Consider the following 72,089-nt stretch of genomic DNA (forward strand, 5'->3'; position numbering starts at 1 on the left):
TACAATAGGCTCCCCCACATCCCCCTTCTACTTAGAGGCCTGCATTGTTACCAAAGGCTGTTCACAAAGATGTTTATGTCCTGGATCTTGTGAGAATATGACCTCACATGGCCAGGGGACAGTGCAGATGTGATGGAGGTGTGAATGGGGAAAGTATCAGGGTTTTCCAGGAGAGTCAAAGGGCAACACATCTTAGGGCTATGACCCTTTCCAGTCTAACCTGGTCATGTGAGAGGATATGGAAGGTCAGTGATTTCATGCTGGTTTTGAAGAGGGAGAAAAAAAGAACCAAGTGCTGAAAAGTCTAGTCCACCCAAGGAGCCCGAAGAATTAAGGCTGGAGTTAGTCACTTGAGGTTCCAGAAAGATCACATTTCAAGGTCTTATATGTTCTTGTCCCCCTTGCCTCTCTGATTACTTATGATGACATCTTCTCCCCTTGACTGAATTCCACAGCATCCTTTCTCTCTTCTTATTCACACCACTTTCTCTGAACACACCAACAGGGCTCTGGTCTTAGGTCTCTCTCCATGCTATTCTCTCAATCTGGTGAACATTTGTTTCAGTTGGCATTCTCCATCCCTAGTTGCAAGTTCAAATACAGTGTCATAAGAGAGGCCTGCCTTTGGGAACTTGGTACACAGTGTCCTCTCATGGTTGCTGCTCTCTGCCTTTTCTCATTGCACCTGGATGTTCTTCATAGTGCTTACTATAACTTAGCACACACACACACACATGTATACACATAAACAGACACATACACATGTATACACACACAGCTATCTACACACACATACATACATATGTACACCTGTATACACACATACACATGTACACACATGTATATACACATACACACATTGCATATACACATGTATACACATACATACACACATGGTTGGGTGTTGTCTGTTATCACCCACTATAAAAGAACCTGCAAGAGACCTTGATGGTGCCTGTAATCCCAGCACTCAGAATGTCAGCAGTGTAAAACCAGATTGGGTTACATAAGACCTCATCTCAAAAAGGAAGACTACACTATAGACACAGGAGATGCTGAACAACTGTTTAGAGAATGAACTAAGGAAGGTGGGTGAGACGGTATTGACTAGCACTCACCACAAACAACCCTTGCTTTGAAAAGATGACCAGAGCTGGCTCTGGCTGGATAGAAAACTAACCTCCCAAAACACCCCCAAACAGGTCAGGTGACTTCCAAATATTCTTTAAAATCTCTCTCTCTCTCTCTCTCTCTCTCTCTCTCTCTCTCTCTCTCTCTCTCTGTGTGTGTGTGTGTGTGTGTGTGTGTGCACGTAAAGGTCAGGCACAACCTCCAGTGTCCACTTTTGTCTTGAGACTGTGGCAGGAACTTTACTAAGTACCCTAGGCTAGTGGGATGGTGACATTCACTCTGCCCCCCCCCCATCTTGCCATTGTATGTGATTGGTTTTGTTCTTATGTGGATTCTGGGAATCTAAACTAGGACCTGACATTTGTGAAGCAAGCGCTTTATGAATGAACTACCTCCCCAGCTCTAGACCGTGGATTTTGAACTGACACCTTACTATGCAGTTTGGCAGTATCTATTGAAGTTGAAGATGTTGGTACACTAGGACCCAGATATCCCACTTGCTGTGGACTGGGTTGTGACCCCACAAAGTTCCTAGACCCTTACTCCAACCCCACTGGGATGGGGTTTATAGATGTGGCAAATGATTAAGTTTGGAAGAAGTCAAGAGTGTGGCACCTTTGTGATGACATTAGTAACCTGGCAAGAAGAGACACTTCCCTTTCTCCTTCCTACCACACAGACAGAAGGTACTGCTGACAAACCATGGAGAACACCTTCACTAGGGACCCAGAAGCTCCAGAACTGTAAGAAAATACATTTCTGTTATTCCAGTTTCCCAGACTGTTGTCTGTTATGGCAGTACAAGTTGGCCAAGACAATTGTCTTTACACCCTTGAGGAAATTAGAAGACAAGAGACAGAGGGGCAAAAAGACAATTATATATATATATATATATATATGTGTGTGTGTGTGTGTGTATAATGTTATGTATAATATATATTATATACATATATATTATACATATACATACACAATGTTATTGTTATAGCTAAAGTAGGAACATTCACCAATAGCAAAATAATTAATGTGGAATAGTTATACAACAGAATGCTATATAGCACTAAAAAGGAATACATTTTTCTGAGACTACCAACACATGTAAATGTTCTAAAATATGTGTAGTATAAATTCATTTATGTAACATTCAGAATGATAGATAATTAAATGGCTCATCATTACAGATCTATATATGTTTATACATACATATATTAAAATTAGGGAGAGAATAGCAAGGTTAAAAATACATCATAAAATATAGGAGAAGGGGTTACCCGAGGAAAGGGTGAAGGGAACAAGGGTTGTGAGTACACAGGTGGATTCATGAACATTTCATCAGGGCTGTGTGTTAGCCTGGGTGATGGGGCCATGGGCCTTGGTTTGTTATTCTTTATACTATCTGTATAGTGTTGTGTGTATTATTATGTGTGTATATGAAACATTTTATCATTAGAAAAACAATTTAAACAAGCAAGAAAACATAATAAAAGCATAGGTCTTGGAGGACAGCCAACCTGGGCTCTGCTCCAGGCTATGCTACTGTATGAACAAAGTTCTTCCCTCTCAGAGCCATGGTCCCCTAAATGGGAGTCTGAAGGGAAGCCTGGAGTCTGGCAGGGGAGCCTGCACATGGCGGGTGCGTGTGATGTGTAGGTTAGGGTGGACAGCCTGGGGAGCTGCCCGGTGCTTTGAGTCTCCTCCAGAGGTTCACGGGGGCAAAGATTTTCCTGTCAAAACCTGGAGCAGGTTCTCTCCTCTTTGGAGGCAATACTTCTCAGAGGCAAGAGCAAAGGATGAACCGAAGAGGCAGGTGTGAGGGTTAACACCCACACCTCTAGGAGGAGTTGGGAAGCCAGGAATCCAAGGATTTTGGTCACCTTGTTGAGGATCAGGTCTGTCTGTCTGTCTCTCTCTCTGTCTCTCTCTGTCTCTGTCTCTGTCTCTCTCTCTCTCTCTCTCTCTCTCTCTCTCTCTTACACACACACACACACACACATCAAGCAAGCAAAGAATAAATGAAAGGTGGGGCTAAGAAGCTATCAATCATGGAGATGCTCTCCATGATGATGAAGAGGCCTTGGAACAACTCAGAGCAAGATCTTCATGGTGGACATCTAAGGAGACCCACACCTCTTTGCAGTATAAATGATCGCAGGAAGCCAGCTCAGTGCTAGGCAGGAGAGAAAATCAGAGACACCTAAGATTCTGTTTTCTCAGTTTAATTTAATTATGTTAGACAAGAACAAGGAGATCTGGGAAGATGGCCCAATGGGTAACGTTCAAGTGTGGGACACAACCTTGGATTAAGGTTTAGATCCTAGCATCTAGATAAAAGCTGAGTGCCGTGACAACCATCTGTAATCTATACTGAGAGTACAGAAACAGATCCTGGGGCCTTGCTGAACAGCCAATCGAGCAGGAATGGTGAGGCCGAGGTTCAACAAAAGACCTTCTTTATTCTCCTGAGAGAAGGTCTCACACTGAGCCTGGAGCTAGGCTAGAGGCCAGCAAGTCCCTCTATCCCCAAGTGTTGCAGTCACAGGCCTACACAAGATCACGCCCAGCTTTTTACATGACTCCCAGTGATTTGAACTCATTGTACAACAAGCACACGTACCCGTACCCACACAGTTGTCTTCCCAGCTCCTATCTCGGTTTCTGAGAAAGGGTCGCTCACGGAGACCTGAAGCTCACTCATCAGGCTAGACTTGTCCCCGTCTAACTTCAACAATATCCTGGCTCTGCCTTTCCCAGTGCTAAGACCACAACCTCATGACACCATACCTAGCTTTTAAAAATGATTTTTTTGTTTGTTTTTTGAGACAGGGTTTCTCTGTGTAACAGCTTTAGCTGTCCTGGAACTAGTTCTGTTGACCATTCTGGCATCCATCTCACAGGGATCCACCTGCCTTTGCCTCCAGAGTGCTAGAATTAAAGGTGTGCACCACCACCGCCCGGCCCTGATTTCTTATTTTTACTTATATGCTATTGTATTGTCTACATGATTTTTCTGGAACTAGGCTTTCAGGCAGTGGGAAATCACCCAGTGTTGGGGGGCTAGTAACTGAACCTAGGTCCCTGTAGGAGCAATAATTGCTCAGCCACCTCTCCGGCCACATACCTGACTTTTGATGGGGGGCTCAGGTCCCCATACCTGGGTGTGAGCACTTTACTGTCCATGCCCTATCTCAGCCCCTGGCAGGGGGTCTGGATGGTGGGTGGGGTGAAGTTCTGCAGGAAGTAAAGGAGGGTGTGGGGAAGACAGGTTTGGGGGCAACATTAAGGCACCTATCGTATTCAGGGTCAGGGGAATTCCACTAGCTCTCGAAATACAGAGATCTTGCATTCTGAAGAGTCTGAGGGGCTGGGTTAAATTCAGAAGCGGTGGGAGTGGGGTTGGGGAAGGTTTGAGAGTGGGATGTGACACGGGTGGGTGCAGCTTGCCTCACAGAGTCACTGCTGCAGAGGAGGTGGAGGGGAAAGGAGAGCAGGCAGCAGGCAGCAGCAGGAGGCTGTTGCTGCTCGGCTAGGCCGATGAAATCATGATAAATGTGGCCTGAGATGCTGGACACTAATGCTCCATGTGTTCTCCCTCCCGGGAATTTTCAGATTTCGACAGAGGCCACTATCTTAACCCAAAGGAATGAGACTGAAGACAGCTATAGCTTGGATTGCAGAGAGCCAGAAGTGGGGGGAGCTTGGGGGTAAAGGGTCTGAGGGGCCTTTAGGGTCTCTCTTGAGTGTTTAACTCTCTGCAACTTTATAAAAGCAACGAAAAAGGTTGGTAGTGGCTTTATGCCTATAATTCCAGCACTCGGGAAGTTGAGGCAGGAGGACCTCCATGCTGAGGTCAGCCTGAACTATATAATGAGTTCAAGGCCAGTCAGGCTATAGAGAGTGAAGTATTAACACAACGAAACCAAGAGCCGGAGGTGGAGTTGGTAGAGCACTTGTCTGGTGAACTCAAGTCCTGAATTCCATCCCCAGGACCAGAAAAAGCAGGTGGAGAGGTGCACAGCTGTAGCCCCAGCACTCTAGATGGAAAGGCTGAAGGATCCAAGGTCGAAGGTCATCCTTGGCTATATGGAAAACTCAAATATAATACATGAGACCATGTTTTAAAATGTCGAAAAGAAACAAAAAACAAATCATAAAGGATTGGGGCGATGGGGCATCTGGTAAAGCACTGGCAGCATTAGATTGAGAATTCAGGTGGGGCTGGGACTGCTTGGGATCCTGACACACAGGAATCAGAAGCCAAATCCACAGAGAAAGCTGGATACCATAGTAGTCAGTACTGTGAGATCTGAACTCAGTGAGAGACCCTGCTTCAGAACAAAATCATGCTTGCTTCAATACATAAGGCAGAGAGAGATCAAAAAAGAAACTCAGCATTAGCCTCAGGTCTATACACACACACGCACACACACACACACACACCACATACATGCAAACACATGTACACCACTGCATGTGTATGGGAAACATACGTAGATACAAATTGATTTGTTAAAGAAAGCTCTTTGTCCATTTGTATGATCCAGCTCAGACTGTGGTATACCAAGGTTCCTAGGGACACTTATTTCACCCTGCTGGACAGTGTAACAGTTGCTAACATGGGCAGGGTCAGTTCAGAGGCTGAACCAGAGACCCTCCTTCAAGTCTGCCCTGACTGTGAGACTGTAGTAGAGCTTCTGTCTTGGATGCCACAGGGAAGAAGAAAGAGAGGCTGAGGATTAGAGCCTTGTGCTCAGGGAAGCCCCCATTTTGACTTGAGGTCTAACAGTGTGGAAAGTCCTTCTGTCTGTGTGTTGCTTTTATTGGTTAATGAATAAAGCTGTTTCGGCCAGTGGCTTAGCAGAATAGAGCTAGGAAGGAAAACTAAACTGAATGCTGTAAGAAAGTAGGCGGAGTCAATAGGATGCCATGTAGCTGCTGGAGGAGACAGATGCCAGAATTTTGCCTGGTAAGCCACAACCTCATGGTGACACACAAATTAGTAGAAATGGGTTAATTTAAGATATAACAGCTAGTTAGCAATATGCTGAGGTGATTGGCCAAGCAGTGATTTAATTAATATAGTTTCTGAGTGATTATTTTGGGTCTGGGCAGTCAGGAAACAAACAAGCAACCCCCACTTACAAATTTGCGCCAATGTGATCAACCCCATCCATGTAGGACGAGGATTCCTGTTGGAACCTTGTCTCCAACCCTAAGCAATCTTTTTAGTGCTGGGCATGGCTTGAGTCAGCAGCACGGGTGTTTAGCGTCCATACTAATTCAGATGAGATGCTGACCTTTTTCTTGGTAAAGATGGTATTATTTCCTACTTCCCAGGACTGTATTCTTTTTGTGGCCATGGGGACAAGCTTTCTTGAGGCCACCTTCCCACTTGGCTTCCTTATTGCTTCAGCCAGCACAGCCTGGTTAGCCAAGACTGGCTGGGGGTGCCGGGATTGAGACGTGGAGGCTTCTTTTCAGGTGGAAGAACAAACAGCAACCTTTATTTTGCCCAGCAACCTTTCATACCTCTACTGCTTCTCTAGAGACCCACCAGCCAGAAAGAACACAAACATCCTTGTCAATTACAGAACACAAGGAAGTTCTGCTGTGAAGGAAGTGAGGGCAGCTGGATCACAACACTTATCTACACACATGCATTGTTAAACAGACAGCTGCTTAGCCTAGTGGTTCAGGTGCTACCCTACCTACTGGGGAAGTTGAGGCTGGAGGATAAAAAATTCAAGCCCTGACTGGGCAACTTGTGAGACAGTAGCTGAGAATATGAAAGAAGACAGGACTATTACTTGGTAGTAGAGGCCTAGCATGTACCAATGTACCAAGACCCGTGAGACACAACAACAGAGAGACGGGGGAGGGGCAGGCTTAGTAGTAAAGAACACTTGTGTTCTTTCAGAGGAACCAAAGTTCTGCTCCCAGCTTGTATTTGAGGCACTCCCAGAAGATCCTGCTTCCTCTTTTGGTGGACAAAGTTGTATCAGGGTTCCTTTCCTGGCATTCTCTTCCCGGATAAGCACAGAGCTGAAGGCAAGTCTAAGGTATGTGTGGGATGGGGGTGATTGGCTGCAAGTTCATTACAATCCAGAAAGGTCTGAGAGTTGATGCTCAGTATGACCTTGGTTGCTGGGCTTGATACATTTAAATGAGATGCTATTTTTGAAGCTCATTGGCCAAACACAAGAAGCAAATGTAAGCTATTTTGATGGAGGTATGGGGGTACACACGAGAGAGAGAGAGAGAGAGAGAGAGAGAGAGAGAGAGAGAGAGAGAGAGAGAGAGAGACAGAGACAGAGAGACAGAGAGAGAGAGAGAGAGAGAGAGAGAGATTAACTTGAGGCTCAGAGGGATAGCTAATCCTTGCTGTGGGTCAAAGGTGGAGGAAGAACCAAGATATGAAACTTTGTCTTCCAATTCCTTGTGTCCTTCAACTAGAGCTGGATTCTGAGACTTCTGACTTCAGAGTCTTCCCAGGAATCTCCAAGATGTAGGTGGAAAGATTCTAACATGCAAAGCAATATTGAAACAAAATTTTTAATATCTCTCTCCTCTCCTGCAAACTGGCCCTTCTCTAACACCCCTTTTGAACTCTGGGAACACCAATTGCCCCTGCACTCCTGTTCCTCTTTATGAGGTTTTCGGTCTTGTCCCAGCAACCACAGATGAGACATCCTGCTAGAGGAAATAAACACACAGAGGAAATCTCAGGTTAAAATACTAGCCATGTTCCTTTAAAATACACAAGCACTTTCTAAGACAGCCATGTTGCTTGGTAGTCTGTGCTCCAGGCTCCAAATTAAACAACAGCGTTAGTGAATTGAGCTAATTCATTCACTCTACCCCTGTGTAAATGTATACAGTAGTGTGGCCGGGCGAGTCTGTGGACAGCAGCGAGGTGTTTACTCGACGCGCTGGGCCTGGTCACCGGGGTCCGTCTTTCTTTCCAGCTCTGCCTTGTGCAGACATGGAAACTCTCACCCAGCGTGAGTGAGCTCCCAGTCGGGCTTCTGGTTCCCAGCTAAGGAAACAATGTTTTGCCTGTCTTCTCTTTTCCCTCCCCTGTGTTTGGGCGGTGGCTAAGGGCATTGGTCACTGGACACCCATGCATTGCAGGAAGAGTAAACAGAGGACAAACTTTAGTATCCTTCAAGCCAAATGCAGTACTGTCTTCCAGAAAAGAAGCCATCTGAAAACGGGGTCATTCCACCATAAAACTTCTAATATAGGGCAATATATTCATCCTCAAAGGACATCTTCGTTTCTAGGCAAGGGAAGGCATACAGAAGTAAATCCATATTCCTAAAGTTGCACAGACAACAGAGGCAGAACTGAGATTCATGCCCAGGGTCTCTGGCTAGAGACAGCACAGTAAGAATTTCATCTCGAGGGGTCTAAGAGCTGACTTCGCAGAGGAATAGATGTTTTTTTGCTCCAACAAATGAGGGTACTAGTCCATGTCACATACCCCATAGGAATGTCACTAGGGAAACATGCCATAGACGTTCCATAACAGGAACTGTGGAAGGGCAACAGAGGGTCAGATGTGGATGACATTGTTCGCTTTACATGTTTAAGTATTTTATTATACTCATTTGTTTATTTTGTGTGTGTTTACATTGCTCGCATATGTAGAGATAAGGGGTATCTTTAGGGACTTGGCTCTCTCCTTCCACTATGTGGGTCCCAAGGATTGAACTCAGGTAGTCAGGCTTGCAAAGAGAAAAATGTAAACATTAAAACACATGTAAACACATTAAAAGAAGAATGATAGTGTCCATTCTTCCTGCCAGCTTTTGGATCAAGACATCAGTCCCTATTCAAAGATTTTTTAAAAAACTGATATTTAAGAAAGAGAAGCAATTTGCCCAAGGTGCAGGTCTCAAGCTTGACTCTCTGATCATATCTTGGGCTCTTCTGAAGGATTCCTTTGTATTAAAAGCCCTTGGGCTTCTGGGGACATGGATATTGTTGTATCTTTTATTCTGCATGATTTTATCTAACTTTCAGCTGTCCCTGACCACAGCACAGAGTGACTTGAACCTAGACTGTGTGATAATTGATCCTAATTGCCAGCTTGCTAGGACTTAGAATCAGTATGGAAAGACACCTCTGAGTGATTCCAGAAAAGGTCAAATGAAATTTAAAGACCCACCATGCATATGGGTGGCCCCATCCCAGGGCTTGGAGGTCGCACACTGAATACAAAGAAGAGTTTCCATGTCTGCTTCCTGACCCTGGATACAATGTGACTGGCTGCCTCAGGCTTCTGCCATCTTGACTTCCTCATCAGGGCAGACTGTCCCCCCAAACTGTGAGCCCCAGAAACCCTTCCTCTACCCTGTGAGTCGCCCCTGTTGGATGTCTTGTCACAGTAGAGAGAAAGGGACTTACCCAGAAAGGATTGAGTTTCACCTTGATTAAATGAAACCAGAGTGGATGGAAAGGAGACGAGGGTAAAATCTAAGAGAAATTCAGACTGGTCTTCTGATGCTTAGAACCATCCTGGAGCAGAAACAATGAAGTCGAGCCCACAAGCAAATTTCCACCCATCACTCAGGATCGTCCACTGTCTGCTCTTCCCACTGACCCTGTAAGACAGCTGGGACAGACCTGAGAAGTCATCTGACCCACTTGCTTTTCTGCTCAGCAAATGACTTATTCCCCTGTTGTGAAAATTCAGGCCAACTATCCTTCTCTGTAACATTTCATAGTTGAAATCAGTTAAACTAGATTCAGATAGCAAACCACGTGTAACAAATTAGTGAGGGCCAGTGAGATGCCTCGGCAGAAGTGTTTGCTGCCTGCTGCCCACCCTGACCACTCCAGTTGATTCCCCAGAGTGCTCACACTGGGAGAAAAAAATTCAGCTCCTGGAAGTTGTTCTCTGATGTTCACATCTGTGCTGTAGCATGCATCCACTTCCCCAATAAATGCATACACACAATGCACAACCATGTGTAAAGGGGAGGGTGGGTTAATCCTGGGCTGGAGAGATAGGACACTTTGAAAACTCCTTGCCTTTTGAGCGTGAGGACCTGAGTTCAACCCTCAGAATCCACATTAAAAAACCCTGGGCATGGGAGTGCATCTGTAATCTCAGTGCTGGGAAGGCAGAGGCAGGCAGAGCCCAGGGAGTTCATGGGGCAACCCGCTAGCCTAATCAGTGAGCTCTAGGCCAGTGAGAGACTCCATCCACAAAGACGTGAAACAGCACCTAAGAGTGGCTTCCGGCCTCCACATGTGCACACACATAGACACAGTCACGAGACAGGGGAGTCTTGAAAGCAAGATCTTTAGGCTTTTTTTTTTTTTACTATATAACGTGCAGATTCTGATTTCTCAAACAGATAGACAGGTGTGGAGACACACCTCTATGAACCCAGTCCTTAGAAGGCAGAGGTTGGAGATCACTGCAATTTTGAGGCATCCCTGGTCTTCATAAGAAGACCTTTTGTCAAGCAAACAACAAAATTTCTAACACCCAAAACAAGCCAACAGCAGCAAGATCCCCAAATATCTGACAGGTAACTGTCTCAATAATTGGGGCGAAGCTGCATCTATTCTAGGTTCCCCTCCTTTTCTGGGCCTGACTTCTATTCTTTCCAATAAATAAATGATCCCCAACTAAAGCCCTTCCCCCTGGTGCAGAAATCAAAGTAACCTAAGAATTGGTTCCCCCACAAGCCTGAGTCTCTCTGTTGTCCTCTCTCCTCAGCCTTTCCCTTTCCTGTTTAAAAATGCATAGAACGCTGGCTGGAGGATGTCTCCCTGTGTCTTCTGCCCTGAAGTTGAGAGAGAGTTGAAGGTGTGATATGACCTGACAGTCAGTCTCATGGCTTTCGGCAGAGATGCTAAGGATGGTCTCCCAAGGATGGGTCTGATCTGGGATCCACCTGTGCAGTGGGTGGAGTTGACAACCATGAAACCCTCTACCCCATAGTGCTCTTCCTTATCCCAGGCACTGTATAAGGGGTCCACTGCTTCCTGCTTCACTTAGCTAGGCCCTCAAGTGCGTAGCCCCCTCTCATTCTTTGAAACATTTATATCTTTCCTTTTATAAAAAAAATATTGTAATAGGGATGGAGAGATGATGTAGCGGTTAACTGCTCTTCCAGACAGTCTGAGTTCATTCCCCATGTCACTCTAACTCAAGGTGATTCAATGATTCTCTTGGCCTCCAACGTCTTCTGCAATTAAAAGTGCTTGCTTGTTTGCCACCAAATCTGATGATCTAAGTTTGGTCCCTGGGTCCCATACAGTGAAAAGAAAGAACCAACTCTTACATGTTGTCCTCTGACCTCCACATATAGGACAAGCTATGTACGGGTGCCTGGGGTCCCACTTCACTTTAATTCTGGTTGTGAGGCAGGTGAAGAGGAATTACAAGATGCCGGGGCGGGGGTGGACCAGGGTCAGCCTGGGAACGCAGCTGGGGTAGCCTCTCTACCTCTTTCCCGTCCTCTACTCAACTTGAAAGTGCATCGAGACTTGTGGTTTAGGCTCCGTTTATGTGTTTTCAACACTGAAGTCAAAGCTTCTCCCTCAAGGAAGGAAAACTGTATGCTTTGAAACCGAAAGGAGTTGCCACAAGTCCCTGTGAACTGAAACCATGGGATTTCACACAGAGCCACCTTCGTCTTCTCCCTCCATCCGCTCTCACACCTCAGCTCACACCCATTCAGGGGCAAGGCAGAGCCAGATGAGTTTCTAATTGCCAGGCTCACCAAGCTGTCCAGATACCAAGCTTGTGTTCTGTCTAGTTACAGGCTGCCTAGATAGCGCAAGAGTTAAGCTTAAGCCGGTTGGCCCCTGGGTTTGACATACAGGGCCAAGCAGGAGGAAGGTTTCACTTGGGATAGAAGACCCTATACAGAGAACTGGGGAAATTCCTAGGATACACACATAATTAGAAGGCCTCTGGGGAGGGAAAGAAAATGTCTGTCTTCTTCCCTGACTTGTCTCAAGAGTCTCTCTGCTCCCCTGAAAAGACTTAAAACCTTAGATTGACTAAAAGATAACCATTTCAAAGTTTGACATGGACGTGACTATAGGGAACGATGGGAAGAAGTGATCTGATTTGAGGAAACCAGCAGGGCATTGTGGGATGTGATTTGGAGGTCTTTGTGGGATGGATGCCTCAAAAATGTTCCTACCATAGCCCCCAAAGCCCCAGATACCTACCCTGAAGAGAACAGAACCCTGAGCCCAGAAGATGTGCTGACTGCATGAACTGGCTTTCCTTGAGCAGGATGAGTGTGAATGGTTAATTTTCTAAGATCAGCTTTCCTTGTGGACGGATTGCTTAATCACCGCACTCCTGACTGAACTCCTCTGACAGCTCTGGGTGTAAAAATGAGGGCCTGCAGGGAGAATGTGACATCTGTTTGGCCAAAGTGCTCCCTGCTGCATGTGTCATCTCAACCCACCGTCTCAATAAATGTCCATAGCAAGGGTTCCAAAACTCAGACACATCCGAGGTCAATGGCTAGAAAGGAATGGGACCCTCCTGTCCCTCACTCCCTCAAGCAGCCTCATTAACTTTCATGCTGTCTCCCTGTAAGAGAGGGGTCCATCAAGATCAGCTGGGACAACCAGTGACAGAGAACAAGGAAGCCCAAAAAGAAAAAGAAGCTAACTGAAAGTCCCAGGGTCAGTGCTGAAGACGCTTATGCTTCTTAATTCTCAAACTAGTTAAAAATACCCTAATATACCCATAAGACGGATTCCTGAGCAGTTTATATCTTAGACAATATGAGGAACAGAAAGGAAGAAGCAGTATGAGCTGTCTACAGTCTCCCTCCTTCCTTCCTCCATCTGCTTCCCACTTTGATTTTTTTTTTTGCGACCATAGCCCAGGCTAGCCTTGAGCTCAAGCTGACTTTCTTTCTCTCAGCCTCCCGAATCCTGGAAGTTACAGGCATGCATCTCTATGGCCAGTGAAACCTCATACTTGTAAGTGGGGTCTGTCTTTCTGTTGTAAAGATGAACTTGGTACAGTGCACAGGAGAATGCCTGAAGATGTTCTGCAGGTGCAAGTCACAAGTGCAGGGGATTCTTGACTCATACTAAAGAAAAACTTAAATTGAACTCAATAGCTATAGTCTATGGTGTGAGTGAAGACACTGGTATTGCAAGTCCCATCTGCATGTTCTCAATAGAAGAGGAAAACCTCGCAGCCGGGTAGCTGTTTCTTCTTGCTTGTGACCCTTGTTATACCGACAGCAGCACGATTCATTATGGGCAGAGAGAAATCCTACCACGAGCCCTCATCTGACCCTGAGATAACGGGACTTAACATGTGTGTAGACATCATGTCACATTCCCACGTAAAATATAGCTCCGTGCATGATACTTAACTGAAAATACTAAACTGAAATGGTTATAAGTTTCTCTTTAATTCGTTTTCAGTCAGTGACTTCAAAGACACTTGACATTGTTTCTGAGGAGGAGATTTCCTGCCTCTTCCGCAGCCTTGATGAAAATCTAGCTGGGAACAATACATCTTCTGTTAAGTCCCCTCCACAGAAAGCAAAGGAAATAAATCTCCCTTCTCATCACTGGCACTGAAGGCAAGCCGAAGGGCGCACAGAGGATTTGGGAGGATTGACACCCAAGGGAAGAGGGGATCGGCTCCTGAATGTGGAACAGGCTCAGGGGACCTGGGGGAGGAAGTCAATCTGGGGTCTGAGCTAAGGCAGGAACACAAACCCTGCTGTTAATAAATGTGTCACTATTACCTGCCAAGCAGGTCCCTTTGGTGAGAGTCACAGTGGTGTGAAATGGCAGGGCTCTACACGCCCTTAAGTCCTCATTTTATGAGCTGGAGACGACCCACCAACCAACTATGTGAAATTTGCTCGACATGGCTGACTCACTCACTGCTCAGGAGAGAAGACTACTGGGCCCATGTATTAGCTATGTTTCTTGCTGCTGGGACAAAATATTTGACAAAAATGGCTTAAGAAAAGAAGGTTTATTTTGGCTCATGGTTTGAGGATGCAGTCAATCATGGTGTCACGGTGGCAGTAAGGGTGTAAATCGACCTGTCACTTACATTCATGGTCAGGAAGCAGAGATAGCTGAATGCCGGCTCTGCTCCCTTGCTCTTTCCTATTCAGCCCAGAACCCCAGCCCACATGGTGTGCTCCCAACCTACCTCAATTATCCTAACCTGAAATCTCCCTCACAGACATGGTCCAAGGCTTGTCTCAGTTTCAACCACCACAGTTGATGAGGCTCAGAGAAGGTTCTCAGGCAGGAGAGGAAGATCCCCAGGGAGGCAATAGTTGAGATATTCTACACCATTGATTTTGGTGGGACCCTCATTTTCAGCAGCCAGAGAAGAAATAGGATCAATGGGCTGAGCCAATGGGTCTCCTTTGTGACCTACGGCATGATTAGAAATAAATAACATGTGCTCTTAGGCTAATCTTTTCAAGTATTTTTTACTTTTTAAAAATATAAAATTACATTATGTATTTATTTGTGAATACACGCATGCCCCTTGTGCATATGCACACACACACACACACACACACACACACACACACACACACACACCCTGGTGCCACAGTGCACATATGGAAGTCAGAAGGAACTTGCTGGACTCAGTTCCCTCCTTCCCCTTGTGGGTGCTGGGGAATGAACTCACTTCCTCAAGCTTGGTGCCAAGCACCTTAACTCACTGAGCCATCTTGCCATCACTGAGTCACTTTTCCAGAGGGCAAAGCCTTGTCACTTTCTTAGTGATGCCTACTCCCCAAATATCCCTGGCTCCCCAGCAGAAGCCTGTTCCCTTTCAGAGCAGTACTGGTCACCTTTGAGCACCCAAAATAGGCTGCGTATTCATCACGTGACTTTTCCTGCTTGTATACACAGTTCCTGTATTCAGGATTCCTGTTTGGCCTGTTTACAGATGTGAGTCTCTAAAACGCTCGGCATGGCATAGGTGCTACTCACTATTCATAGATTCAGGAGCCAATGGGAGTGTTCGCTGTGAGCCAGGTCTGCGCTGGGGCTCTCCAGCCCTGGACCCCGGACACATCTCTAGGCCGCTGTATCATCGCCACTTCACACTCTCAAAAAAAAAAAAAAACAAAAAACAAAATCCAAGGCTTAATGAATTGAATGGGTAGCCAGAAGCTGTCCAGCAGCTTGAGGAACGAGTCCCCTAAAGGTCGCTGGCAAAAGTGCAAAGGGAGGCAGGAAAGCTGTCGCTTCTTCACCCTCCCTCTCCTGTCCCCTCTGTGGTCAAGGTCTGGGCTTCCAGAAATTTCTTTGAAGGAGAAGACCTGAGCTCTGCGGTTCTGAGGCACTCTCTGGCTTTGCTGTGGGTTCCTGCAACCTGAAGCTCCAAACAGAGGCATTTGCTAATTTCCTGCAGAAAGCTCCAGGAAGTCTTGTCCCCGGTGAAAGCTGTTCACAGTAGGTGAGAAAAGGGGAAGTTTTCAGACCACCACACACTTGGAGATTTCATTTTCAGTGTTGTGTGGCGCTGACAAACAAACCTGAATTGGCTCTCCTCCCCACTTCCCTCCCTCCCTGGCCCTGCTTCTCCCTCCCACACACCCCCTTTTCCAGATTCCTGTGAGTGTTTTGGTTAACTTTATCCCCCTCCTGTGTTATTGTTGTTGTACCACATATTAATGTGGGGCTTCTGTAGCCGACAGGAGTACGCTTGAGTTACAGTAACAAGCTACAAGTAAAGGAAAGGGCTGCGGTTTCTGGCTGGTCCTGTCCCAGATATTCACCCTCACATCTGGGTGAGCGATCATGTGACAGCTCAAAAAGCCGGCAACATAGCCTGGATACCATAAAAAATGGGGTCTGTTAAATTAAAAAGGCTTTAACTACTGGCTCAGCTGGTTTGGGCTCTTTCATTTTCTCCCCCCCCCCACTCTTTTTTTCTTTCATTGCTCCGGAATGTGTTGAAAGATTTGTGATTGCTATATACTTAATTTAATATCGTGAACCCATCACATTGTGAATTTGTTTGCATGTGTTTCTGAAGTCTGGCCAGCTCTTCTCCGCTTTCCTAAGTTAACACAGGGTTTTGTCAATTCTGGGATCAGGACTTGGTGTCCTGGTAGTAAACACTCCAGAATCAGAAGTCTCTCTGCCCATTCCCCCACCACCCCATCCTCCCACTGCCCACTCCCCCTGTCCTCCCCTAAATGTAAGCTTCAAACTTGTGGCCAAAGCATGCCTCCTTTTTGCCATCTCTAAGGAAAATTCTGTAGGGTAACAGGCTTCCAAATAGTACTAGTTAATAGAAATGTCATTGTTCTTATTGCATAAAATTCAGAGCAGATTGGAAATAAAATGTTTCTTGATGAACGGATGTTAAACAGCGAAGTGCTGTCCAGCCCCAGTTCCTGCAACTCAAAACAAACCAAAAAAGTCTTATTTTCTTTTTCTTGCGCAAATAAAACATTCTTGTGTTGCCCACTGGACATATTCTTCCCCCGATTCACCACGATTGCAGAAACCAGGATTAAACAAGGCACCCGTTCCAAAACCAAAAGTCTGTTTTCTCAAACTATCAAAGAGAGACTGACTTTGGAAGGGAGTCCGTGATAAAAGATGCTAGGAAAGCGGTGCCTAGTTTCTTGTAAAAGAATAAACAGCCAATTAGGCAAAGAGCTCTCTCCCAGCATCCATGGTATCTGTTGGCAATGGTTCATTTTTCAATTTAGGAGAATGGAATAGAAACAATACTAGTAAAATCCTACCAACTCTGGATATGTCACATCGTCTTCCCTTAATACATGAACCAATCAGTTCAGTATTTTGTACCTCGTTAGAGCTATGAGCCCCAACCCTGCGTCTTGCTCCCTGTCTGCTCTTCAGAGTACAGAGGAGTGAGGGGCTCCTCAACACTGATTTTCAGCTTCATGTTGGAGGACTGTTTGTTTTTCCAATACACTTTCTGTGTCTCCTCACCTGCTCTGGGCCCCAGAACTGCATTACCTGTCTTTATAGGGTCTCTATTACCTATGCCCATGGGCTCTCCATCCTTTGAGTCCATGAGCACACTGTGATCTGTACCCAAAGGCTCTCTTCGATCTGTGTTCACGGGGCCCATGTCCATGGATTCTCACTGACCTTTGTCCATGGGATCTCTGTGACCTGTGTCCATGATGCCTTCTATGAACTGTGCCTATAGGTCCTTTGACTTGTGTCTATAAGTCTTCTATGATCTGTGTCTGTGGGCCATCTATGACTCATGTCTATGGATCCTTTATGATTCATGTCTATGATCCCTCTATGACCTATGTCTATGGACCCTCTATAACCTGTGTCTATGGACCCTCTATGACCTGTGTCGATGGACCCTCTGTGACTAGTTTTTGTAGGCCCTCTATGATGTGTTCATTGGCCCTCTGTGTCCTTTATCTATGTGCTCTATGGACCTTCTATGTATTATGTCTATTGACCATCTATGACCTATGTCCATGTGCCCTCTATGACCTGTGTCTATGGGCCCTCTATAATCAGTGTTTATGCACCCTCTATGATATTTTCATTGACTGTCTGTGTCCTGCATCCATGGGCTCTATATGACCTGTGTTTATGGGCCCTCGATGACCTTTATCTATGAACCCTCAATAACCTGTATCTGTGGATCCTTTATGACCTGTGCTTAAAGGCTCTGTTTGACCTGTGTCTATGAGCCCTCTATGGTGTGTTCATTGGCCCTCTGTGTCATGTATGTATGGACTTTATATGACCTGAGTCTGTTGGTTTCCTTTAACCTGTGTCCAGAGCGCTCTGTGATCTATTACTACATAGGATTTGTGATAATAGATTCTCCATAATCTGTATCCACAGGGTTGCTATGATATGTGTCTATGAGCTCTTACTTTTTGCCTTCCTTTTGGGCCCAGCTTATTAAGGTATTATGAATAAACAAGCATGCAGATTGGCCAAAATGCCTCCACTAACACCACAGCTCGTTTTCTGGTTCAGAGCTGGTGAAGGCTTCCTTCTAGTTTTGGTCCTATAGTACTGCACTGTCTTTGCAACTAAACTCATAAACACCATCACTGGGTTATCCAATTCTTTTATCTACAGTCTATCGAGATCTCCACTAAAGATATTAAGAATTGCAGACAAAACCAGGGAGATTCCACTGTAAAGCTCCATGCCTACATATTGCTGCAGTGACTGTGTACCATTGTGTCCTCCCATAACTGAATCTTGTGAGATGCTATAAACACCCACCTCCAACCTCAAGGCTCCAAGCATATGCTAGAGATGTTTGATCCCACTGTAAAGCCAGGATTAATTCCAATACATCCTTACTCATTTTTTTATTCATTTCATGGTTTGATCAGATTAACTGCTGCCTCTAGAAAGGCAGAATCACCACAGAACCACCGACCTACTCATCCTTTTGTCGATCAAAATCACCCATTCATCATCCCAGAAAAGCTTAAAAACACCCAAGATTTTGCCAAGGATATAGAATGCCAATTTCATTTTATCCTGAATGCCATCTAGTAGGTTCACCAAATATGGAATTCTAGAAAATTCTAAAATAGTCCAGCATCAAGGAGAAAACAGGTCAAGATTGGCTCTCATAATGTCCACCATGGATATAGAAGTGGAAACACGTGAAGCATAAGCAGTATTTGCAAAATCTATGTTTCCCATCTCTGAGTTAGGTGACGGGGTAAGCAAAACACAAAACCAGACCCCCTGGGAGCAAGCTTATCTTTGCTCTAGTTCTGTGGCTTTGTGTTAAAACTCAATGTTTTCTCAAGGACGTCTGATGCTCAGTAACTGCCTTGCCCTCCAGACACACCCTACTGGTTATTTGATTATACAAAGGCATAGCTCACCAGACCGTGCCTGTTTTCATTATTTACAGTCAATATTGTATTTTCTGGGTTAGAAAATACAAATTAAATGCAAAGTTTTCCATCTACTTGCTTGGCATGCAAATCACAGCCCACAATGACTAGACAGTTCCCAAACTTAATTAAGATGAAGGTTTCCAAACACGGGGTTGAAGAAAACCTTTCTCCGTGGGCCTGTCTTCCTGTCTTTCAATAAGGAAAGCCATGTATCAAAAAGTTACTCTCTGCACTCTTTCCATTTGGTTCCAGACAGTTGCAGTTCTGGCCATTCCTCTACACATAAGATGCCTTAACACTCAGATTCCATGGCATCAAACTTCTGGTGTCCTGGACATACCTTCTCCTAGGGTCAGGTTTCCTGATAGCCCTCCTTGGCCCCAGCTCCTCTTTATTGAATAGTATTTCTTTTCTACTTCCTCAGTTAGCAGCCCTGGGCAAATCACCTGGACACTCTCCTTGGGCCCAATGGGAAGTAATTAGACCATAAGAGTCAATTCAGAGAGCATTACCTGCTGATGAGCTGGAAGCTAAAAGCATCAGAAGGTGGAAGCTCTTTAATGAATCTTTCAGACATACTACCATGGCAACACCATCCACCTGTTTCAGACATACTACCAAATGCAACACCATCCACCTGTTTGTCCTTACAGTTGCATGACTGACTGGGAAATGCAGCTCATTGCTGCTCCACCAGTATCTCAATATCACAGCGCAGATTTCTGTCCTGAGAAAATATGAAATATCCAAATCATACGGTACCACATCATCCTAGTGACGGAAGGTTTTATGTCATCTCATCTTGTTCTGGACGCTGTCAGGATCTGTTGAGGCAGGCTGTGCCAGAACTGCATTTCACTGAAGGAAGCCAAATGCTTCATTAGAGCAAAGGTCAGGAGAAAACTTTAGAGGCTAAATAGGAAATATTTCGGCTCAGCAGGCCATGAGTTTTCTGTCAAGGCCGTTCAGGGTTACCATTTTCATCTGAAAACTGGAAGAGATAATATGGAAACAACTCAGTGTTTACAGGCTCTGGTTGGCTTCACTTATAAAGACCAGAGGTGAGTTCAATTTGGCCATGACTGCTTCACTGAAACTACCCCCATTTGATTTGGGTAACACTTCTACAGGTACCATGAGCTGGCCCAAGCCACTTGCTCAGACGGTCCTCCTAGAAAGCATTGGATCCAGGACTCAGGCCTTGTTTTGGGAAGCCCCGTTAAACTGCTCTTCTGAGTTTCTGTTAGTCCATTTTCTTACCTGCACCAGGGCCTCCCGGGAATCCCCCACCCCATCCCAGGTGAGGCCGTTCCCTGCTTCCTTTTCTGAAAAAAAACGCCGCCTTTCTCGGACACTGGTTTCCCCGAACTCATTTTCCCCAGCACTAATTCTGGCATTGACCCCAGCAAGTCATAAATCCTCTTTCAGTTCAATTATTAAGCCCTCCGCCAGACAGAGGTTTATCTAAAATTACACACCACCGGAATGAAGTCATGCCCCAAAGAAGAGCGCTCGTATTTGAACAACGTCTGCTTGATAAACTAGTGGTCTTTGCTGTGGCTCCGGATCCTGAGCCCTGGGTCCACTGTCAATTTGCCACATGACTAAACATTTCAAAATCTCTTGGGTTTTTAATCTCTCAATAGTGATTTAACAACAGACACAACAGCTACCCTTTGCTTTAAGGACTGGGCTTCTGAAAAGCAAGGACATCCAGCCAAACCTCTGTGCCTTCTGAGCACTAATTCTTGGGGAACAGAGGTACATAGGCTTATGTTATGATGGAATTTTCCACCCCTTGTTGTCAGGTATTTACACACACACACACACACACACACACACACACACACACACACACATACACACACCCTGCTCCCACCACGCCTTTAGTGACGGTGATGGAGAAGCTAGTTTGTTGTGAGCAGGCTTCATCTCATGCTCTGGTACAGAGCCCATAGAGCAGGGGCAGTAAAAATATGCCTTGCAGACTGGGAAGATGGCTCAGCAAAGTGCTTTCCAATCCTGAAGCCATGTGTTCATTCCCTAGACCCCACTTTAACATAGAAAAGTAGGTATGGCCGCTTATTCTTGTAATCACACATTGGGAAGCCAGAGACAGGAGGATCCCTGAAATTCTCTGGCCAGCCACCTAACTGCTTGGAAAGTCAGTGAGGGACCAATCTCCGAAGCAGGGACTGTGGAGATGGCTCAGTGCTTAAGAGGACTTGCTGTTCTTCCAGGGGATCTGAGGTCAGTTTATAGCACCCATGCTGGGCAGCTCACAGCTGTCTGTAGCTCCAGCTCCAAGAGATCTAACACTTTCTTCTGGTCTCTGAACATACCACCACAAATGTGGCTCTTGGGCACACATCAACAAAGACTAATACTAAATTAAACATTAAAATTCTTAAAAATTGATACTTAAGCATGTCCTCTGTGCACACTTTCTTTTTCTCTCCCCCTGCCACATTTACACACACACACACACACACACACACACACACACACACACACACACACACACACACACCTTTTCACCTATCTGGAGTTAAGCTGAAGCAAAGAGTAGCTTCCTGTTGTTTGTAAATGTGGCAAGTTCCTAGAGGCTCCCACACAGTTTCTTGATCTTTCCATATATTTCTTACTGACTTGTTTTCTAACAGATCGTAGTGGAAAGAGGGAGCAGAGGGCCAGGTCCCCTAGAAGTCGTATACTCTGAAGTGGAGGTGTGGGAATGGCTGGAAGCAAATGATAGGTCCTTCCCACTCCCGCAGGGAGAGGGGTATACAAAGGTACGAATAGTAAGAACAGGGACCCAAGGTCAGCTAGTCATGGACTATGTCTTCTTCCACACTTCCCAAGAAGCAAAACATAGGTGTTGCTAGCTGGTTAAGCACACAGGTCCATATGCGTGTCTGGAAATTCACATGTGCACTTGTTTTTGACGAAGATGTCATTTTCTTCTTTGTTTCCTACGGGAATTCTTCTCCAGTGTATCTTATGAGACATGAATAGAATTATTCCTTCCTTTGTGAGGCCACCGTTCTTTCTGTGCCCCCACTCATGGCCCTGTTCCTCAGAATCTGAGACCCATGAGCTATTATAACTATAGTACTATAAGTATACTACTATAACTATATAGTACCATGAGCTACTATGACTATAGTAGTACTATAAGTATACTATTATAACTATATAGTACCATGAGCTACTATAACTATAGTACTACTATAAGTATACTCCTATAACTATATAGTACCATGAGCTACTATGACTATAGTACTATAAGTATACTACTATAACTATATAGTACCATGAACTACTATAACTATAGTACTACTATAAGTATACTCCTATAACTATATAGTACCATGAGCTTCTATAACTACAGTAGTATTATAAGTATACTCCTATAACTATATAGTACCATGATCTACTATGACTATAGTACTATAAGTATACTACTATAACTATATAGTACCATGAGCTTCTATAACTATAGTAGTATTATAAGTATACTCCTATAACTATATAGTACCATGATCTACTATGACTATAGTACTATAAGTATACTACTATAACTATATAGTACCATAAGCTACTATAACTATAGTAGTGTGACTATAGTACTATAAGTATACTACTATAACTATATAGTACCATGAACTACTATAACTATAGTACTCTAAGTATACTACTATAACTATATAGTACCATGAGCTACTGTAACTATAGTAGTACTATAAGTATATTACTATAACTATATAGTACCATGAGCTACTATAACTATAGTAGTACTATAAGTATATTACTATAACTATATAGTATCATGAGCTACTATAACTGTTCTCTGCCAGGATCCCCCTTCAAAATGTGTTTTCTAACATGTGATCAGAATGAGCAAAAATGACTTATTTATTAAGTGATGGTCATTGTTCTAAAATGGAGATTCACGCTGGCTGGGTGTTTTCATTCATGTCTGTAATTCCAGCACTTGAGAGGATCAAGAGTCAGCCTCAGCTAAATATCAAGTTCAAAACCAGCCTGGACTATATGAGACCCTGTTCAAAACAAACAAGCAAAACAACAACAAAACAGAAATAAATTAATTAAAAATAAAGCATAAAATGGAGATGTGTAATGTTTTTGCTCTCCTACTGTCAAAAGAAAATTTCCTCACTCCAAAATTTTTAAATTGCTCTCTGTATTAGTCAGCTTTTCCTAAGTTTTGCTGCTATAACACATACGCCTGATCTTGGAGAATTAGAGCAACAAAGTCTATTTTCTCCCTATCTTTATTTTGACAGCAGGTCACCTGTGTCTGTGTTGTGTTTTCTCTCTGCTCCAGGACCCAGGTCGAGGACCAGCCTGAGGGAGGGACGACCTTTTTGGCGACAGAGGAGAAGAGCTCTGCTGGAGAAGGTGGTGACTCTTGAGGCTGTCGTGCAGCTCTGCCTCGCTTCTCAGGGTCAAGGGATGAGCAATGAAGTGTGAGCAGCTCCAGCCTGCTTGCTGGGATGGGAGCAGATCCCTGGAGACAAAGACACCATGCATGACAACGTCTAGAAAGGTTTGCAGTTGTGAGTTTAATAGCTCTTAATGTTGTGATTTCTGGCACATTGCATCTGTGTTTTAGACATATATCTTTTTACTGTAACATCTCATTCACCCTGTTTGTGAACATTTCCAGTCACATAAAATCTACTTAGCCAACATGCTTCACACATCAAGGGAGAAACAGTCAGAGTAGACTTGTCGGCAAACCTTTCTGACTAGAGGTTGGGGAGATTGCTTAGTGGTTAAAGTGCTTGCAGGGCAAACATGAGGGCATGGGTTCGGATCTCCAGAAGTCACATAAATGCTGTGTGTGTCTCTGTGTGTAACAGCTTCTCTGTAATTCTAACCTCAGAAAGCCAAAACCGGGATCCCCCGAGCAAGCTGCTTAGCTAGTCTATCTATATCGTTGAGCTTTGGGTTTGATTGACATACCCTAGCTGAGTGAATCAAGTACAAAAGTGATTGAGGATGATCTGGACATCTACTTCACTTCAGGTCTCCACACACGCACATACACACACACACACATGTACACACACAAATGCACACATGTATAAACACCCACATGCAGTGCACCTACACACATGCAAAACATGCATACCCTGAACGAACATGAAAAATGTAAAAGGAATAATGAATCTGATCGATTTTAATTCAGTGGCAGTCATTGGTATATCCCGGAGACCATTATCCATCTCTAGTTTGCAGGTAGACGGATGCACAGCCCTATGCCCACGGAACTTCTGTTAACTGACTTTTGCCTCTTCTTCAGGAATTCTTCCTATAGCCCTCATTGCACAAGAGATTTTTTTCCCTAGAAGTGATGCACTAATGAGTGCTCTCTTTGTTTAATATCCTAGACATCTTTTGTTCCACCAAGGCCACCACCAAGGCAAGAAATGAGCTGTCATGTGGCAATTAGAAAAAAATGGCAGCTGGGAAGGTGGAAGGAGGGGGCTGGAGGTGCTGAGCTTACGGACTCATAGGGACACTGAAGACACTGAAGATAGGGAAAATGTTCCCTCAACCTGTTCATATCTAGTATCCCGTTGGCATGCCTTCGGCACACACAGGCCTAGTCTGGAGGGATGGGATGAAGTGTGGTTGCTGACAAGCAACACATTCCTTCTGAACAGTTGGTTACGGAGATGCTCCTAAACACCCTCTTTTAGGAGGGAAGGAGAGACCGAGGCTGGGGGCAGGTAAGAAAAGAGAAGATGGAGATGCCTCCAGACTTAAGGGTTAAGCATTGCTGGAGAGCCTCTTGGACAGGAGCCCACTGAGGACGAGTATGCTGGTTCTAGTTTGGGGAAACATCACGTACATGGCATAGCCAGCTGATTTCAGAATTGCCAGAATCATCAACTTCCTCTGCAGGTTGTCAGCACGCCTCAGAGCGCTCCCCCCTCTCTCTTTCCCTCTCCCTCTCCCTCTCTTTCTCTCTCTCTCTCTCTCTCTCTCTCTCTCTCTCTCTCTCACACACACACACACACACACACACACACACATAAAAAGCCCACATGGCTTATACAAGAAGCAGATCACAATGCTCTGGAAATACTTTCGATGGACATTTCCTGTCTCTGCCCACACCATGGCATCACCCCACCCACATCTCCCTTTCCTTCCTTTCGTCACCTTCTCTCCGTTCCTCTCCTTTTCTTGCTTTCAGCTCCATCTTGTCCCTCCCTTGCATTTCTACCCTCATTCATTTCTACCCTCATTCTTATTCTCCTCTCTCTCTCTCTCTCTCTCTCTCTCTCTCTCTCTCTCTCTCTCTCTCTCTCTCTCTCTCTCTCTCTCTCTGTGTGTGTGTGTGTGTGTGTGTGTGTGTGTGCAGGTACACATGTTTTAGGACAGTGTCTCTCCTTGGACCTGAAACTTACTCATTCAGGTAGACCAGATGATTTGTGGCCCCAGGAATCCTCCTGCCTCCACCTACCAACTCTAGGCTTACAGGCGAATGAAGCTGCACTTGGCTTTTTACATGGATGCTGGGGATGCAAACTCAGGTCCTCATGTTTGCAGAGCAAACACTTCTCTGAGTCATCAGAGCCGGATGCTTCTCATCTCAGCTTTTCAATGAACAATTGACACAATTTAGAAAAAAATACACACTACACATTCAGAGAGTCCTTTGTCTTGGAGCATATGCTCATTAGGGAAATGAGTTCAGCAATTTCTAGTGTGATGTGGCCTGTCACAGAAGGGTTAACTGGGGTCCTTTACTCAATCTAAAAATTGTAGCATGCCAGAAAGGGAAGAGAGCTCATTAAAAGTGCTCATTTTGCAAGAGAAAACTGAGGTCAGAAAGGGAAAAAAGATCTGCTCAAAGTCACTTAGAACAGTACTTCATTCATGTGAGAGAGCTGGAATCCCATGATCCAGTAGTCCAGGGGGAAAAGTAGCATCATCCACAGCCAAACAAATGCATGCACATATGTAAAAAGCAGTTATGAGAATAAGGTCAGTGACTTCATATTCTTGTGTTCTTTCGGGGTGATTGACGGAATACAGTAATTGATTGATTGATTGATTGATTGATTGAAGAATGGAATATATATGCAAATGCAGATCATAGCTAATCATTTGTAATCCTGAGGTTCTGATGGGGGTTTGGCTAGGAGGGAATCAGGGCTGTGCACAGCACCCAATCTCAGAGTAGATTATCGGTTCTGACTGTGTTCCTCTGAATTAAATCTTAAGAAGCTATAACTAATAATAGGATTATTCAGTATGATTTCTCCTTCTATAAAGTGCCTGTCTGGAAATGAGGAGGCAAGGCTTCTCATGCCACTGGGTTTCCTTCTTTTTCTCTCTGGACCCTGGTCTCAGCATCTTTGAAGTGGAAGTGATTACACTTACCTTCAGAGCTGCGAAAAAGGCTGCGGGTGGCACTGCACACAATGGCTGTGTTTGCTGTGCTCTGATGTGATTGGGGAATGGAATTCTAGTTCCTACCTTCTGTTTCCTCAGGGAATGGGGAGCTGCTTTGTTCAAAGGAAAGACGTGCCCTTTTTGTTGCTTGTGTGTATTGTTTCAGGGTCGACCTGAGTAAGGAGGGGACGCCTCGTCCCTGAGAGAGGCTAATTCTCCCTCTATCAGAAGCTAGTGGGATTTTGTAGTTTGTTGTTTATTCATTGTGGGAGAGTAAATGCTTTAGATTTCCCCCTTCCATGTTAGCATGGCTTGGGTATTGTGTACACAACTCTTGTGTACACAGCCATTTCTAAGCAATTCCATGGAAGAATTCCTGGTATTCGGGCTCTTACAACCTTTCCATCCCTTCTTCCATTGAACAAGAGAAACAGGAGCTGTGATGATGTATCCATTGGGTCAGCAAGTTGTACTTACACACACACACACACACACACACACACACACACACACAACAGTGATAATCAAATAAAAAGATGCTATCGTTTTAAGAGTGGAGGCACATGGGAAGGACTGGAGAAAGGAAAAGGAAAGGAAGAAGTAATGTAATTATGTGTTAATTTAAAATGTAAATAAATACGTAATTAAAAATAACAAGCTTATATCCTTATGGTGCCTTGATCTGAGCCCTGGCAGGGCATCCCCTGTGGAGAGCTGTCACTAACCAGCTCCTTACCACTCCATGTGCCACCTGTCACCCCCAGTTCTCTTAGCTGGTCCTGTGTTTATCTTCAGTGCTTATGCCCTTACAAACTACTGTTTACTTTCTTGTTAATTTTTCCTTACTGGAATGTGAGATTTCCCCAAGGGCAGAGAGCTGACAGCTTTGATTACTGGCTTTATTCCCAAGAACAAGCCATGCCTGAGGTGTCTGGCCAGCTCCACACACAGTTGTTGATGGGGGTGGGATCCGGATCTCTTGAGGGATTCAGTAACAGGCTCACCAGGAGATAAACTAGTGTAGAAAGCCGGGTAATCCTAGAGTGGCTGTGATGGCTTGGGTGAGCCACAGAATTCAGATTTTGTGGTCTGAGTGGGTGGTTCAGAGCCCACAGACATGGGAACAGCCTGAGAGTCTTGTCTCTGAGTGTCCTAGCGTGTTGAAGGGCAGGAGATCTGAGAATCAGCAACGCACAGAAACAGGTAGGTACAGTTGGTCCCAATCTGCATATGGGCAATGTGAGCCTTGGGGAAGCGAAAGTAAAGATGGGGCAGAGGGCCTAGAGAGGAGGGCAGAATCACCTACGGTGTTTAGCTCCTTCTGACACCTTGGCATGTCCTGGTCTCTGATGGACACATGGGCATCATGATCTAGAACCAGTGTTTGCTCAGCTGGGCGGGGAGTGGGTATCAATGGCCAATTGTGCTGGGGACATGGATTTGGGCTTTGAGAACTCAGTAAGACATCCATCACAAGAATATCTGAACCATTGATGGGTTGCACACCTGTTTAAAAAAATTGGGGTGGGATTGAGGTTCTAGAGGCTTCCTACTCTACATGAGCCTTAGGGAATCAGGACTGGTTTCGGCTGTTATCATAAGCTCCAAGATTTTGACTTCTCTGGTGTTATGTAAGGACATTATATTACTATGTTTAGAATGTTATATTCATTATGCGAGGCTGCATTGTTAGATTGTGGTCTCCCATACACTATCATTATTACCCGAGAAGATTTGCAGTTGTGTAAGCAGAGAGACAGAGGCAAGGACAGGGCAAGGAAGGCTGAAGTCCCCATCCTCCCCAAACTCCACCTGCCTGTGTGCTTTATCTCCCGTCCCAGCCACTGGCTGCAGAGCTGAGCTGAGCTGTCCTTCAGGGGCTCTGACTGCAATGATCCAGGTGGCATTTGAGATGCAAGAATATAGCCATGTGTCACTAATGTTCCCATTGCCACCTTTGGTGGTGGGCAAGGGTGGATGCCAGTCATCTAGGACCCCTGGTAGCTGACATGGTTTGGTTTCTATGTATGCCATTTCTTCTTCCTCGTGTCTGCAGTCCAGGCAGGAGCCGTCTGTCAGCAGTGTTGAGCTGTTTCCTTTCCCAAGGAGCATCCAGAGCCCAATGGTTAAGACTCAGGCCTGACTGTGCTGGGAACCTGGGATTGTGTGGTTTTAGTCTGAGCCTCTTCTCCCCAAGGGACACTCAGACGCATCTACCCAGTGTGTCAGAGAAAGGTGACATGGGACCTGTCCTTGTGAATTTCTGGCCCCTGAACAGTGGGGAAGAGGCAGCTATCTCTCTGTGGCTTCTCCTTCTTCTCTTGCCTGGGCTCCTGTCCACATGTCCACAGTGGTTCTTCAGAAGCCTAGAAACAGCATGGCCCACCCTGGGGCCTTTTCAGATTTCTGTGAAGTCCCGGGTCAGTTGCTTTTCTTCTAAAAGTATTTTGTACCACTAGCCAAGTCATGTTCCATTGACGTAGGTCATGGGAAGTGGGTTATTTTACATAGGCATCTGCAAAAGGTCAGCTCAAACTCCATCCCCCAAGTAGGTGTTAGTGATCAGGACTCCCTGGCGTCTGCTCCACCCCTATGAGGCTTTCAGGAAAGCCCTTGTCTCCTTTGAACTCCGTTTTCCTGGGTTCTGTGGGTAGCCGAAGCCTTAGGGCACTGCAGCGAGAAGGTTGGGGTAAGTGGCCTGTTATACCAGTGTCACCCATTACCTGAGAACTTTGGACCACACACTGCTGTTTCCTTCTGTAGTAGACCCCTGTTGGCCCAGTCTGCCTTGTGTTAGAGCTAAGGCTGTGTTGGGCCCAGGGGAATGGCGTTGATACAATCAGTGCTTTGTCTCTGTGTTAGGACAGAGGTCACAGAATAATTGTTCTCAAAGACACCAAGAAGGAGAAAAGAGATAATTATGTCCAAATCCTCCTCTCTCCTGCCTGCTTCGTCCTCAGCTGCCTTGCTGATGGACTATAGATGCCATCACTCCTTCTGCTTCTCTTCCCTAACCTACTTCCAAAATCTCATTATTAGAGAAGAAAAATTTCCGTCAGCCCACAAGAACGGAGGGTGTGGTTGCTTCGGCTGTGTGCTGATGGGCAGTAGGCATACTATTCTCTGTGCTAAGGCTCTGTTAGAAGATAAACATTCAAGCTGCTTCCCAGGGGATGTCCAAGCTACTCTTATGATCTGCATGTTAAAAGTCACTCTTGTCCTGTAGATCCAAAGCTGCAGGATCTCTGCAATGTGGGGCAACAAAGGGATATCCAAGAGGATCTCCCTTGAGGGCCCAGCATCGGTAGTGTAGCAGAAACTAGTCCTCAAACCAGACCAAGGACTCTGTGCAATGAACACTTGCAAGTAAAGATATATAAATGAAAGAGTTTGCTACGTGACTCACTCTGTCACACTGCAGCTTCCAGGATGAGAGTGTTTTCCTTTTTATTCCCTCAAATTTTATTTTACTTATTTATATTTTTTGGAGAGGAGAGGTTGCAAGGGCAGAGGGTAGTTACAAAAAGACAGAAAATGAATGGGATCAAGATGCATGATGTTAAAGACACAAAGAATAAATAAAAAGAAAGTTTAATTTTTTTTAAAAAAGTATATTTTAGTTCAGACAGTCTAGTCTTACTGCCTCAAACACATTAAAATTTCCCGGTCCCTCAATGCCCCACTTTGTTGGCGATGGCCTTCCTGACTAGGGCACCTAGAACCTATGCCTAGGTATCCAGCATGCCCTTAGCGTTTGTCAGTAGACCTCTGAGAGACAAGTTGCACCTTAGTGATGGCCACCAAGCTGGTCCCTCGTCTACAAGCATAGCCCGCGGGTAACATTCTTAGATTCCCTACGGTGAACAGAATGTGCTCCAGGCCTGGGTTCCTACCAGCTTGCTGATTCCAGCTGCTTTGTGAAAACCCACTCATCCCTTCTCCCACTCCCTTGCAATTTTATTCCAGTTCCTGGAATTTCATAATAACAGAGAAGGGTCCAGAAAGCTGACACCAGCCATTTCCTCTAAACAAACCCATGTTTTCGCATGACACACCGTGGAGCGCCCAGTGAAGGAAACACTGTATTTGACTCCCATTGAACACACTCCAAGAAATAATGACAGCGCTGAGGCAACCCTCGTGTATTTTGTGCTTACTAGCTGAATTCACAGATCTCCTGACTTGATCCTCAAGCAGCAAAGCAGCAAGGTAGAGATTTCTATCTCCCTGGGTCTGGAGATAGTAAGCGGAGACTTAAGGAAAGCCCCGTTACCTTCAGGTTCTGAGCTAGGATGTGACTTAAACCACAGCTCCCAGGTCTTAACTGCAGTGCTGGCACACAGGGCTGGCCAAAGCTGGTTAAGGCGTTTTGCAAGGACACACTGTGGGAAGGAAGGCACTCTGTGTGTGCTGTGGGAGAGAGGGCCCGGAAGACCATTTCATGTGCTGAGGCCTCCTCCTCAAGCAAGCCTGCCAGAAAGCAACTAACAGGCTTTATCCGTCACGTGACCGGTCAAGTTGCTTCCAGTTCTCATGGTTTGGGGAATGAAGAGAGGAAGACATCAGCCCTGGAGAAAAATGAGCTAACTAAAGTGAACCTTGAGCCTTCAGGTGAGAGGACTGAGATAAGGGCCCAAGGACATCAGGGGTCTGAGAAGCCACCATTGTCCTTGCGAACATGCAGAAGGGAGCCTTGTCTTAAGGACAATGAACTTGATCTTTACCAAGGCCTTAGGAGATCAGCAGGAGGAGTGGCACAGATTGGGACCCTGGGAAGTTCATCAGCCAGGCCATGCTGACCCTTCCATAAGATGCTAAGAAAAACAAAACAAAAAAAAAAATCTTTTTTTTGAGGGGGGGGAGTTTTGGTGGGCTCTGACCTGTAGTTTTCACTTCCAAAATAACTTGACTTTTCTAAAGTGGTAATTTCATTTTCATGATAATACTAAACTGAAGCCACATGATCCCTAATTGGAAGCAGGTCCTGGGCAGTCGCATTGCCAAGAAGCAGTGAGAAACATGCTTATCCTACTACTTTGCTCCAGGCGCTCAGCAGTTTTGAATGCCTGGGCAGAATACAGTTTTTTAAATAAAGCCAATCTCTGAGAGAAGGAGGAAGGGTTAGAAATGAGAGAAGGAACTTTTTTTAACCCAAAGGGAGGAAAATAACCCTTTATTTTTTGTGTTTGAACTATCCCGTCCATCTCTGTCATCCTCTGGAAGAGGTGTAACTGGGGAGCATCCCGGTGCCCTGGGGTTCGGGTGCGAGTGTGGCTGGTAATCTTCCTGCTCCTAAGCTGGCACAGCTCTGCTTCCACCGGCAAGGCTTGGGATGACTTCGTGGGGGAAATGGAGAGTTGCCCTTCGCTCGCTCTTTGCTCGGGTCCCACTTCACTCTTCCCCTTCAGTGGGTCTTCAGGAGCAACGTGTGATGTCCTTCCCCAGGAGCCGCAAAGAGGCTGATTGAAAAGTCTGTCCTGGAGGGAGGCAAGAGGACACTTTTGCCCTTTCTTGGGTTTTCGAAAGCAGCGGAAACTGTTCCTGGAACGGCCTCAGAAAATCCTGACACAAAGGAAATATTTTAATGACTTTTCAAAAAAGAAACTAAACAAATCTCTCTCTGAAAGGTATTATATAACAGACAAACACACATCAGGACTTGCTGACTGGAGCCAGGGCTGTTTGCTAAATGCGGCAGGAACTTAGTAATCACATGGTGTTAAGGGGTGCTTCCCTTCCCGCTGCCCTCAGCATCCGGCGAAGGTGCCATTTTAGACAAATTGCCTAGAAGGGACTTCGTGTTCTGTGACTCTTATTGTCCACCTAAGTTCTGTCCTGAGCTTTGCTGAATGCCAGCCTCAGTGACTGGATTCCTCTCCCGGTATTCAGGTCCCTGCCCCCACTGTCACTTCCTTGGCTCTACAGCCTTTTCTGCCAGAAGGGCCCACGGGCCATCACCTGGGCTATGATAGAATGGCCTGGACATGGTGGCATTATTTTCTCCACCCCCCTCTGTGTGTGTGTGTGTGTGTGTGTGTGTGTGTGTGTGTGCAACACATGCATGTACCCGGGTTGAGGTTAGAGAACAACATCACGTTATTCAAATTTTTTCTATGTTTTTTGAAATAGGGTCTCTCCCTGGCTTGGAGCTCTAAAGTAGACTTAGGCTGACTGGCCAGTGAGTGAACCCTAGGGATCCTCCTGAATCTGCCTCATGAGTACACACCACACACACACACACACACACACACACACACACACAAACCTCTCTGTCCTGTCTCTGTCTCTGTCTCTCTGTCTCTCTCTCTGTCTCTCTCTCTCTCTCTCTCTCTCTCTCTCTCTCACACACACACACACACACACACACACACACACACACACACTGGCTTTGAAAATTGAGCTTGGATCTTCCCTCTTGTAAAGCAAGCATTGAGCCATATCCCCATATCCCCAGACCTGAGCACCCAGTAGGCAAAGGATACAGAACAGAACAATAAAAGGGTAAGTGTCAGGCAGAGGGCAAGTTCTAGATTTCAGCATTGTTTAAAAAAACCCACAGCACCCTACGTTCCAAAGGGGTAACCCAGAGGTTGAGTTGAAGGAGAAAGTCTCCAGAGAACTATCTGGAAACATAGCCACAAACCTCCAGATAGATGTGAGTCAGCCACTTCCCAAAACACGGATTTCAAAGAAATATCACATTATGTCTCCCTTGTACTTTTTGCTCCATTTTCCTACCACGGTCATCAGAGTTTTTAATTTCAGCCCTACTGTGCTGGACACCCACTGCAGTTTCCAGGGAAGATGTGCAGGTGGTAGAGGTCCTTTGGGGACATCTTCTTTCTCCTGCTGTCCCCAGGGATCCCTGAGCTCTGCAGCCCCAAGAAGCTGGAACATCTGGTACGTTTCAGCATGCATTCACAAATTCAGCCAGTCATCTGGGTGTTTTGTCTACGTGGTGCCAAACATCTGGGTTGACATTTAAAAAAAAAAACAGACTTACTAGATGTTTTGGCATTGTGTGGACAGGAATTCAATTTTTTAATAGTTATTTCTCTACTCCTCTGAGAGGCTCAGTCAGTCTTCCAGTTCAGCAAAGGAGAAAGGCGACAAAGTCTTTTTTTTTTCCTCTAATGGACTTCCTCAGCAAACCCGTGTTCATATAATTATTGCAAACTGGACACTTTTGTTGCTTCTTCATTTCCCCTCGGGGTATCTATGTGACTTTAAATTATCAGCTTGATTGCTCTAATGTTTTGGAGACATCCGCACAATTCTAAATCAGTGGTTTGACTACTTTGCCTTTTCTCTGGGAGATGAAATTGACCAAAATAATATGGTGTGCGGATCCGAAATGTTCTAAGTTCATCTCAGAAAAGCTGGAATTTTAATGATCTTAGCAAGAGTTGATGGCATGGTTCTTTTTAAACAGTGTGTGTGTGTGTGTGTGTGTGTGTGTGTGTGTGTGTGAACTGCATACCATGTGTGTTAAGTGCCCGCAGAGGCCAGAAGATGGCTTTGGGTGCCCTAAAGCTGGAGTTCATGGGTCCTGTGGAGGAAAAGTGGGCACTCCTAACTGCTGAGGCATCTTTCCAGGCCTCTAGGATCATTCTAAAAAATAACTTAGAAGAATTGGTTTACTTCTAAGTCTTTACAAATCCTTTCAAGAAAGCCTGCAAGGTTAGGTATGAATTTTTTTTTAAAAAAAGCATGAATATTTAGTATTCTGGGTCAACAGTAGCAGAAGAAGTTGTTGGTTTTTTTTCACTTGGTTATTTTACACTGTTTATTTTTCTCTTGTGGGTTCTGGACTATGAGCAAATAAAGGTACAATGATTGACCCAGCTTTGTTGTAGGATTCCCCTTTGTATGCTGTGAACACTACTGGCTAATAAAGAAACTGCTCTGAGCCTGTTGCAGAGCAGAGCAGAACAGAACAGAGCTAGGCGGGGGTGGGGGGAACTAAACTGAATGCAGGGAGAAAGCATGTAATTCTGTAAGAGACAGATGCTGGAAATTTACCTGGTAAGCCACAGCCTCCTGGTGATACACGAGTTAATGGAGATGGGTTAATTTAAGATATAAGTTACCCAGAAATATGCTTAAGCTATTGACCAAACAGTACTGCAAATAATATGGTTTTCATGTGATTATTTTGGGGCTGAGCCACCGGGAACAAACAAGGGGCCTCCCTTACAATAAATTGGTACCAAGGTAGTCAAATAAATCCACTTAAAACCTGAGAGAGCTTGAAAAGGAATTCTAGACACAGAACAGAGTTTAGCACAGTTTCTTGGTAGCCACAATTTTTTTTTCTAGCTAGCTTGCAGTGAGCATGGTCGCCGTAGCTACTTTAAGAGAGGTACAGTATGCATAGCTTCTTTTTAAAACAAGCAGCTTCCTGGTTTGCCAGCATAAACAACTCTAACTCTTTCTCTGGAGGTCGAGCAATAGATCGTTTAAATGGAGTTTGTGAACAGAGTGTTACAACTAGCTTAATGGCAACATTGACCTGCTATGTACCTAAAAATGAGGCAATGTACATGGCTCTCAGAGGCGGCAAACATGCCTCAGCCATGTTGGACGGGATAAAGTAAGAAGATGGGGGCTGTGTTGGCCCTAGTCATGCCTGCTTAGCTTTAAAAAAGAAGGGGGGGGTGCTTCTGGTCAGAAAAGAATTACAGATGCACAATAAAGACAGATTCAAATTTTTAAAAAGACCTCTAAATGAGACACAGTGTGTTTAAAAAATGTATGTAGACGTGGGAGAAGGAAAAGAATATAGAGAATTATAAAAATAAGGAAATTGTTTTAAAAAAAAACAGTCTTTAAAGAGACAGAGTACAGTCATAGATTAAAAGAGTAAAGATAATAAAATATTAAACTTGTAGAAAAAGTAAGAGAGTAATAAAATAAGTCACATGAAGATGGAATATACACAGAGAGTCTGAATTATGTATATTATTGTGTTTTCTTTAAATTTTTTGACTGTGAAGGAGCTAAGTACAGAGAGACAGTTCATTGTATGGACTGCTAAGTTAAACCAACAAAAAGGTTTCTTGACTTCAAAATTTGAGTCTAAGGATATGTTGCTTTAGAAAAGAGGTTCTTCTTTTGTTTCCACAGAGGATGAGAACCTATGGATGCCTTCCAGACTAATATGGGTTGATGGAACAAGACCTCCTGAAAGGTTGCCATGAACACCCCCAAAAATCACTTTGCCCAACAAAAAACAGGAAGCAGTTTGGAGAGAACTATGCCCAAATTCTCAAATATTTTTTATAAATGTATGTTTACGTTTAAAGGAGGATATGCCATAAAGATTTTCATTGGTATGGATCTTGTTTTATTGATGCAAATTTAAGGTCAATTTTGTTATATGTATATTTTTGCTCTTGATTAAGGTATTATGTTTGTATAGCTTATTTAAAAATATAATGTACAATTAAGAAATATAGGTTAATAGATAATCATCTATTATAATCAAGCCTGTAGTCATGTTAGCTAGGTTTTTAAGATGTACAGAGATATATTTCAGATAGGAATTCTTCATATCTTTCAAAGACTTACAGAATATGGCATTTAAAATGTTTAAAAACTTAGGACTTTTCATGATAATGAGATACGTCTGCTCCTGACAACACCAGTATACTTCATGAGGATGATGGGCATCGAAGAGACTCCTTATGGAGTTTGTTAGTCATTCGAGCAAGTAAGTGCTCTTGCCTGGACTGCTTGATGAATTGGACATGCAGGCCCCACAGAGAAATGACTGCTGACTTATCTAAAGGTGAGATGGTCCTTCAGGGTTCCTGCATCATGAAAGAGTCTGTCAGACATTCTGCAGGACACAGAAGAAAGAATTGACAAACTGCCAATATAGGCAGAACTGTCTTTGAAATTTCAGTTTCATGGAAAAGTCTGTTGGGTACTATGGGCCGGTATCCTGAAGATGGATGCCCTAATAGTACAGAAAAACTTTGGGTGACTGTCCAGGTAGCGAGATGTCTCTGTCAATTCTAGAATCTTGGAAGTTACTTACAATGCACTATCTGTTTACTTTGGTAATATTTTATCTTTCTGGAGTCTTTGATGGAGTCAAAAAATAGTTGTAGTTTTCCTTAGTTATAATAAAAGATGAAGTAGATAGAAACATTGTAACTGTTATTCTTGCTTGATAACTGTTTTGTTATATGTAATTACTATGTTGAAATTAAAACCTTTCTTTTTATTTAAACAGAAAAGGGGAGGTGATGTGGGATTCCTTTCTGTATGCTGTGAATATTCTTGGTTAATAAAGAAATTACTTTGAACCTGTTGCACAGCAGGGCAGAACAGAGCTAGATGGGGAAAACTAAACTGAATGCTGGGAAAAAGAAGCAGAGTCAGGGAGAAGCCATGGAGCCACCACCAGAGACAGACATGCTGAAACTTTGCTGATAAACCACAGCCACATGGTGATACACCACAGATTAATGGAGATGGGTTAGTTTAGGATATAGGAATTAGCCAGAAATACACTTAAGCTATTGGCCAAACAGTATTGCAAATAATATAGTTTCTGTGTGACTATTTCTGGTCTGAGTGGCCAGGAACGAATAAGTAGCTTCTTCAAATATTAGGAAAAGTTGATCACTTCTAAATTTGTTTGCTTTGTTATGTGTTTGTATGTGGGTGGGTGTGTTCATATTCATGTGAGTACATGTGTGTGTATAAATCTGCATGCCTTTGTCTTGTGTATGTGAAAGCCAGAAAACAAACTTGAGGACTGTCCACCTAGATTTTGAGCCAGGGTCTAGCATTAGCATAGAGCTTGCCCATCAGGATAGGCTGTCTACCCAGTGGTACCCAGGATGCCCAGCTGTTTTCATCTTTCAAGCACTGGAGTTGCAATTGTGCTCTACCATGCTCAGTTTTTAAATATTTGTTCTAAGGATTGAACTCAGATCCTCATATTTCTAAGGCTTCTAGGCACACTACTGACCAAATCATTTCTCACCTCCCAAAACTGTCTTTTGAGAAAGATTCTCACGTAGCTCTGGCTGTCCTTGAACTTCCCACAGGGATGAGAATGACCCTGAACTATTGGTCTTTTTGTCTTCACTTTCAAGTGCTGGGACTAATGGTGTGTTACCGTAAGTGGTTTTACTTGGTGTTAGGCATCACATCAGGGATTTCCTGTATGCTAGGTGAGCACTCTACTAACTAAGCTTTGTTCTCATCTCTGATTGTATGAGTTTGTGTGTGTGTGTGCTCGCGCATGCACATGTGTGCACATAAGAACAAAGACCCATTTGTAGAGGTCAGAAAAGAACTTCCTGAGGTTGGTTCTCTCCTTCCTAAGTGTGAGTTTCAGGAACATCAAACTCAGGCTTAGTGCCAAGTGCCTTAGCCATCTCTCCCTCAACTATCTCATATTGCTGCCATTTTAAAAACTGATCACTGTCTTACTAATTGTCTATTGCTGTAAAGAGACACTATGACCGAGGTAATTATGGAAGAAAGCATTTGGCTGGGGTCTTGCTTACAGTTTCAGACAGTTAGTCTATGACCATCATGGCTGGAAACATGGCAGCAGGCAGACAGACACAGTGCTGGAGCCGTCGCTGAGAGCTTATATCTTATCAAAAGGTAAAGAGAAAGGCAGAGAGAAAATGAGACTGGCCACAGCATGAGCTTTTGAAACCTCAAAGTCACCCTTAAAGATACACCACCTTCCATGAAGGCCGCACCTTCAAATCCTTCCCAACACAGTTCTACCAACTGGGGACCAAGCCTTCACATACATGAGCCTGTGGGGACAAGTCTCACTCAAACCACCACAATGGTCTTCAGTTTTCCTGTGTCCTAATATTAATGAATGCTTAGCTGTGCAAAACAGAAAGTCAGAAATTGATCCATTGAAGAAAAATACAATGTGTTGAAATTTCATATCAGAACTTTGCTGTTTCAGCGATGGAATCAACATTGGTCCTGTATTCTGTCGAATCTGTTAGCAGTAATTGTAAACATGCCATTCATATTGAGCAAAATAATTCATACTAAGAAAAGCAAATAACCACATTTTCTATCATTTGTGAATTCTAGATTTTATATACATACAAATCATACGCAGGATATAAAAATAGGAAGGGGATGTCTATGGGAATGAGTGGGAAAAGGAGGGACAAGGAAGAAGAAAAAGGAAAAGGGGTGGAATATGTTTAAAGTACATAATATACGTGTATGAAAATTTTCTGTGCAAATAAAATAAGGACATAGTATCTTGTAATGAAAAATAAATAAAAATAGGACATGCCATTAACCACAGGATGTATCTTGATTTCATTAAATTTAAAATAGAAAATTTAGTTTCTTAGGATTGATAAGACATTAGTAACTTTTTTTAAAAGGTGTTTTGCAGCAAAGGCCTTAAAATACCTCTCAGCCACAGTGTCCCCTACACAGCGAGAGTGTGACATGCACTAGAAGAAATAAATGTGGTCCACATAGGAGAAAACGAATGACGTGATTCATTCCAGACCACAGAACTGTGAGGACAAGTAGGCAAGGATGTTTAAAGAATGATTTTCGAATGCGGTCAAAGATTTCATGGAAACTATGAAAATAATGAAGAAACAGATGGGAAATATCAGCAAAGAAACAGGAATCATATTTAAAAGAACCAAATGGGAATCGTGGTGCTAAAGACTATACACCATTAGAATGGAAAATTCACAGACTACCTTAGCAAAATATTGAGCTCTACAGAATAATAGACAAATGAACTGAAAGACAAATATACAATGGAACGTTAACAGCAGGATAAGAACCACAGAATACAGGCTCTCCATGACTTATGAAACTTGTATAATTGGAATTTCAGAAAGAAAAGATAAAAGGAACAAAAAAATTGAGAACCTAAAGGCTGAGATTTAATAAAGTAGATTACATATTATATACAGTTTAATAAAATATATTAGGAGCCTAATGCGTTCTACAGAGAAAAAATGCAAACCTAACCATAACACGATCAACATACTGGATAAAAAGGGACAAAGGAGAAAGGAAAGCTGAGCCCCGCACTCACCTCTTTCTGCTTCCTGACTGGGTACAATGTGACCCACTGCCTCACACTCCTGTTCCCACGGGAACCCACGGACCTAAGCAATCCGGAAGCCTCATAAGTTGCTTTGTGTCTGTTTTCTGGTCATAACAATGAGGAAGTAATGACTATAATTCCCTAACCAACACCTGGGTAAAGTAGTCCGACAACTGATAAGCGCTGAGCACACATTTGCTCTGTGACACTGCAGTCCTGTTTGAGGGAGGGGCTGCAGAGATCCTCACGGGTCAGAGAGCTTGCTGTGCTTACTGGGGAATCTGAGCTCAGTTTCACTCCCAGCTCCCTCATTCAGCAGCTCACAACCTCCTGCGGCTCCAGCCTCAGGGGATCTGGTGCCCTCTTCTGACCTCTGTGGGTACACACACACACACACACACACACACACACACACACACACACACAAAATCTCTTTTTAAAGAAAGAAATAAGTGAAATAATTTCTCCCAAACAAGAACACTCATAGCTGTGTTGGTAATAGTCTCCTAGTGAAAAGAGGGCCTTAGGGATCCCACTAGCACATAAAGGGATCAGTTGTAGCGTGTTGACAGAGTGGAACACTATTCTTCACGAAAATCAGATAACCCGATGATGCAGGAGCATGGACTATCTTACAAACACTGCCTTAAGTGAGAGAAATCAAGCCATAGAGTCTCCACTGGTCAGTCTCCATGGATACAGAACTCGAGCAGCCACCTCTGACTAGGACTAACCTAATACTAATCTTACCTGCAAGAGGAAGAAATCAGAATAGAGCTTGTTTCTGTGGTGAAGAGAGAGAGGTGTAAGCTGGGAGTGGAGTCTCTAGAATAATGGAAGGCTGTTGTATCTTAAGAGGGTGCTCATTATATGAACATGTCATTTGTCAATCAATCACAGCCATGCTTAAGTCACATATGGGACTGGATGGATGGCTGGGCAGTTAAGAGAACCTGCTGTTCTTCCAGGAGACCCAAGTTCCACTCCCAGCACCCATTTCAGTGACTCACAACTGCCTGTAAGTCCAGCCCCAGGGGATCTGATGCCCTCTCTTCGCCTCCAAAGGCACTTGCACACACATATCACACACACTAATAATAATAATAATAATAATAATAAATGATTGATGATGATAAAGATTGTGTCAGTTTTTTTTTCATCTTGACACAAGCTATAATCACCAGAAAGAGAAAGGCTCAATCAAAGAATTGCCTTCATCATAACGGCCTGTGGGCAAGTGTATGGGGGCATTTTCTTGACTAATGATGGATGTGGGAGGACCCAGCCCACTGTGAGCAGTACCACCCCTGGTGGTCCTGGATTTTAAAATAAGTAGGGTGAGCAGGCCATAAGTAAGAAGCCAGTAAGCAGCATTCTTCCATGGTCTTTGCTTCAGCTCCTGCCTCCAGGTTCTGGCCTTGAGCTCCCATCCTGGATTCCATTGATGATTGATTGTAACTGATAAGCCAAATAAACCCTCTCTTCTCCAAGTTGTTTTTGGTCACGGTATTTAACCCAGCAACAAATAGCAACTAGAACACAAATGACCAATATTTAGATTCTCTTTCTTTAAATAACTTAAATGTCAGTAGCAATAGCACTGACATAAGAGGGGCTGGAGAGATGGCTCAGTGGCTTAGGTTACCTGCTGCTCTCCCAGAGGACACGCGTTCAGTTTCTAGTACCCAGGTCTGGTGACTCATGGCTGCTTGTCACTCCAGCTACAGGGCAATCAATACAATAGCTCTCACCCCCATGGGAAATGCCCCTGGACAACTTAAAAATAAATCTTTTTTAAAAAGGATGATATGAGAACCGCCATGGGCACAGAGGCACTGTGCAGTCATGCCAACCTTTGTCACAAAGTCTGGGTAGGTGCTGTCGCCGCTTAGACTCATTGCTGTCAAACTCTTGACTCCCCCCACTAGCCAGTCTGCAGCTCCCATAGATCCAGTAAATGTCCCATTCTCTAAAGCATAGGCCCTTTGTGAGGCAAGGGGCTGATTCATCCCACTAACACCCAGGTCTTCAGATCGGAGGTAGAGAGAGGTACATATTTCTGCTTGTCTACAACCTCTGTGTCCTATCCTCCTCTCTTCAACTGCATGTTCAACCTAGGAAACTTACATGGCAGGAGAAGGCCTAATCCCACAGGGTCTTCTCTCTCTATCACATGTAGAGGTCAGGCTTCTTTGCTGGAGTCCTGACTAAAGGAATCGGGCACAAGTTGCCAGGCTGAGTGATGTACATCCCAGGAAACTCATAGAGAGCGGACACCATTTCCAGTAAAGATTTAAAATGTGTGGTGACATTATGAGTATTATCTCCCTTCTAACCAGCGTAGGCTGTGTCGCCCTTTCCAGGTGACTCCAGGTCACAAAATGTAGTTGTAAAACCCCTTCCTGTTCCCTTGTTGGGCTTCCCAGGGTTCTAGAAAATGCCAGTTGTGAATGAGGTTCTTTCTTTCCTAGTCACTGGGCGTATAGACGGACACAACTTCAGATAAGGGAGCCAGCAGCTGGACACTTTCTTGTCTGCTTTTGGGTCCTCTGAAGACGTTCAAGGGGAAGGGAGGAAACATTAACATGGGGGCTAGATGGAAAAACGAAGCTCTTGAGACATCAGGGAGCTCGGTGCCCTGTGGGATTTCATTTCTCACATGCAAAGCACGCTCCTGTCAATCTATCGTGTCGGAAATAAATGATCCACAGTCATCCAAGGCGAATGTATCCCAGACCCGGGCTGGGCCCATTTAATTTGGAATCAGAAATGACTGACGGGTTGATGGAAGAGTTGTGCCAATAAATTACATACATCCTGTTAGTACAATTCCTAAAAATATCTTTAGAGACTCCAGAGAAACTGGTAATGACTGTAGATGGATACAAGGAAAAAACCCCAACCATAAAAAACGAAGCAAAAATTTGATCCACATTCCCTAAGCTGTCGTTAAAATTAATTTGTTTTCATACCAAAGTCAAATATGCCTGGGTAATGTGCAATTCATTGAATCCATTCAGTAAAATGTTAATTTAAACTCCATCTCTGGTGCTGTGCAGACTCAGCCTGGGGAGGATTCTGTGTTCTGTTTAATGGAAACCTCAGGTTTTGCCCTCCCACAGGGGGTGGGCTGCAGAGAGCTCTATGAGGAACCACCTCAGAAAGATGCTGGGTGACAGCAACGAAGATAATGGGATTCCAGACCCAAGCAAACAAATTGTGTGTTTGCCTCCAGTTTTCCATCCAGACAGCAGGACCTACCATTCCAGTCAGAGCTGGCAGTCACTTCCGCACTAGAAACCAGAAGCAATTGCCTACAGGAAGCAATTTGGACTTTTAGAGGTTCTCAGGTAGCATCTGGGGGTCTTCTTCTGTCTTCCTGGTGAGAGACACACGTCTGATTGCAGGAAGGGATGAAAGTGGGCAGGATCGGGGCTGAAATTGGGAAGGCCATTCCTCAGCCGTCATTCTCCTGTCTCCGGTTTGGGTCTGGAAAAGCTAAATAATTTGTTTAACCCGATCCCCTTTCCCTACCTTGAGGGGAAACTCCCATAAGCTCACTGTAAACACAAGTATGCCATGCGGAGCTCACATAAATCTCGCACAAACCACAGCTGACACACACTGAGCAGGGGCGGCTTCGTTCTTCTCCCAGCTCGCTTTCCACACCAGCCTACCTTCCGGCTTCCTACCCAGAGGTGGGTATTTGTACAGTGTGGATTTTGAGGGAAGTGATTTTATGAGAGCCAATCTTGGTCATTGAGAAAGCGTTTTCTTGGACTCAGAGATGGTTTTGGATTTTTAGGATAGGGCTTGAAGAGACATAACATTCACTAGGAAGCACTGAGTTCAAGAGGGGACTGACCTTCAGAGGTCATCCAGCATGGCTGATACTCATTAATTTAGCAAATATTTATTAGACACCTATTTTACGCAGATTCTGGGCTAGATACAGAGCTACCATAAGGAGCAAGAGGTGGTGTCTGCCTAGACCTAGGGCTCCTCTACCTTGTGCTCATGAGCTACAGACAGTCACAATTTTGGATTAAGAAAAATAATTGTCTTTACCACTTTTTCTACCACAACCTATAATAATGAAGACACTCACATTCCATCTCAGTTCATAAAGAAAATTGATGTGTCTACGTGGTCATGTACGTATGTAACTAAACAAAACATTACCATGTATCAAAAGTTTCAGAATCCATATTTATATTACTAGGGTAAGCATAGCACCCTAGGACGCATCCTAATGCTGTGACCTCCTGCTTTTGAGGGATGAAGGGTTCCTTTATAGCTGAACATTCCCTGAAGCTTACTGGAGTGGCGATGTTGGGGGAATTGTGATTTAATGAAGGTTTCTGAGGATTTGCAGGATTATGGTCTAGAGGATGAGGATCCAGCTGCTCTCGTTTGCTTGAGGCACTGGGGACCAAGCTGAAGGAAGTGGGCTTAAAATGCGATGGCTGAGAGTCGGCAGAGAGGTGAGCAGCCAAGGCTGTCAGCAAACAGTGACAAACCTCCTTCCTGGGACTGTACCTGGGACTTGAAGATGTGTGGGATGGAAGGCCCCTCAGAACATTCAGCGGGAGCTCTAGTGGACCTGTACAGAGGAAGCGATCAGATCAGGCTCCTTGGAAAGAGGCCATGTGACCTTGGCCGCAATGGGACCATAGTATACTCAATAGAGCAGGATTTTAGCTACAAAGACATTTAGGGGTTCAGGGATTTGTGTCCTTCCCTTTCAAAAGAGTATATCAACAGATGCATCCTGAATCCCAGCTTTCTCAGGGAACTGGCAAATACACAGGGCATGTGGGATCAGCCACAGCAGCAGGCTGGCTTCAGGCAGCTCTCTGTGAAGAGAATGGAGATGCTGATTAGGATATGAAAAGACCTAACAAGTATGGCCATGTAGTCAGAGACGCATGGAGACATGTGGGGACATCTATCTTAGGATTTGTGGGAAGACAGAAATAAAGCCAAGGAGCAGTTAAAATAGACGAAAGTTAGCTTAAAGAAAGACAGGGTCTTCTGATGAATAAATACCATCCAAATATGTAAGCAAGACCCACCCAGATTAGCAGAAGAAATAGTTGGGCCCATTTAATTACCAGCATTTTCTGAGTTCCCCAAGTGCTAGCCCAAAGGGTACTTTCCTCTTGAGAATCTTGTTTGTAAAAACATTCTTCTCTGATTACTAAAGAGAGTATGATTGATAACTTCTCCAGAACTTCTGATTCAAAGATCTTGCTCAAGGTTCCCAGGTACCTACAATGAAGGAAAAGATCCATTGAGGGCTGAGGAGTCGACTGAACGGCTGAGAGCTTGCCATGCATCCTGGTCTGCATCCTACTGAGGTGATAGGATCTGACCAAAACACCTTGGGGAGAAAAGGGTTGATTTCCTCTTACAACTGTGAGTCCATTGTTGAGAGAAGTCAAGGCAGGACCAGTCAGGAACCTGGAGGCAGGAACTGAATCAGGGCCTATGAGGGAACTTCTTTCCTTCAATGCTTGAGGACCTCCTGCTCAGGAATGGCACCGCATGCAGCGGACTGGGGCCTCGTACTCACCAATTATCAATTAAGAAAGTGCCTTAGAGACATGAGCATGAGCAACCCAACGGAAGAAGCTCTTCAGTTGACTTCCTCCAGATGACTCTAGGGTGTGATGCTAGCTATGACACCATGCAAGCATGAAAACCTGGGCTTAATTTTCATACTCCATGTAAAAGCTGAACGTGGTAGTGTATATGCCTACTGTGGTGCTAGAGAGGTGGAGACAAGTGGATCTCTACAGTTTACTGGGAAGCCAGCCTAGTTGAACTGGTGGATTCAAGAGTCAGTGGGAGACTTTGTCTCAAGAAATAATGTAGACAATGACTGAAGACACAGGAGTCGACCTCTGGCATGGACATGGACATACGTGCACACATCTCATGCACAGGTGAACACACATGAACATATATCCTCCACACACATGCAGAAGGTCCAGCAGGATTGAATGTAATACGGATTCTCCTGAGGAGAGTTTTGAAAACTATCATGAGCCAAGAACCACCATAGATAGGAATGAACACTATCTTAGAGAATTACTCATGGCTGGAAGCTTATCTTTCTGGATTCCTCTCATTCATAGGTTCAAGATGTTATTTAGGCTGCTTAGTCTGGCCAGTTGAATGTCCAGTCATTGCAAAACATCTTCCTGTTGCCTAAAAGTGAGTCTCCATGCTAGCTGCCCAAGCTGCTCTCCTTGGATGTAGGTATCTACATTCACTCGTTCAGCTTGCTAAGAGTCTAGTTTCCTGTCTGTTCACCTCTCCTGTCTATTCAAAGGTATTTCTGGTGATGTGCTATCTTCTCTGCCCCATCTAGTCCATATTCTAATTCATTGCCTATGATCCATCCTGTCTTTATTTATTCTTTGAGAATATCATGCATGGGTCAATGGCATCTCTTAGTTACATACTTAATTTCAAGTGCATGCCTAATTAATTGTTCTCATGCCTTGGATATTCACGTTGGCACAGATCACAGACTGTTTTTTTACGACCGCTTTAGCCAAATGGCAAAGCGTGCTTCCAGTTCCTCTGACATTGGCTGCGAGTGAGCAAGGTATTTCTTCATTAGCCTCATTACAACACAATCATTGTTCTGACACTGGCCGCAAGTGAGCAAGGCCTGTATTAGTCTCATTACAGCACAGACATTGCTCAAGCCCCTCCTTTCCATGAATGGAGAAAGTCCTATAGATAAGATTGCTCAAAATGCTTTTTGTGAGCTCCTATTTCACATGGGCTCTGTGCCACAAATGCATTGGTTTTCTTGTATTAGCAAAAACTACACTCATATAGCTTCCACAGCAGGCCAAGAACTGGCCATTTGAGTCCATTAGCCTCAACTAAGGCACATGCCTGATTTCTTTCTTTCTTTCTTTCTTTCTTTCTTTCTTTCTTCCTTCCTTCCTTCCTTCCTTCCTTCCTTCCTTCCTTCCTCTCCCTCTCTCTCTCTCTCTCTCTCTCTCTCTCTCTCTCTCTCTCTCTTTCTTTCTCTCTTTCTTGTCACAGCCCATTGGAAGGTCACTTATTACCTTGTTATTCTCTTCTGCCAGCTCTGTGGCTGGCAAAGGTCTTGAATTCTGGAAAGCTGTGGAATCAGCTGTTTTCTTTTGGTGTTGGAGTTGTCTGGAATGTGCCACATCTGTTTGGCTTCTCTAGCAAGACTTCTAGAATTTTGCCACAGTCCACTTCTGCTGGCAGCTCTTATAGCTCATTGCTTTGCGCCAGGTTCTTTCGCTTGTTCTCCATGAGCCGTTTTTAAGGAACATGGGCTGAAGTGTCCCACTGTGGAGTTCTTCCAGCGGGAGCATAGGGGACAAACATTCAGAATGATCTCAGAAGGAATAATTCTTCTTGGAGGGTAGTCTCACATATGGTTTGATACTCTGGACACCACAGAATCAGATGAGTTTAAATGAAACTTTAAAAAAATGTCAACATTTTTCCAAGTATCTTTTTAATTGCTATGCAGTTTTCGGTTTTATTAGGCATTTTCATGCTCTGATGGATGTTGTTGGGTAGCTAATGTTTCATTTGGATATTCAAACTCTGGGATTTGTTTTTGAAGCTTATTAGCCCCGACTCTTTCCTGGGACCATAAATGTGAAGACTTTATCCTATTGGTGGTCAAATTGCATGCCTTTTCTAAAAGGTTTATTAAATGAAAAACGTGGGAAAGCAAATGGGTTAAATCTTTCAAGGTCTTTTGTGTTTTGTTTTATAGAAAGAACATTTTCCAGATGACAAAAAGATGGAAAGATGGACTTTTAGGGACTGACCTAAGGTATCTGCTCAGAGGAATGAAAGTTTCAAGTAGGTTTAGAGTGAGAACATATTTACCAGCCTTTCCAATGAGTCAACGCAATGAGATTTGACTAGTAAATGTTAATAACTACAGAATGGTATGCCAGTAGGAGCATCAATGAATGCAAGCCCAGTGCAAGATGTGGTTCTGGCCTCCAGGCAATGTCATATTAATGGAAAAATGCTGCTTGAGCTGTGCTCTTTAGAAAACACCACTGGTTTAAGAATATAGATTTCCTCCCCAAGAAATTGGAGTTTGTTGGTCAAAGGTATCTAAAGAGCTATATTTTCCTTAAAGCGAGTCTAATTCACTACGTCCGATTGTTTTTAATGTGTGTTGGTGTTTTGCCTGCATGTGCATCTGTTTGCCAAATGTGTGCCTGATGCCCGAGGAGGCTAGAAGAAGGCACTGGACCCCTGGAACTGGAGTTACAGATGTGGTGAACCACTGCATGGGTACTGAGAATCAAACCCTGGTCCTCTGTAAGGACAACCAGTGTTCTTAAATGCTGATGCATCTCTCCAGCAGCAATGACCCATTTTTTGAGAGAATACATACATTCCCTATAGATAATTATACCTGTTACATACCATTTAAATTTATATGATTTAATTTCATAGAATATGACTTTTTCTTAGTACCCAAACTATTTTCTTTAAGTTCCCAAATGTGGGAAGAAGGCAAGAGTAACCAAGTATCCTTAGCTCCCCTACTTTCTTTCTTTGGGGCTGATTCATAGATATTGGCAATCTCCCTTCCATACGTTCCTAATTTAGAAATCTTCTGTCCCCTTACTTACCTCATTATTCCTCTTTGGGATGCTCAACTTTGGCCTTCATTTTTCTGTATTTCATTCCCTTTCTCTGTTGATTTTTCAACGTTTCCCTTCTTCATTTTCTGGGTTGCCTTGCACAGCTCATTCCATCTTTCGGGGATGGGAGAATGAGAACAACGCAAATCAGCCCAGCTGGATTGTGCCCTGCCTTCACGGAGGTGATGGATCAAGTGTCTGGAATTTCAGAAAACAAAAGCCATCATGTTGATGATGTGCCTGGAACTTTATTGGCCTTGCTGGACCTGGTTGCACTTTGGGACTGTGTCTTCAGGGAACAGCCTACAGGGTGTCCCGCATTCCTCTTCTGTAACTGGTTGGTTGTCGGATGCCAGCTGATTATGAATCTTCTAGATGCCAAGAGTTTCTTTCTGTGGTTGTTGTTAGACTTCCAGCATACAGGAAGAAATATTTACATCTACTAGCTTAATTGGCTTCCATTTCCCATACCTGTTGGCTGTCTGATGAGGTGCATAAATGCATGGTACCAATTTCCTCTTATCCGAATGGATTCTTTCCAAATCCTTCTAATAGGACTCTGATTCCAAAGCTTGTGTTTTTCTGGTACAAATCTACATTTGTTATGGGGAAGGCAGCCCTCACTCTGGCTTACTGGTATCCATTATTTTTCTTTATAGCTGGGCAAGCCATTTTAAAAAATAATTAAAATCTTACATGGAACTTCATTGTAGTGACATTAACTTGTACATCTGAATGGATTTAAGCATATGAAAGACACACAGGAGAGAGAGAGAGAGAGAGAGAGAGAGAGAGAGAGAGAGAGAGAGAGGACTAGCTACTAGCTCCTGAGAGATATTTGGCTCAATGATGACATCCCAGGATGATTCCTAAATAGGAGAGATGACTGCTTTTCCTCATTCAGCTTCGACTGCTCTCACTTTGCACTGTCCATACTAGGTGATTTAGGTTTCCTATGATCAATTTTCTTTTATGAGCCAGTTCTAGGACCTTACAAGCATGACTGCTTAGGTGGAATTAGCGACAAGGGCACATTCAGTACTTGTTTCTTACATCTTTTCTCTTCCTCCCTAATACAGGTTCCAGAAAGTATGGCTTTTAAACAGTGAATGAGATGGATTGATTCCAGGCCATATACGAGGAAACCTAAACTTGGAAGCGGGCATTAACCAACATGTCTGGTCACAAAGTTGGTTAATAAGAACTTGAAACTGAATGTCCGCTCCCTGAGATCTATAGACCAATGCTCTGGAAAGAGCATATTGGCTTCCCTTCTTTCTTTTGCTTCCAAATCTCCTCTAGCACTTTGTAAATATTTATTGTCCATGCCTGGTGCCATTTAGTTCAAGCTGAGAGCAGATTTCATATGGATATGCTGCCAACCATCTCTTAACCTCTAACCACCCTTGCTACAGTTTAACACCCCCCCACACAGATACACATACATACATACTCATACATGCATACACATCACATGCACAGATACATAGACATATATATATATATATATACGTACATACACAGACACATACACAATACACATATATACATATACACAGAGATGTATACACACACAAGCACACACATACCTATTATGCATATATACATGCACACACACAAATAAAAACCTATTTCTCCATCCTCTCATGCTTCGGACCTTAGGTTATCTTTGTCAACCATTTAAGAAGACATTGTCTACAATAAGAACATCAACTCCTGAATAGTCTGAGCATCAGAGGCCATATGGTACTGTGACTTCATTAAATATCACCCGCAGCTCTTAGATTTGTGGAGATATTTACAGTGGACCCGGTACTGTGTTAGACACATTGGAAAACTTCCATGGAACTGCAGCCTCTGGGGTGAGTACTGCCTTCCATTTTCCAGGTGAGAAAATGAGACTCAGAGGGACCTCACAGTCAGTGGCAGACCTGGAGTCACAGTTTATTCCCTTTTACCTGCACTATAGACTTCCAGACTCGTTCGGTGTGCAGTAATTTGGAGCCAAAAATATCCCTACACCACCAGGGACCCCATTTACTTGATAAAGGACTTATTGGAGAATGTTATTAGAGGAAGGTGTGGGGCCATTTCTGTCTTAGGAAGCACCTTTTAAAAACTATTTTAAGTCCAGTTTGTAAAGCAAAGGCTTGCTGGATTTGTGCATGAAATTCTGAAATTCTTAGGCAGCCCAGCAGTTTGTGAGCTTGAGGCAAAGCTGGGGAAAACAAGAAAATAAATAATACTTCCCCTAGCATGTAATAAAGTTATGGAACTCATTACTCTGAGAGGTTGTACAGACAGGAAATGTAAATTGATTTAAAAAGAGTTTGGACAAATTTATGAATGACAGAGTCATAAAAGGTTTCTAACAGAAGCAAGGGTATACGAGGTGTGGCTATAAAGAAATGAAAACTTTTAACAAACACCAGAACTTGTATATTCAAATAAAGGCATATATTTATTCCTTCAAAGTAGTTGCCTTAGGAGAATACTAGTATTTGCTCAATTTAATATGGATTGCTTGTTGAAAAAAATGTTTAGAGCCCATAGGTAACAGACAATTAAGCTGAAATCGATATAGTATGGTTTGAGTCTGAATGTCCCCCACAGGCTCATGTGTGTGGAGACTGAGTTCCTGGTGGGTGGCACTGTGTTGGGAGGTTATGGAACCTTTGAGATAGGAGGCCTATGTCTTAGTTTAGACTCCTTGGTGAAGATGGAAGTTACAAAATAATCCCACACTAGCTCAGAATTGCATATAATAAATGGTTATTTATTGATGGGTAGACTCACAGATCATAGTCATAGGTCACAGTCCTCTGCACAAATGGGGAACAGGAATTGAATCCAGCAGCTAGAAGCAAGAGAGTGAGCACTTTACCTTGGCAGTTATAGTATAAGAGACCATGCCCAAGTGAGCTGGTATCTTAAAGGTTATTGGCTGAAGGAGCTCCCACAACACCTCCTCCCTATTGTTTAAATAAGAGAATTCTAAACCCAATAAAAAAAACTATATATACTATGCTAAATGTTTTAATAAGCATTCTATCCTAAGTAGTATAAGTTTTGTTTTGGAAATGACTTGGCTAGATCATAATAGGATGGTAACAATGACTATCTAATCTTCAAACCCATTGAAGGCCTGAGAAGAAAGATAGTATTACTTGAGTAGGAAGGAAGTACAATCAAGCAGCTTCCAAAATGTGCAGTAGATGACAGAGACAACTGGCTACCTAAGCAATAACCCAAAGTCTCATTTGAAATGTTAAAGCAACCAACTTTGGCTAGAGTAGCTGACAGACCATTTTCAGAGGCAGAAAAAATTTCAGAACCATCTTACCCTGTCTTGGCAAGGTTTGGCAGAATTTTTCTTGTATCCTGCTTGTTCAGTCAGGACACCATGCACTTTGTCAGTGGTTGAGGCATGGGCAGTTTCTTGCCCAAAGTCCAGTTGTTACAAGAAGAAAACAAACTCCAAGTGGAGTGTCTTCAGTGCTCAACACTCTCTCAGGAATAGATCGGTATTGCCAGGAGCAATCATGTCTCACATCAAAAGTTATGTAAATGCCATGTTCTACAGATCTTTGAAGTGGTTGAAGATTACCTATCTATGCAGAATTCAATCTCTATGTATCTAAAAAACCCAATTAGTCCGACTAAAAGTATAACAAATATGAATGACATTGACCTATAACACTTAATACCTATATAACTTAAAGATTAAGACTTCATATCAGAATATTAAACAGTCTTTAAACAACTGTGCAGTAAATGAGGACATGACCTCAAAATGTAAACAATGTTTAAGTATCTTGATCAGAGGTACAAATGTATAATGCAATATGATAAATATATCCTAAAATTGTATCAATATACAAACTATCTTAAACAGAGGTAGAAACATGCATGCATACAATCTGACAAAAAATTTGTATAGGTGTACAAATATTGTAAACAGAAATAGGAGCATATTCAATATAACAAATACAATTTGAACTTGGAACAATATACAAAAGTCTATACCAATATAAATTGTTCATAAATAATAGCTCACACGTATTCACTCTATTACTCACTATTATTATTATTAGTGTGAGTAATTAGCCTATTATCCCATTCAGTTTTCCCTCTTTTTTATGAGATCTCTGAGACTATATAATTTCACTCCAATTCCCAACCCTATACAAGTAATAATCAACCCCCGAATGGTGTCCCTAATCCTGAGGACAAACTTTGTTGGGAGAGGGGACATCATCTTCTAGAACTGCTTCCAGCTGTCATGGAGGCGATGTTCTTTCTATGGGATCCTATAAAAGTAAAATGATGGCTAAGTTTCAAGATTGTTGTTTTGTATAATTGCAAATGGTCTCTGAGTAGTTGATAGGGTTTTTCTGAAGTTCTCATTTGGAGATCTGGCTAGAACGTTGTAAGAAGGTGCACCATTTCAGCAGCTGTCATAGTAGTGGTATCCGCATCATGATGTCATATCAGTTAGGTGGTGTTGTTGCTGTGGGGTCACATCTTCTTCCTGGAAACTTCAAAGATTACTGCAGGAAACTCTACTGTTCATTGTGGAAAACTTAAACGTTATTCATATAGACATATATTCAATGAAAGATACAATATAGACAAAATGGGCATGGAGAAAAGTAAAATATTTCCTTAAAAATCTATCTTTTTTCTGTCCCACACCAGAAATCCTTATTTTTTTATTTTAACAATATGCTTGGATTTAGAGAAGGATAGCCATTGCTCAACTCCAAAGCCAGCTTTAATTTTAAGTAGAAATGTATACATGTTCAGATAACCAAATTTTACCAAGCAGATGCCACAGCATCATAAGTCAGATTTCTCTTTGCTTGTTGATTCTTTCTGGATAGGTATCTTTTCATCTTGAGGCATCTAGATGTTCAAGGTCTCTCCATTCTTTGAAGATGAGTATTTTCCTGCAAAGACAAGAACAGAATCCTGCCCCAACCCTTATGAGGTTTTCTTACCTCATAAGGTAATGACAATCCTGTATGATTGTCATCTCTATGGATGAGCTGTCATTTCTCTTTCTCAAGAGGTTTCTCTTTTTCAAACTGAATCTTTATTAATTTTGATGGTATTCATAGCATTTCTTCTCCTGTGGAAACAAGAGTAAAACCCCTTCCCCAATGTAACACATCTTCTGGTTTCCATTGTGAGGTCAACACATCCTTGAAATACACCAACTGATTTAATTCAGAAGTTTTTTTCTATTATCCAATCTCTCTGCTGCTGCTGTTGTTCCTTCTCATTAGCGTTAAGAAAATTCAAGGTTAATAAAGCAATATGTTTAGCATATCCTTTATAGTTTGATTAGATCTTTCTATAACCTCCTGACCTGTAGGATTGTGTGGTATACCTGTAATATGCTTTGTATTATAATAAACAAAAAACTGTTTCATTTTCTTAGACACACATGCTGGACCATTATCTGTCTTTATTTGTGCAGGTATGCCCATGATGGCCATAACTTCTAATAAATGTGTGATTACTGAATCAGCCTTTTCTAAGATCAAGGCAGTTTTCCCCTTGAAAACTTGAGAAAGTGTCAATGGTGTGTTGTAAATATTTTAATTTTCCAAATTCTATAAAATGGAACACAACCATCCCAGATTTCATTTTTTAAGTACCCTTTGGGTTACTCCCAAACAGTATTTGGTTATAGAAAGAGCAAGTAAGACATCTCTTTATAATCTCCTTAGCTTGTTGCCATGTAATAGAAAGCTCTACCTTTGCTATTGACATGATGTTTCTTATGAAATTTTGAGGCCTTCAGCATACTTCCAGTAAATACTCAGTCAATTTCTGCATTACCTTGAGCTAGAGGATCTGGAAGACACGTATGGGATTGGATGTGTGTTATGTATATGGGGCAAAGCCTATTCCTGATTATGTCTTGAACCTGAATGAATAATGAAGTCAATTCTGTCTCTGGTATAAATTCAGTGGTTTCAATATGAAAGACAACTCTTTCTGCATATTGCAATCAGTAACTATATTGAGCGGTTCTTTAAAATCCCTTAGTACCATGAGAGTAGCATATAATTCTGCCTTTTGGACAAAACTATAAGGGCTTTGTTCCACCTTACTTAATTCTTCTAATTTGTAACCTGCCTTTCCTGATTTATTTGCATCAGTATAAAATTTATGAGCTCCAGTTACTGGTGCATCACGTACAGTTCAGGGAAGAATCCAAGTAGGTCTCTTTATAAGGTTAATTCTATCACTTTTGGGATAATTGCTATTAATTTATCCCAAAAATCATCACAAGCTCTTTGCCATAGTTCATTGTCTTCCCATAACATTTTAATTTCATCAGCAGTAAAAGGCATTATAATGTCTGCTGGGTCTATACCTGCTAGTTGACAAAATCTCAATTTTCCTTTTATAATTAATTCAGAAACTTTTCCACATAAGTTTTTAATTTTTTACCTGTTTATGTGGTAAAAAATCCATTCTAAGATAATATCATCCCTCTGTATTAAAATTCCTGTAGGTGAAATTCTAGAAGGCAGTATGACTAGCACACAATTAAGATTTGGATTCACCCTATCTACATGTGACTCCTGTAATTTCTCTTCAATGATCATCAGTTCTTTTTCCACTTGAGCTGTTAATTCCCTGGGACTATTTAAGTCTTTGTCATCACCTAAGATTTTGTTTGAATGAATTATTAGATCAGGTGTTAGTTCAGTTGGTAGAGCATGAGATTCTTAATCTCAGGGTTGTGGGTTTGAGCCCCACATTGGGTGCCAGATGAAGATGCAAATTACAAAATTATCCCAGATTAGCTCAGAATTGCATATAATAAAGGGTTATGTATTTATGGGTAGTCTCACAGATCACAGCCCTAGATCACAGTCCTCTGCATGAATGGGGAACAGAAACTGAATCCAGTGTCTGGAAGTGGGAGAACGAGCATGCACTTGACCTCAGCAATTACAGTATAAGAGACCACGCCCAAGTGGGCTGGTATCATAAAGGCTATTGACTAAAGGAGCTCCCACAACACCTGCCATGTATCTTTGCTTCCTTGTTACCTGGCCACTGTGGTGTGACCAACTGTTTCACACTCATTCCCACTGCCATGTCTTCCCCCACAGTGGGTTGAAATCCTCTGAAATCATGAGGCAAAATAAATCCATACCCCTTTAGCTGCTCTATCAGGCATTTTGCTATAGTGGTGGGAAAAGGTAGTCCTACTTCCTGTTACACACAGCAACTCTGGGGTCAGAATTCCAAACCTCAGCCCCTACTCTCTAGTTAAGGCTCTTTTGTCTGCCCTGGGCGGTTTCCTCCTGCAGATTTCTTCAGTCTTCCCCAACTCTAGACTTTTGTGGTAAACCTTTCTTTTTTGTGAACGAGTTTCTGAAGCCACCTAAAGTAGTTTAGGTTTTAGGGTGGTGCCTAGAATGTGTGTTCAAGCTGTATATTAATATCATTTGTTTAAGGGGCTGGGAAATGGCTCATTCCAGAAGTTGCTTGCTTTGAAATCTGAGTCTGCTTCCAAGATTTCACGTAAAACAATTCTGGCCCTCATGGTACATACTTGGGATCTCAATGCTGGGGAAGCAGAAACATGTGATCCCTGGAGCTCCTTAACCATCTCGGCCTTCTTGGTGAGTTCTAGGCCAATGATAGATGTCTAAAAAACAAAACAACCTCAACAACATAAAAACATGGGTGGCATATAAGGAATCATTCCGAAGGTTGTCCTCTCAACTCCACACACACCTGTGCAAGTTATTCTGTACCCACACGTACACCTGCACATTCACAAAAGGTGCACACATACACAGCATACTGCTTGCTCAAATATCCAAAGAGCTCTTTCTTTGTCTAAGGAAGATGCAGCCATGTTTGCTTTGTTACTTGTAACCTGGCTGTCTGCTGGCCACCTTCAGCTGCTCTTGAGGGGATATGCAATTCCCTGTACTTTTTAAAAATGTTGTACAAACTGTTTGGGTTGTGTTACTGGGTGTTCTCATTTCCGTTAGCTGCTGCAATTAAGAACACTCTGACCAAAACAAAACGTTTGTTTAGCTTATGTTTCTGGGTCACAGCCCATCATTTAGGGAAGTCAGAGCTGGACCAAAAGCAGAAGCTGAGGAAGAAGCTGCTCGCTGACTCGTTCTTTGGTTTAATCCCTGACTCTGCTAGCCTTCTTATATTGCCCAGGTCCACTTGCCACCTACAATGGGCCTCTTACATCCATCAAGGCAATCTCTCACAGACACAGACACAGGTCGATCTGGTTGAGGCAAATTTTCAGTTGAGGTTCTCTCCTCAGGTGATTCTAGGGTATGCCAGATTGGCAGTAAAAACTAACTCGGACCCTGTGGTATTTTATTTTTCTACCATGGACTTTGAAAGCACAGCCAGAAGAAGTCACTTAAAGCCAGAGGAAGCCGAGCAGAGAAGGAGCCCACTTAGGGAAAGAAAAATGGCTTTGGACCTCATAGATCTCTCTGCAGGAATGTTTGCAGGGTGCCTCAAAGGCCTACATCAGAGACCAAAGATAATTTCAGTAATGAAGAAGGATAAGAGAGATTTGACAGTGGAGGGTTAAAATGTGGGCATGGATAGCAAGACTGGTTCAACAGTGCCTTTCCCCCAAACATTGGGGTGCATTCTTCAGCTGCCAGTGAAAAGACAATAAGAGAATTCTGAGGCTCAGATGTAAAACAGAAGCAATAGTTGTAATTCCTTCAGAGGCAATAGGCTTGGACTCTGGCATTGGATCACATCAAGATCTAACCATAGAAAGCAAAGACCCAAGAGCGTGTTCATTTGTGTCCATTCATGCCCTGCGAGTTGGATTCGCTTTGATCACCAAACATCCTTTTTACTTTGACTTCTAAGAAGAGGAATAGGGTGGGGTGTGAGTTAGCAGGGGGAGGATGGAAGGAGGGAGTCAACCCTCTAAGTCTGCTAAGCATGTTGGGTGACTTTCACTTAGGTCTGGAAATTCTGCTTTCACGAATGGATTTACAGCCTTGAACCAAAGCTAACAAAAGAAAAGACAAACATGTCACTGAAAGTAACATGCTGACATGTGTTGATATCTCAGCCAAAATTCATAACATAACCCAGAAGGAGCACTTGAGATGCCTGGCCATGGATCCTGGATGGTCGTGTATTTCTGGTAGGAGACATGCAAGAGAGGTCAAGGCAAGGAAAATGGGAAGCAGTAGTCTTAGGGCCTATGAATGAAGTTGCTTTTAAAAATTAATCTTTGTTTTGGGACTTTAAAGAAAATCTGGATGAGGGAGAAGTACAAAAGAGTGTTTATCAGAGTTGGTAAAACTTTGGGGTAAAATCTGTAAGAAGGAGGAAGACTCACCTATGTATGTTTGTGTACACATGTAGTCTGAAGATGCCCAGGTGCCTACAACACATCTCTTCTTTGGAGATGCGGTTAACTCTGCAGTGTTTTGGGTAAGGATGTACGATACAGTGTTTAATGTAGCCATGTGTAGACACAGGCATTCTCTCTCTCTCTCTCTCTCTCTCTCTCTCTCTCTCTCTGTCTCTCTGTTTCTGTCTCTCTCTGTCTCTCTGTCTCTCTCTCTGTCTCTCTCTGTCTCTGTGTCTCTCTCTCATGTGTAGACAAAAGCATTCTCTCTCTCTGTCTGTCTTTCTGTCTCTGTCTCTCTCTCTGTCTCTCTCTGTCTCTCTCTCTGTCTCTGTCTCTCTCTCTCTCTCTCTCTCTCTCTCTCTCTCTCTCTCTCTCTCTCTCTCTCTTATCTGACCACAGGATAAGTACGGGTTTTGGTTTTATTTTTGCTGTTGTTATTGGTTTTTTTTCCCCAAGAGAAGGGAGGATCTGGCTGGAGCGAAGCTGTTACCTGCTGGACCTCTACAATGTCACTTCACCTTTGGCTCCAACCCAAGCCAATAAGTTGTGTGTACTTTTTTTTTAATTTAAAGGGGATCCCTGAACACTACTCATGCATGTACTTGTGTACATGTGTGCTTCTGTGGATACATCTCTGAGTACATGTATGCTTGTGCATGTGTAAAGGCCAGAAAATAATTTAGGTGTTATTTCTCAGGACAATCTACCTATTTTTTTTAGACAGAGTCACTCTCTGGCCTCGGACTCACCAAGCAGGCTAGACCAGTTGGCTAGTGAACCCTGGGATCTCCAGACTCTGTCTTCCAGAGCTGGGGCTATAAACGTAAATCACCAAACAACTCCTCCTCCTCCTCCTCCTCCTCCTCCTCCTCCTCCTCCTCCTCCTCCTCCTCCTCCTCCTCCTCCTCCTCCTCCTCCTCCTCCTCCTCCTCCTCCTCCTCCTCCTCCTCCTCCTCCTCCTCTTCTTCTTCTTCTTCTTCTTCTTCTTCTTCTTCTTCTTCTTCTTCTTCTTCTTCTTCTTCTTCTTCTTCTTCTTCTTTGTTCTAAAGCTCACGTCCCTGTGCTTCTAAAGCAGGCACTTTTCTAACTGAGATATTCTCCAACTCTGTAAAAATGTTCATTTCTCAGGGTCTCTATTAAGACCCTGAAATAAGAGAATGGCAGGCAGTTCCTTTCTTAAAGCACTGAACACACATACAAACACACACATACATACACACATACACATGCATACATACACACATACACACACATGCATACCTACATACACACACACTCACACACATACACACACACATATAAACACAGACATCAACGCATGCACACACACACACACTTAAAAATAAAAGAAATATTTCCTTTTGAAGAGTAACAACCAGTTCTGACCTGCTGTGATCTTCTTGAGTTTGAAAGGAAGAATTTCTCATCTGTGTGTTCTGGTTTCACATTGAAATTTCATCAATAAAGAGATTTAAAGAGAAAAAAAGACAGTACTAAGGCTTTGTTAGAACAAAAAGCATACAACAACCCAGAGGGACGCCATTCTATGCTGAAGATGCCCTTCCAGGCCATCTCTGTCACTCTGGGGCTCGCTGCAGATCCACAGTAGAGTCTCCAGAGCGCCTGCCACATTCTGGCCATGTGCCCATCATTTAAGTTATGGAAAAGGAAATTGAAAAATGGAGCTTGTCCTATGGATCCATTTATGTGACCTTTCTGTGGTGTGAAAATGACAACATCTGGCCCCCTAAGTCCCTGTGGCTTTGAGGGAAAGGGGCACTTGCCAGACTGAAGGCTTGTTTTCCAAACGTCTGTTCTGATTTCGTCTTTTCAGTTAGCAGGAACCATTGCAGTGAGTCTCCAGACCGATCCCACAGAAAGTGACTTGGACATTAAAAGACACATTAAGGTGCGAGGCATAAGGGACTTGTCCAGGTGGTTTCACTTGCCGGTCCCGTAAAGAAGATGGAGTGATCTTGCAGTAGAATAGAAGGTAAGATGATGTCTCCTGAGCTGCAAAGCCCGACCCCAAATCCTGCAGGAAACAGCAGGCCAGGCAGCATAGCACTGAACTATTTTTATTATCTGAGTGTTTTATACATATACACAATGTGTTTTATCACATCCAACTACGATCCCCCAACTCTTCCCCAGCTCCCCTCGTGTCTCCCTCCCAACCTTCTGTGTTCTTCTTTCCTGACCCACAGAGTCCACTGAGAGACTCCTGTGTGTGGATGGGTATCTGGCCTTCCAGCAGAGCATGGGCCTTTCCTAGAGACCACATCCCCTAAGAAAACTGACTCTTCCTCTCCTAGTAGCTGCCAACTCTCAAAAAGCTAAACAACTAAGTATGACCCAGTTATACCTTTCCTGGGCGTGTGCCCAAAGAACTTCTCATTCTTCTACAGAGACGCCTGCTCATCCGTGGTCACTCACAAAAGTCCGGACATGGAATCCACCTAGAAGTCCACCAGCTGATGGATGGATAATGGATAACGAATGTGGTGCCTACACACAATGGAATTCTAGTCATGTGTGAAAAAATGAAATTCAAAGGTAAGTAGATGGAACTGGGAATAATCATACTGGATAAGTAACACAAAGGTTTTGAAATGGTAGATTCCATGCTGGTGAGATAGCTCAGCAGGGAAAGGACTTGTTTGTAAAGCACAGGCCACATCTGCTCTTCGCGCTGTTCGCTAACACTACAATGTGGTTCGTGCCTGTGCTGTGTGATCGTGAATCTTGGGCAGGGACCTGGAGATTTAAACACATATGCACATGGGGGCATGGGTCATCGTTGATACAAGAATGCCAAGAATGCCAACTTTATTGTATTCAGGGGCAGCTTATATAGTGCCCTGGCCATGCCCCAGCTCTCAGGATCTTTCAGCTGCAGCCACCAGAAACCACTCCCCTGTCTTGTGCTCAAAGCAGCTTCAAATACAGGAAAACAAGTTGTTTTGCTCAGAGCAGCTGCAAGCATTGGAAAACAAGTTGTTTACAGGAAATTCGGGGTCTGGGGGTCTACAGCTCCCACATTTGTTATAAGTCTGGTAAGATGAGTTCCAGTCCCAGATCTCACAGTGGAAGGAAGAACCAACTGCAGATCTCCATATACTGTGGGCCCTACCATGGCTGCCCCTCCCCAACATACAAATAATAATAATAAAATTAAATGAGTCTTATTCCTGGACAGGGTCATGAAATTGAATGTGGGGCTTACAAAATATCACAAGAGTAGAAAAAAAGTCTAAATATTCAGTGATCAAAAATTAATTCAAAACCCAATGTGTGGTGAACCCAAGGTATTTCTATTTATGTCCACTCAAGCTGCATCTTGTGACTACACTGCAGCTTTGGCTGTCACCACACAGCATGCTTGTGCTGCATATGTCCTGACCATGCTTCTCAACAAACATGGCTTTAAACCTGTGCTCTGATTCAAGGCTACTGTGTGTCATGAATTGGAGTGTTTCCATGGCACATGCAAGTTTTTACTCTTACAGAGACTTAACAGTATAATTCATAAAACATAGCTCACAAGACTTTTAGTATGTTCTTGCAATCATTCTTCATTGTGCGAATATTAAATTGATATATCTTTGCAGTGTGTTGTGTTGAACAAATAAATATATCTATCTATTGCATTAATATAAAAATATGCTATACTTATCAATAAATGGTGAAATAATGTTCATATAAATATTTGATTTGAAATAAATATCCTTCTGATTTTTAGCCACATATATGTCATTTAAGTGTACTGATCCAACCAGGTCCCATGTATTAGCTAGTCATTCTCTTGTCTCTACCAAGAGGGAGGAGAGTATGAGACGCTCACTGGGACTCCAGGATCCCAGCATGAAGACAAGATGTGCTCATTAGGAAAATGACAAATAGCGAGAATTAAGGGCTGGCTGGGGTGTATAGGAGGGACCCAAGCAGGAAAATGGGGGAAAACAGGGCTGGTTAAGACAATGTTGGCCTTGCCCATTAGAAGGAAGTTCCTTGCTTTCAAAGACACCATACAGTCTGGATTTAGCACACAACCTAGGACTAGCCTGTAGGGAAAAGTTCTCATCCCATGGTTATTTTAATTTTTTTTTAATGCCCTAGCGTAGCGGGGATTTTGTTTTGCACAGCCCTTTGAAGTCTATGTCCTTATCAGGGATACTTGGGAATGATGAAAACCAGGGTTAAATTTTTATTGTGTGTGTATCTCATACATGCCACAGCATACATGTGGAAGTCACAGGACAACTTGGTAGAGCCAACACTCTCCTTCCACTTTCATGTGGATTCTGGGCCTTAAACTCAGGTCAACATTATTGCATGGCATCTTCTCCAGCCCAGAGTCCCATTACACAAAAACTCCTGAATCTTAAATTGTCCTCACTGATGTGTCCTGAGGTCCTCCTACAGGATGTGCTGGGCATCATCCTGATGTAAGGCAGGCATAGAGCAGGTAAGGAATGGGTGTGCAGTCCAGAGAAAGGAGGAGCCTACGCCCCACCCCATGTTGACATAGTTGTCTTAACAACTTTAGTTAATGTGTCAGTCACCTTTCCAAGCACCAACAGCATCAGCAGAAGGAAGGAAGGAGTTGCGTGGGTTTCCGGTCCAGAGGATACAGCACAGCTGGCAGATAAGGCTTGGTGATGGGAGGGAGCAGAACAGCCCAGTCTGTGGGAGCTCAAACTTGTAGGGAGACATATAGGATGCGAACCAGGAAGGAGAGGCCAGAATTGGGATTGAAGTAGTCGATGACCATGAGAAGACCACTACCTTTGGCATTTGCCATATACCTTTGCCAGTCATGACTCATGACTCTTGGTTCATGGGAATCAGAAAGTGACTACAACCTCTCCAAATAGTGTCACTAACAGCAACTCAAGAATTCAAGCCCACAACTGTGTGTGTGATGAGGACATTCTGTCACCTTCCTATAGGAAAGCATCTACTTCCAATGCATTTTGTTTTGTTTGTTTTGGGGGACAGGGTTTCTCTGTAGCTTTGGAGCCTATACTGGAACTAGCTCTTGTAGACCAGGATGGCCTCGAACTCACGGAGATCCACCTGCCTCTGCCTCCCAAGCACTGGGATTAAAGGAGTGCTCCACCATTGCCTGGCTTCAATGCATTTTTTAAAAAGTCCATTATCTGTCTTTCCAGGCCCCTCTGGAGACCTCTTGGCTGGAGAAATCTCTCTCAGGAAAGAAACACAGGTTGTAGGCTGTTGGGACTGATATTTGGAGGGTGTGGCTCCTGGAGATTCATGTTGGCCCAAGGGTGGGATGGGGTCGCAGGCCCCCACGCTTGCAGCCAACTTGTGATACATTTGCCAACACACACAGTTATTCTGTCCCTTAATTAGAAATGCCACAGAAAGCCTCCACTGCTTGTCAACAAAAACACACTTGTACCAAGACCTTAAAACACACACACATAAATTGCCAATTATCCCCATTCATAGACTCTGGCGAGAGGAGCCGAGAGCTGTTTGCTTTCCCTTAGGCCAAATTAAGAAGCCTTTCATGGCAACTTATTTGCAGGAGTAATTTTCCACCTCATTTAATTAGGCTAATTGATTCGGCAGCCTTGTCTAGGGACAACACAGTGTTGGATGCTTGGGAGCAAACTACTCCTGTTCTCTTTGGACTAGCTTTGGGCAACGGGCAGATTAATTTTCCTGTTTTCACATTGGGCTCGGCCTATTTAACCTTGTGTGTCTGGCTTTGGAGTGCTTAACTAAGTATATGCAGAGAGTCGCTCATTAAGTATGCTGTTTGAGAAGAGCAGGGTGTTGAGCCGATGGGTGACTCTATTCCAGGGACAATTAGCCCACTGAAGGGTGAGAGTGAGCTGAAATACCCAGACAGAAGACAGGGAGTCCAGAAAGTTCTAGCAAGGCAAGCATTGTCACTGTCTGGTGCCACAGTTCTCAACCCGTGGGTTGTAACTCCTTTGGGAGATGTGTATCAGATATTCTGCTTATCAGATATTTACATTATGATTCATAAAAGTAGCAAAATTACAGTTATGAGATAACAATGAAATAAATTTATGGTTGAGGGTCACCGCAACATGAGGAACTATGTTAAAGGGTCACAGCATTGGGAAGGCTGAGAACCAGTGCGGTGGTTTGGGATTTTACAGGCGGCATCCAGACACCCAGTGTGTGGGTTGTCATGACTTACAGGGAAACCGAATAAGGGATGGGTATAGTCTGTGCATCCCTAGTCTAAGAGTCTGAAACCTGAAATACTCCAACATCTGAAATTTCTTTTGAGTACTGGCATGACATCAGAAAGAGCAGAATATTCCAAAACATGAAATTTAGTTCCGTGCACAAAAGTATTAAATTGCTCAATAAAATTATTTTCAGTTGTTGGATTTGGTGATGCAAACCTCTATAATCTCAGTCACCCAGGGGCATGAGTCAGGAAGACTGCAATTCAAGGCCAGCCTGGGCTTCATAGTGAGTTTAGGGCCAGCCTGGGCAACTTAGCAAGGCCTTGCCTCAAAAGAAAACCTAAGGAGAGGGCAGAGGGCATAACTCAGTGGTAGAGTGCTGGCCTAGTATGTGTGAAGCCCTAGATTTAATCACCAGAAAACACAAACGACAAACCCTCTATCTATGTGTGTGAGGTATATTTAGAGTCAGGTCCTGTTCCCAAGATGCGGTATCCCCAGATATCCATATGCAAATATTCCAAGATATTTGGAAATGATTTCCAACACTCCTGATTCCAAGCACTTCAGAGAGTTGACTCGACCAATATTTAGGTATTGCTAAATTGAAAGATGGATCTTCTCTCTCCTGTATTCTTGCTCCTTTTCGGGTTCATACATGCTGCGTACAGAGGAATGTCCCCAACCCAGAAAGAAGAAAACTCGTAGGTGTCAGTGGTCATAAGGCCATTGCTCTTGACACTTCCTGTGCGCGGATTTATTTAATTCTCACTTTATATCAATGAACTGAGTATGATCATCAACCCATATACAGATAGAGAAATGGAGTCATATGGTTCAAAGAGGGAACAGACTGTCTCATAGTCAGTGCTCACAGTGCCAGGACTCCGGGCTCTATTTTCCATCACCAGTCTAGGAAACACTCCTGGTCCAGAAAAATGATGGCAGATGTTCTGGTTAGTTTTGTTTGTTAACCTGAAACAGGCTAGAGACATCTGGGAAGAGTGAACCTTGATTGAAAAAATGCTTATGTCAGATTGCCTCTAGGTGAGTCTGAAGGGCATTTCTTGATTAAGGATTGATGCGGGAGGCCTGGTCCACTGTAAGCAATGTCATCCCTGGGCTTCTGCAGTCTGTAAAAAGGCAAGCTGAATGAATGACAGAGAATGAACAGGTCAGTGAGCAGTGTTCCATCACGGCCTGTGTTCAGGTCCTGCCTCCAGGTTCCTGTCCTGACTTTCCTCAGTGATGGGCGTATAAGCCAAGCAAACTCTCCCCACTCCCTCTCCCCAACTTGCTTTTGGTTAGGGCATTTAATCACAGCAACAGAAAGAAAATTAAAACAGCATGCTTGTGAGAACAAGCAAGGGTGCTTTTGAGAGAAAGTCGCATGTTCCTCTCCTGCTCTGATCAGCAAAGCTCCCCTGGTAAATGAGTCAGGAAGACACGGCTGTGTTCATACTGATCTGAGACAGAAGTTGAACTTTTTAAATATGCAGCTGTGAACTTCTTATTAAAGATCATAGGCACTGTGGCCATTTATGACCATATGCTCCAACTACTGGATTTTGCCTTGTAGCACAAAGACAGCAAACAAGTGAGTGTGGCTGTGTACCAATAAATCTTTATTTACAAAACAGACAAGATGTGACCCACAGGCTATTCTGTGGTATACTATGTTTTGTTTTTGTTTCCTTTTTTTGCTTGTTTGTTGTTTTGTTTTAGATGTGTGTATGGGTTTAAACAATTGTTTGAAACAGTCAAAACAAAACAGAACCAGAAATCCTGTCTTCTTTATAATCTAACCCACCAGTTCTCAACCTGTGGTCATGATCTATTTGGGGGTCAAATGACCCTTTCATAGGAAGAGCCTAAGACCATCAGAAAACACAGATATTTACATTATAATCCATAACAATATTATAGTTATGAAGTAGCAACGAAAATAATTTTGTGGTCTGGGGGGGAGGGTTCACCACAACATGAGGAGCTGTATTAAAGGGTCACAGCATTAGGAGGGCTGAGAACCACTGCTCTAATGCATGTGTGCTTTTCTGTCTCAGCACAATTCTTGAGGTCCCTTTTCTCTAAATGATTCTTCAGGTGAAGATCTTTACACTGTAAACGAACTTTAATTTGCCATCATCTAAGAATAAAAGCAAAGTGGTCTTTCTGACCACCCAGGGCCACAACAAAAGGTAGATGAGAGGCAGAACCATGTCAATAAACAGCCTGACTGTTTATTGGTTTTTTGAAGCAACTAGGCCTCTGGGGCATTCCAGGAGCCTAAACAGTGTGGTGTACCCCATTGTGATGAACCCATGGCAATGTGCCCTCACTCTGCACACCTTTAAGAACTCCCTCATAGCCAGGTGGTGGTGGCGCACACCTTTAATCCCAGCACTCGGGAGGCAGAGGCTGTTGGATCTCTGTGAGTTCGAGACCAGCCTGGTCTACCAGAGCTAGTTTCAGGACAGGCTCCATAACTACAGTAAAACCCTGTATCAAAAAGCCAAAAAACAAACAAAAACCCCACCAAAAATGCACTTATAATTGCTTCCTTGTTCTCATTAAGTATGAGTTTGAAGGAGGCATTTGGAGCCAAGTTAAATACATGGTGTCAGACATGTGAGGGTCAGGCAGCTGTCCCGCAGAGAGGAAGGGTCAGAGCTAGCTCTTCCTACAGACATAGACGTGAGGTATACTGGGGGAAGGCAATTCTTCCTAGGCAAACTATTCTGGCCCTGCCAGTATCTTAGTTAAAATCATATATAAGAAGCAAAGATGAAGTAATTCATTCACAGGTTCAAGACACAGCACTACAACACAGAAACACACTAGACAATGCCGAGAAAGCCAGGGGAGACAGTGTCAACACATGAAGGGAACGAAGTCTCATTTCTCAGTGATGACATTTGGTCAGCAGGGTTGAAAACTCGGACCTAAGCTGTGAAGCAACAGAAGCAACCCCGAATGCAAACGGCATGGTATGCCTATGTAGAAAGGAGTGCAGGGCTGAGTCCCGCCACCCGGCTAGCTTTACCCAAAATAATTACACGGAAACTGTATTCATTTAAATACTGCCTGGCCCCTGGACCGTTATCTGTAGCTTTTTATTGGTTGATTCTCATATCTTGCTTTAACCCATATTTAGTAATTTATATAGCGAGGTGGATCGCTTACCAGGAGAGATCTTAACCTGCATCCACCTCAGAGAGGAGAGGCATGGCGGTCTGCATATGGCGACTGCCTGAAGCGTCTCCCCAACTCTGCTTCCTTTTCCCCCCCGCAATTCTGTTCGTTCTACTCCGCCTACCTAATTTTCTGTCTCTTAAAGGGCCAAGGAAGTATCTTTATTAAAAATGAAAGTAACACATAGACACTCCTCCATCATGCCTAGACACCAGAGAACTCTGGATTATGTCGCAGGCTCCAGATGCAGGGTAGGTACAGCAACTGGGAGTTGGGGCCATATGATGGCTAGTAACCGGAGCAGTTTGAGATGGAAGAGGAGAAGGTAGTTGTATGCACTCACTGGGTAGAAGACAAAAGTAACCCATTCTCCCAGAAGGTCCGAAGCCTAAGCTACCTTCTCTAAATGGAACTCCATATTAGCAAGGCAGTTAGTAACACCACCTGGCTGTCTTGCGTGTAGAGATAATGAGCAAATTTACAGTTATGACACACCAAGGGAATGTCTGGCTGAGTCTGAACCCTCAGAGACGATGGCTACCTAGCGTCTGATCATCTCTCCTCTGCCTCGGCACAAAGGAGGAGGCGATATGTGAAGGAAGACCGTACCACACTGTCCGCTTGACCAGGTGACTCAAGTTCCAAGGTCATCCACCCCTAGGGTGGGTAGGAAGTTGGGATAAAAAGAACTTCCTCGTAAAGATGGAGTTGGAGATCAGCAGAGGCTGCCACCACGTCATTGTAAAGAGCACAGGGAGCAGAGAAAGCCCTGCGTGTGCGAGGTCCTGAGTAAAGGTGTATTATTGATATGGGCTTGGCTCTGTCAAAGGCCCCAGGCCTCGGAGAAAAGCCATTCTCTTGAATCCTGGAGGGAATGTTGACAGTGTGTGTGGAAATGTTCCCCATAGGTGCCCCCCACCCCAGGGTGTTTTCCAGCTAAAGACAGTTTCCTACACTCAGCTCTACCATGGTTAGCTAAGCCTGCTCCCCCGGTCCAGCTGCATATTATAAACTCTGCCTCCTCATTTATCTGTATGCAAGAACCCCACCTTCTTGTTCAGCTGCCTGCAACACCCCTACCTCCCTGTTCAACTCTGTATAACAAACATGCCGAACTTCCACAGCCTAGACCACTTGATCCCAGCTTTCTTTCCGAGTGTCCATCTGCCTCTTTTTTTTCTTTGGTCCATCACCCAATCAGGTCTGTCCCTGGAGCACTGATGGATGAAGCAAAGAACGTAGATACTCATTCACCTAAGACACACATTCTCCATGGAGGCGACATTGTTCCCTGAAGTGGGGCAATTGATTGAAGAAAGAAGAAGGAATTAAAAAGGCTTGTGACCTTCCAAAAGGCAACTTTCCCCAACTACCTAAGCAATAATCTGTAAAGTCTGTTTTATAGCATCCACATTTTATGGGTAAGAGTTGGAGGAACAATTAGGAAAGAAATACCTAAAATGTCTCTTGAGGAACTCTAAAGAGAAAAGGTTTGACCTAGGGAAGAAGAGAGAGCTAATGGAGCCTTCTCAGCTGAAAACACTGGTCAAGGCTTTTCCATTTTCCTAGACACGGACAGATTCTTCTCCTGATGACTCACACAAGAGAACCAGATTTATAGGCGGGCCTGTTTAGGTGGAGATGTGCTGCTGCTTTCAGGCTTCCCTGGAGGTCTTGGACCCAGCAAAGGACCCGACACAAACTCCCATCTTGCCTGATTTTTCCATGCTGCTTAAATGCTATATAGCCTTGGGCTAGATACCATCCAAGTTACATCTCCCAAAAATACAGGCTCCTTGCCTGCTAAGCAATGTTCAGGGGCCAACATTTTTATGAGTTAGCCTTGAACAAATACAGCTAAGTCTGGGGTTTGATGAGAAGAATTTATTCCACACAAATAAAAATGCCGAATGAGTTCTCAGAATATAGCAAAAGAAAACCTGCATGAGCATTCCAGCCTAATCCTACATTCCAGACACAGCTTGGTGCTTTCTCTTCTCCTGCTTTTGCAAGGTTATAGCTAGTTAGGGAGAATCAACCAGCCATGCGTTTTACAAGTAGGAGTTGTTGGCTATGTGAAGACTTGTTCCTCATTAGGTCTTGCAGGCAACAAGATTAGCACAGAGGGCCCATCTCATGTCTCCCCTAACTCTATACCCAGCCTGATGTAGTCATAGTACAGTGTGTGTGTGTGTGTGTGTATAAGCCGGAGTTATGAGACAGGATGTCACACTAACATGAAACTTGCAAAGTAAGCACTCAGGTGGCCACCAAGGTCCCAGGGATCCTGCTCTGCCTGTGAGACTGGGGTTCCCCATATGTACTGCAACACCCAGCTTTTCTACATGGGTTCTGGAGATTGAACTCAGGTCATCATGGCTGCAAGACTAGTACTTTACTGACTGCATCATCTTCCCATCCCAGAACTATCATGTTTGGAGCACTGGTTGTTCTGTGATAGATCATGACAAGAAATAGAACCTCAACAGCACAGGAAATAGTCCAAAGAATGGGCGGATGGGGGCTGGAGAGATGGTTCCGTGGTTAAGAGCAGTGGATCCAGATTTGACTCCCAGGACCCCCATGGTAGCTCACAACTGTTTCTAACTCCAGTTCCAGGACATCTGACGACCTCTTCTGCCAGCCTGTGATAAAGAGCAAAAAGTAAAGGAGAAAGGGAAGGTGGGAGGGAAGGAGAGAGAGAGAGGAAGAGAGAGAGAGAGAGGAAGAGAGAGAGAGAGAAAGAGAGGAAGAGAGAGAGAGATCTGTTCAAAGTCTGACACGGTTTCAGGCCAATGACACTATTATTCTGTATTGCTTTCTTAACAGAATCAGAATTAGTGGTCACTGGTATAAATATCTAACATTTTTTATATCTACAAACTACCCTGAAGCTGAAAGCAACCTTGTGGCCCAGTTCTAGCCAGTGGCTGGAAGCAGAGGTGGTCTACAGGGGTTTTCTGTACAGCTTTTCAGAAGGACCAACTCGGCAGCCTGCTGCCTGGGCCTCACCTTTCCCGAGTGTATTTTCAGAACAAGGGCTTTAATGCCTACTGGCAGCACAATCATGGGCCCCGAAAGAACAAACCCCCATCGTAGGGATGTTAGCATAAAGAATGGCAAATGGTGTCAAACTGGTTCCTCGATGGGAAATAGATGCTGGGACCAAACCCAGGGCCTCATGCATAATAAACCTGTGGTCGGCTATAGAACTGTTACTACAGCCAATGTAGAGAACTTGTGAAACATAATTTAAAAGTTGAAACACAAAACAAAGATGCAAAAGGCATGGGGAGATTAATATATTTGGCAATCTTTATAAAATTTCTGTGCGAGGAGACAAAAACCTCATGAAAAGGGCAGGTGGCATTACATGGAATTTCAGAGTTTTGCGTGGCAGAAGAAACCATCAGCTGGAGTTAGCCAGAAACCTGTAGAATTGGATGACCTCTTTAACCATCTTTATTTCAGCCAAGGGATTGATACCTGAAATAAATAATGAAATGTCAAAATGAAATATCAATAAAGCAAAGTTGCCAATGGAAAAAAGTACAAATGGTCAATAAAACTTTTAAAGTATTCAACATTAGGATAATGCAAATTAAAACTGTCTTCAAAGTCTATCTCACCCTAGTCAGGGTCCCTGTCATTGAGCAGACAGTTTCCTTGTTGCTGGAAGTATAAACTGAGGTAGCCACTATGGATATGTGTGTAGCATTGTCTCAAAAAAACTAAAAACAGAATCACCATATAACCCAGCTGCACCACTCCTGAGCACACAACCAAAGTGCAAAGGACTCCACTTCCTACCACAGAGACACTTGCACACACAAGTTCATTGCTGCTCTTCTCACACTAGCTAGGAAAAGGAACCAGCCTGGACATCCATTAACGTAAACACGCACCACGACAACGTGGTATGCTTACACAATGGAATTTCCTATAAAGAATGATGAAATTATTAAATTTACAGAAAAAGTTGATGGAAATGGAAGGTATTATGAGTGAGGTAACCTACTCTCCAAAGACAAACACTGCATGTTCTGGCTGCCAGTCCGGGCCTAGTATCTGAACCTGAAAGGTGTACATTTAAAGGGGAGGAAGTGTGGGGAGAAGAGGGGCTCATGAGGCAGAAGAAAGAAAGGCTCTGAGGAAGGGGACTAGAGAAGATAGAGAATACATGTGCAGAATGGGAGTGTGGAGACTGGGGGAGAAGGATACAGTGGGCATCGGGATAGGGTGTGGGAACGTGGGGGAAGGGGCAGGCATGTTGGGGAACTCAGCCAAAGCTACGTGTGTATGAGTGTGCCCTGAGGAAACCTGTACACTGTAAGCTAAGTGAAAGCCAAATATTTAAAAAGCTAACAGTAGTCAAGTGACAGTTCAGTTAAACCCAGACAAAAAGCAGAGACATTTCACCCAGGACCTGTGCAGCAGGAGCGAATGCAGGAACAGTTCCTTCAACAGCCATTAGCCATTTGGAAAGTGCAAATTAAAGCCACACAAAGACATGACTAACTCCCAATCAAAAGGGCTAGAAACAACAAAACAAAACAGCAACAACAGAGAACAGTGACTTCAATTCTGGAGAAACTGGATCACCTGTGTCCTGACGGCAGGAATGTAGAATTCTGGAGAGGACGTGGAGAAACTGGATCACCTGTGTCCTGACGGCAGGAATGTAGAATTCTGGAGAGGACGTGGAGAAACTGGATCACCTGTGTCCTGACGGCAGGAATGTAGAATGATGCAGACAGAAGATCCTGGCAACTCCAAACCAACCATGCAACTTCCAGCTATCATATCACCCATTAATCATGCTTTGCAGCTTTGATCCCAGAAAGACTCTTGGGGCTGAGGAGATGGATGTCGCACAGCATGAAGACCTGTTTCCATGCATTCTGTCGGTATCCTGGTCCTGGACCGCATGCAGTTTCACAAGTTGCTATCACAATAGGATAAAGGAGATTGGCTGTGTTAACTTGTTGTGATTGTCTGTAAAGCTATAGTTCTCTCAAAGTAAAATAATTGATTTGAGGGCAGGGGAGGTGGCTCCCCAGTACAGAGCACATGCTACTCTTACAGAGGTTCTGAGACCCACATCAGGTGGCTCACAAC

Source organism: Arvicola amphibius, chromosome 9 (genome assembly GCF_903992535.2).
Source record: "Arvicola amphibius chromosome 9, mArvAmp1.2, whole genome shotgun sequence".
Classification (NCBI taxonomy): Eukaryota; Metazoa; Chordata; class Mammalia; order Rodentia; family Cricetidae; genus Arvicola; species Arvicola amphibius.